Source organism: Epinephelus fuscoguttatus, linkage group LG18 (assembly GCF_011397635.1).
Source record: "Epinephelus fuscoguttatus linkage group LG18, E.fuscoguttatus.final_Chr_v1".
Taxonomy (NCBI): domain Eukaryota; kingdom Metazoa; phylum Chordata; class Actinopteri; order Perciformes; family Serranidae; genus Epinephelus; species Epinephelus fuscoguttatus.
This window is the reverse complement of record NC_064769.1, coordinates 2777213-2849301: the sequence shown is the minus strand read 5'-3', so window position 1 is coordinate 2849301 and position 72089 is coordinate 2777213. Positions and strand designations below refer to the sequence as shown.

General features: G+C 43.8%; 2 long non-coding RNA genes across 2 annotated transcripts; one reads left to right on the top strand and one right to left on the bottom strand.

The window, feature by feature from the left end:
• The first annotated feature begins 13639 nt into the window (after positions 1-13639).
• Positions 13640-14129, top strand: LOC125905883 (uncharacterized). Its single transcript, XR_007451715.1, has 3 exons — positions 13640-13663; positions 13786-13890; positions 14057-14129. It is a non-coding gene; the product is annotated as an uncharacterized LOC125905883 (long non-coding RNA).
• A 21664-nt stretch (positions 14130-35793) lies between these two features.
• Positions 35794-36848, bottom strand: LOC125905876 (uncharacterized). The gene is made up of 3 exons (XR_007451708.1): positions 36274-36848; positions 35980-36126; positions 35794-35832 (listed from the first exon to the last, which is right to left on the bottom strand). It is a non-coding gene; the product is annotated as an uncharacterized LOC125905876 (long non-coding RNA).
• Between the last annotated feature and the right edge of the window lie 35241 nt (positions 36849-72089).

Here is a 72089-nt window from a genome sequence, read left to right as displayed (position 1 = left end):
GCAGGGCAAGCAGTAATGACAATAGCTACAATAACATTAATTTTAGTAAAAAATATTACAATAATAATCAAAGTAATTTTGGTAGCATATTTTGTAAGTATATATTAATATATAATAGTATATGTATGTGACCATAATAATCATATGTGTATAATCATGGTAGAAGTATGACTAATAATAACAGCAGTAGTAGGAGGCATCAGGCAGGACCACGCCAGCAGTGCAACCACAACACACGATCCAAGTGTAGCTGCAATTCGAAGGAACCCGTGAGACAGTGGAGCACATAGTCTCCAGAGAAAAAGTCCACTTAGTGATGTGCAGTAAAGCCGAATTAGCGATATCAATCAATCAATCAATCAATTTTATTTATAAAGCCCAATATCACAAATCACAATTTGCCTCACAGGGCTTTACAGCATACGACATCCCTCTGTCCTTAAGACCCTCACAGCGGATAAGGAAAAACTCCCCAAAAAAACCCCTTTAACGGGGGAAAAAAAACGGTAGAAACCTCAGGAAGAGCAACTGAGGAGGGATCCCTCTTCCAGGACGGACAGACGTGCAAAAGATGTCGTACAGAACAGATCAACATGATAAATTAACAGTAATCCATATGACACAGGGAGAGAGAGAGAGAGAGAGAGAGCGAGAGAGAGATATGCAGGTAATGACAGTATCTTACAACAACATTAATGGAAGTAATAATATTATAGTTATAGTTCTGGTTACTGCGGTACAATATGTTGAAAGTATGTATTAATACCTGGCAGTATACATGTGTGACAATAATCATATGTGTATAATAACAGAAGAAGTATGACTAATTACTAATGATGGCAGCAGCAGCAGGAGGCATCTGAAGGACCACGGCAGCAGCACAACCACACACGTCACGCTGTCCAGGCACCGCTGTGATATGAGTTAATCTGAGAGACAGTGGAGCACAAAGGCTCCGGAGAAGAAGCCGAGTTAGTGACATCCAGAATGGCCGGGTTAGCTAGATGCAGTAATAGGATACGAGAGAGAGAGAGAGAGAGAGAAGGAGAGAAGGGGCCCGGTGTATTATAGAGGGGTCCTCTGGCAGACTAGGCCTAAGTCAGCCTAACTAAGGGCTGGTACAGGACAAGCCTGAGCCAGCCCTAACTATAAGCTTTATCAAAGAGGAAAGTCTGAAGTCTAGTCTTAAATGTGGAGACGGCGTCTGCCTCCCGGACCGTAACAGGAAGATGGAGAGGAGCCTGATAGCTAAAGGCTCTGGCTCCTGATCTACTTTTGGAGACTTTAGGGACCACGAGTAACCCTGCGTTCTCAGAGCGCAGTGTTCTGGTGGGATAATGTGGAGACGGTGTCTGCCTGCCAGACTGAAAACAGGAAGATGGTTCCACAGATGAGGAGCCTGATAGCTGAAGGCTCTGGCTTCTGTTCTACTTTTGGAGACTTTGGGAACCATGAGTAACCCTGCATTCTCATTCTCATTCGCAGTGTTCTGGTAGAATAATATGGCACTATCAGCTCTCTAAGATATGATGGAGCCTGACCATTTAGAGCTTTGTAAGTGAGGAGAAGGATTTTAAATTCAATTCTGGATTTTACAGGGAACCAGTGCAGAGAAGCTAAAACAGGATAAATATGATATATTTTCTTAGTTTCTGTCAGTACACATGCCGCCGCATTCTGGATCAGCTGGAGAGCGTTAGAGTACTTTGATTACTTTTTGCCGTAACGAGTAACCTAACGCGTTAGTTTGCTGTTTGAGTAATCAAATACTTGAGTACATTTTCAAACAAGCCATCAGTTACTTCTGTTACTTTTATATGTGTACTTGTATATGTTTTCAGCTCTGTTGATTAAAAAAATAATAATAATTTAAAAAAAAATCTATTTCCTCTTCCTCCGGCTAGGCTATTCCGGTTACCAATATGAGTAACGTTGATGAGGCTGCGAAAGGTGCGTTTCATGCTTGGAAATAATGCCATTATCTTACTGTAGTCGGGGAAAAGGACAACAAGAACTTGACGATAAAATGTAAGCCGTGTGCTGGGAGTAATACCCTCTCAACAGCAAAAAACTCTAATTCTATGGAGCTACATTTGTTTCTTTATTATTCAATCAAACAGAGTAGGTTTTGCAATCAAAAAAAGATTTGAGAGCAAAATTATCAATATTGCAATCAAAAAATGTTTTATTGCAAGTAAAAAATGATTGATTAAAAAATGCAAATCCAAAAGTTTTGTTTGCGAGTCATTTTTTTTTTTCATTTGCAAGTCAAAAAGTTTTGCGAGTAAAAAGTTGAACCTGGTGGGCGGGGCCTAAACTGAAAGCTGTAAGACACATCTCTATTGGCCAGTCTCAATCGGAACAGCTTGCAAAGTTTTTGTTTTTTTTTCTCTTGGTTTATTGGCGGATTGCAAACAATTTAAAGGTGCATACTGCCACCTACTGCACAAGAGTGTGCAACATCATGTCATTTAGCCTGTTTCTTAAATTCTACTTATCAGCCTAGTACGCTTACAAAGCAACATGGGAGTTCTGTAGTTCACGGGGAATTCAGTGCGGGAGCTGTGGCGAAAATCAATTCTGAAACCGAAGTTTTTTGGGCTCCGGTTTCCAAAATAAATACCACACACACGAGTGGTGTGATAAAAAAATATGATATCCACATGAAACCGCAAAACCCGCTACCAAGTGATGTAATACACATGCCAAAGCAGTAGGTCGCGATGTAACTTCTAACGGAAAGGCCATTTTTACTAATCAGAAGTCAGAGTCAATACCGAAATAGGGAAGTACGGAAAATAAAAACAACCCGATCCACAAAAATAGCACGACCTTATTCAACAGCAGAGGCGCCTGGACGACCAACTACACTACCACGAAAGCAGCGACAGGCTTGCCAACGGAGGTCCGACCTGGCCGGATCCAGAACCTCCATTGGCAGGCCTGTCGCTGCTTTCGTGGTAGTGTAGTTGGGGTAGCTAGCAACAGGAGCAGCCTCCTTCGTTGGTCGTTAGGTCGAGCCGCTGGATATGCCATCCGAAGAGAGCAGATAGCACGCTCACAAATGAAGTAGTGTGACATATAGGGTATTTATGTGTATCTGCCAACTCAATTGTGACATTATTTTATGCATATGATATCAATTTTGTATCTTTACAGATACCATACAGACACCCCCCATTCAATTTAAAGCATAACTCATTTGAGTAAAGGCATGAGAGCAAACCTGTGTATATAAATGGTTGGTTCCTCAGTTGGCAGTTATACCTAGAGTAAAGCTACTGAAGACCAGCAAAATCACCATTTGTTTTCATTTATTCTTTCAGGTGGGTAAATGTCACCTACGCACCTTCAGATTTTATCAGTAGTGTACTCTTAATAGATAATTTGTTTACATAGTTTCAGGGGCCCAAAAGTGTGGTTGCGTGTGACCAAACAGCCAAATCGCATAGAAAAATAGACGGTTTCAGAAGCACACAGGTCTGTGTGGAATAGGCCTAATAATAGCAAGAATGTTTTATTTGAACTGGTGCATGTAGATTGCTTTTGTTTAGCCAGGGCAGAACTATTTGATGGCGTAGTGGTCAGTACCGTTGATGCCCCGGGGTGTAGCAGTAATGCCGACTGTCGAGCGTTTCCGGTGGGAGAGAGGGAATCGTGGGCGTAGCTCGCTCTGTATGGAGCCACGTCAAACCCACCAATAGAAACTCTTCTCTCATCCATCAGCGTAGGCCCCGCCCATTAAGTACAGTTGAACTTGCAAGCAAAACTTTAACTCGCAAGCAAAGAGGACTGATCTGCAAGCAAAAGTTTTTAACTCGCAAACAAAGAAGACTGATTTGCAAGCAAAACTTTTTAACTTGCAAGCAAAGAAGACTGATCTGCAAGCAAAACTTTTTAACTTGCAAGCAAAGAGGACTGATTTATAAGCAAAATGATCATACGTTTTTACTTACAAACTTGATTTTTGATTGCAGTTCAAGAAATATGCTCTCAAAACAGTTTTTATGATTGCAACAAAAAGACACAAAAATACCTCCATATAATTCAAATCTAACCAAGCACCTTAAAGCGAAACACAGCGCCAGGCCTCCCCCTGAGCAGAACGTGGGTCCTTCAGCTCTGAAAGAGCAACTACTGTCTTATGGTTCTAATAACGGAGATAACGTTAAACCTATCAGTCCAAAAGAAGTCATGAAACTTGTGGCTAGCTATGTGGTAGAAGAAATGCTGCCATTGTCTATGGTGGAATCTGAAACATTCTGCAGGATTGTTAGTAAAATCCCCACGACTCAAAAGATGGAGGAGGACACGCTGACAGACAGGTGAGGTCAGACCCAGGACTTGCATTATGCCTGGTACACACTACATGACTTTTCTGCCCGTTCTGAAAGTCACTGTCACATTACACGATTGTGTAGTCATAAAAGCGTGCCATGACTTGGCGGACAGACATGACACACTACATGATGGTACATCAATTATCCCTGGTCGTCTTTCACGACGTGTGTGATGTCATCAGGTTATTCTTGTCCTATTTTTATTACTTGTACTATTATTTCAGTCACTGTGCCTGTTCATGTGCCAGCCAGAATTTTGATGTAGTCACCTAAAAAGCGCCAGCAGATGGCAGGAGCTTCATTTGAAGTACCGTACGCAAACATACAAGTCACTGTATCCTCCACAACAAGTTCCTACAAATGTTTCACAATAAAAGCCTATTTAGAAAATGGAGGGATTCTCTCAGCCGAGGTTATAAAGGGCTTTTAATTTGAAACAAATTCAGGAAGTGTTGAGTTTGAAATGGCGGCACGATGCAATAACTTTGTAAAGACAACGGGAGTGGATAAAAAGTAAATATATAAAAACACAGAGGGATTAATGACTAACGGACCGTCTATAATGTAGTCTGTTTCAAATGAAACTGGTAGCCTCTGCAGGTGAGGTGAGTAAAAGCCCTGCACAATTTTTTTAATGTTATTACTTTATGTCTGTCTCCATTATGAGGATGTAACATTGTTTGCTAGCTTGATCCTAATGACAGTGCTCACCAGGGTGATAGAGGGCCTCTGCTGTTTCACACTATCATTTTCCCCTTTTACTCTGTGTGGTAACATCCTAGAGGAAATATTAAAAATGCTGGGGTGTTGTTGTCATACAGTTGTCTACGGCAGCAGATTATTCTGTTTCTACTGGTCAAAGTGACGGCTGTGATGGGAGAAGTTGTGAATGACAAAAAGAAAATCAAACATGCTAGACTTTCTGTTGGAATGTCGTGAGGCGTCCCAGACGTGGTGTTGGTTGTCGTCTACTATGACACACTACATGAGATGAAACAATGAATTGTCGCTTACGTCACTCATTGTCCTTTATTCATTCTGATATTGTGTAGTGTGTACCAGGCATTAGCCTATTCTAGAATGGACTCTGAGATTTGTTTCACTTGTAAAGTGTAGTAACATAGGCTACCAATAAATTTCATTATTATTCTCTTCACAGGAAAACATTTGCTAAGTACCTCGAACGAGAGTACGACAAAATGGAGAAAGAGCTGAGCACACTGAACCTAATATGCATTACGGACATAGAAAACTGGCTGTCATCAAATGGTGAAGCTAAAGCAATCTACCAAAGTGCAATTGCCAAATGCTCTGCAGTCTGGACCAAAGCCAGTAGGTCAACTGTGGCAGCAGAGATTGTGGAGGAGTTTAGCAAACGGTCACTGCTGGTGCCTTGTAAAACCTGTTGGAACTCTTTCTATAATGCCATGCGCAGGGTCACCGACATGCCCCTACCAGACCTGAACAGCCTGTGCACCCGGCTAAGCATTAGGTGCGTCACAGATTAAGAGTACCAGTTTCTGAAGGAGTACTGTATGGTCCTTCAGCCTCTCTCTAGAGCCTTGGATATTCTCCAAGGGGAGAACAACTGTTTCTGTGGAATCATCCTGCCAACTCTCGAGTCCCTGATGACCAAAACCCTAGAGCTGAAGGACAGCCTCTCCTGCATGACATCAGGCCTGGCTGATACCATCATCAAGGTAGGCTAAATAATTTTGATCATGCTTGCCAGATGGCAGCTATATTCTAAAAATAAAATGTATGGTTTATAACCTGTTTGCATAATAATACTGCCATTTAAATGGATAATTTTAGATTTAGAAGCCTATGCAGTATAAAAATACACAAATATAGGCTAGCCTAAATAAATAAATATGTATACACTTTTATGAAGTTTTAGGCTAATAATATACTATTGATATATTTTGCAGGCAGTCAAGACACAGTTCGTGAGAGACCCAGAGGATGACTTTTTTGCATTTCCAGAAGACACACAGCAGGTTTCTGCCTCAGAGGACATTGAGATATCCTCTAGGTATCTGCATTCTGGGCAGAATATAGACGAGCTAAACAACCATCCAACGATCAAGAGGCTTTTTCTCAAATTAAACATCCCAACTCTGTCCAGTGCGCCCGTAGAAAGGCTTTTTAGCCTGGGTAATATCATCCTTAACCCAAAGAGGAACTGGCTGTCAGATAAACGCTTTCAAATCCTGCTTCTCATGTGCTGTAACCACTACTTTATCGAAGAAGGCCAGTAGGCTTAAATAAGACCGCTGTGCTAGCCTACTATCAATAAGGCTCTAATAGACGGTTGGTGAAAGTTTTGTTTTATTTTGGTAGGCCCATTCAACAGGGACTGTAATTAGAAAGTCAAAGTAGCCCACCATTATTTGTATGTTTTAGGCTTTTAGTAGCCTAGGCTGTCATTTTATTTTAAGGACTTTTGAATTTGATGCACTTTGGCACAATTTGTAGGTATATTTTTGCGATTGCGAATGCATGTGTTTTAGGCCTAGTTGAGACAGCCGTGATAGCCTAGGTCTACTGTATATCTAGGCTTTGACCTCTAATAGACAGTTTGATTTTTCATTTTTTTAAATATATTTTTTGGGGCATATTTTAGCCTTTAATGGATAGGACAGACAAGTGTGAAAGGGGGAGAGAGAGGGAGTGACATGCAGCAAAGGGCCACAGGCTGGAGTTGAACCCGGGCCGCTGCGGCAACAGCCTTGTACATGGGGCGCCTGCTCTACCACTAAGCCACCAACGCCCCGATTTTTCATTTTTTAGGCCTATATTCAATAGGAACTTTTGGGAAAATCGAAGTTTGGCTGTTCTGAAATGCCATATTGTTTCTGCACTTTACACGTGTACACTCACTGCACGGCACTGAGTTGCCTTGAATGTCTGAGCCTTGCATAGTGTCCTTTCAGAGGCAGCTGTGATTTAGCCCCTTTACCAGGCTTTTGGAGTGTCTGCCAAATGTTTATGCCACCACTTTTTTTTTTATTCTTTAATAATAATAATAATAAAAAACGTAATGGGGGTATCGTATTGCATCAGTCTGTCTTTCATGGTAGTATGAAGCTGCGAAAGGTGCGTTTCATACATCTCAGTAAAGGGCAAGTGGTCCATAACTTTAATTTTGGAGACAAAAAATGTAGGCTAAGCGCCCTGTGGTCCATTGCTCAATAGGAAATGTAGAATACTCAAAAGTACTTTAAAATTACTTGAGTTACTTTCCTCAGGGAGTAACTTTGTAAAGTAACTGGTTACTTTTCAAAAAAGTAACGCAGTAAAGTAATTTGATTACTTTTAAAGTAACCCTTACTGTACGTTCACACCAAAAGCTAATTCATTTTCAATGGATAGTGACGACCAGTGGCGTTTTGAGCTGCAAATTAAAGTTGAAGGCTGGTTAACTTTATGCAAATTAGCTATGACGCGTTTGAGCTGCAAATGACCAGGCACCAATCAAAAAGTAGATGTCCATCGTTTGTGTTGAACCCAGAGAACATCCTCTGAAACTTTTAGTTCCTACCACACATTCGTTCCTACTTCAAAACAAGCAGCAAGCTGTCAAACTGATATGTTCAGCCTGAAGTAGTGCTGGAACCTCTCCCCATCCAGCCGCAGCTCCCGCACCAGCCGATGATATTCCCCGTGCTGTTTGCAGTCCCGGAGAATATTGTGAACCCAGACCACATGGCAGCACAAATTACAAGAGTGCCTTCTTCCATGTTGAATCGATACACAAGTGTGGACAAGCGCACCTACTTTTTCTTCACGTACAATTTCTTTGTGTTCTGGAACGGTTGTTAGCGGGAATGCAATTCATTTGCTCTCCTTACCACCAGTTTAACTAATCGCACTGTAGGCACTCTGACCCAAACCAGAGGCCGGAGAGATTCAAAGGAGGTTTTTGTTTTGTTTTTCCTTTTTTTCCTTTTGATTAATTAATTGATTCATTTTTTGTTGTTGTTTTGTTTTGTTTTTTTGTCTTTTGCTCAGTTGTAATGAGCAGTTATAGTGTTGGCGCGGTGTTAGCGGGCGGTGTCCCAGGCAGCCCCCAGACCCAAGGGAGAGGGCCTGCCTCCATAGCCTCCCCCACAACACAAAAGTGTGTGTGTGTGTGTGTGGTTATGTGTGCAGGATGTGATGTGATGTGATGTGATGTGATGCCATGAGGGGGGTCAGAGAAGAGTTCTCAGCCTCTCATGACATCACATCATGTACTGTATGTGTGAATGTTGATAGCAGTGATTGGCAGGCAGACAGACAAGGTGGATGAAATTAGGTAAGTAAGAAATCAATGAAGGCTCACCTGAAGGACTGAGGTTCTGTTGTGTTATTGTGAGATGAGAAATTTTCCAGAGAGATGTAGTCTGTGAGTAAATTTTTCCAGAGAGCCAAATGGATGGTGTTCCTTGATTTCCAGTTCATGAGTATAGTTTTCTTGGCAATAGCAAGGGCTACACGGAGACGTCTATTGCACGTTTTGTCCAGGCTGAATGTTGATAAGTCTCCTAGTAGACAGAGTGATGGGGATAATGGAATGCGAAAGCCCATGAAGTGGGATAGTGATTCTGTGACCTCTTTCCAAAAGTGTCTGATAGGTGTGCAGTGCCAGGTGGCATGAATATATGTGTCAGAGCAATTATGTGAACAGTGTGTGCATATTTCAAATGTGAAACCCATTTTAAACATTTTTTGCGCTGTGTAGTGAGTTCTGTGAAGTATTTTATACTGGATGAGTTGAATTTGGAATTTGGAATTTTTTGTCATGAAATACTTGTTTTTGCAGATTTGGGTCCAGGAGTCAGCATCAAGAGCAATCAGACAGTAATGATAATAGCTTACAACAAGATTAATTTAAGTAATAATATTATAATAATAATTACGGCTATTGTGGTGCAATATGTTGTTGGTATATATTAATATATGATAGTATATGTATGTGACAATAATCATATGTGTATGATAATAGTAAAAGTATGACAAATGCTCCTGATGAGGCGGGGGATGGTGTCCGTGGCAGTACTTGTCGGCTTCGGATGCACCGGTGTATATATCTTCCCGTAGTTGCTCAATTGGATTAAGGTCAGGAGAACGAGAGGGCCAGTCAATGGCATCAATGCTTTCGTCATCCAGGACCTGCCTACACACTCTGGCCACATGAGGCCGGGCACTGTCCTGCACCAGGAGGAACCCAGGGCCCACTGTACCGACATAAGGTCTGACAATCACCCTGAGGATTTCATTCCGGTACCTAACAGTGGTCAGGGTACTGTTGGAATTGACATGGAGGTCTGTGCAACCCTCCAAGGATATGCTTTCCCAGACTATCAATGACCCACCACCAAACAGGTCATGCTGGATGATGTTACAGGCATCATAACATTCACTATGGTGACTCCAGACTCTTTCACTCCTGGCACGTGCTCAGTGTGAACCTGCTGTCATCTGTGAAAAGAAGGGGGCAGCAATGGTGGACCTGCCAGTTCTGGTGTTCTCTGGCGAATGCCAATCAAGCTGCACGGTGCTGCCTCCATACTCTTGAGACTGTGCTAGGAGACACAGCAAACCTTGCGACCGCATGTATGGATGTGACTATCCTTGAGGAGCTGGACTACCTGTGCAACCTGTCTGGGCTGCAGGTACTGCCTCATGCTACCAGTAGTAACAAGGATACTAGCCGAACACAAAACGAGAGAAGAATCAGTCAGGAAGGATAAGGAGAGAGCAAATGTCTGTGGCCACCACATGCAAAACCATTCCCTTTTTGGGGGTTGTCTTACTTTTGGCTTTCCATTGCACCTGTTGTCACTTTCATGTGCACCGAAGCAGGTGAAACTGATTCACAATCACTTGTGCTCACTAAATGGACAACTTGGTATCCCTGAAGTTTAACTGACTTTGTGTTATACTGTGACCATAAATAGAAATAGAAATAGTTAGAACTTTATTTATTCCTGAGGATTCAGCTGTCCAGCAGCTCATAAAAGACAAAAATCAAAATAAAATATGTTAAAATAAGTGCACAAATAGAAATTAAATTAAGATCAAATGAAATTGTCTATTACACAGTCCAGCCAGTTGTGGCTAATGTTATGTGTGTAAGTGTGTGTGTAACTGGATTCAGGAGGTGTTAAACAGTCTTATTGCTGTGGGGATGAAGGATCTCCTGAAATGCTCTGTTCTGTGATGCAGTGAGATGAGCCGACTGCTGCAGCTGCACCTCTGTCACTCCAAGAGGCTGTGGAAAGGGTGTCTCATATTGTCCATTATAGCTTTCAGTTTGTTTAATATGGCCCTCTCCACCACAATTCTTAGTGGGTCTTAGTGGCGTCCCAGAGACACTCCCCTAATGCCAGGTCTCACTGCTCCCCGCACCAACCCAACAACCTCCTTTTCCTTACTTACACATGGCTTTCTCAGCCCACACAGCACTGCCACATTCAACAAACCGAGGCTCCGTACATGCAAGCTCCAGGTAGAGACAGTGCTGATACTACCTTTCCTTGCACATTCACCATATTCTATTTCATACGCTACATAGCATAACTCCAATATAAGCTAAAGTTAAAGGAGATAAATAAACTCACAGGATCAGCAAACACGCTCACCTTGCAGCATGGTCTCAAACAAAAGGGATTCAAATAGGCTACTCCCACACTTAAATAACCTTCTTCTTCCTGGATTTTCTCCTGAGAGGACTGATTGGTGGATCTCTCCACCTGGTCTCAAGGAGTTATGTACCCTGCTTAGTAGTTCCCCCTGCTGGCCCCCAACTGACATTATTTTTTCTATTATAGATCCACTGACTTGCTCTGGCTGCTTCATCTCACATTTCCTTCAGTGTCTTCCTCAGACTCTGTCTCTGCACTCCGAGTTCCCCCAGGAACGAGACAGCTGATCTTGCTATGAATCCCCTACACCCCACTTCCACTGAACAAATCCTAGTTTTCCAACCTTGCTGCTCAGCTTCTGCTGCTAAGTCTGCATATCTAAGCTTTTTTCTTTCATAGGCTTCTTCCACTGAGTCTTCCCAAGGTACTGTCAGCTCAATGAAGTAAACTATATGTTGACTCACTGACCACAACACTATGTCAGGCCTCTGATTGGTACAAACTATTTCCTGCGGAACAACAAGCTTTCCCCCTAAATCTACTTGCATTTCCCAATCACAAGCAACTTCTAGGCGGCCACACCCTTGCCTCCTTACTAACTAATCCCTTCTGTATTTCTCTCTTGCTAAACTCCTATTCTTAACACCTTCTGAATTAACCTGTCTTTGTTTCCCTTCGATGCCTGCAGCTAACCATTTCAACACCTGGTTATGTCGGCCTTGTGACAAGCTAACTTTACAGCCTGACAAAATATACTTTAAAGGAACTAGGGACAGGAATTGTGAAAAAATAAACATGCATTTCAAGTGTTATCATGCTAACGGGTGATGTAGCGTTCTGAAACAAAAAGAATGAGCTCAGCCACGGATCTCTCTGTTGCCTTGAACAGGCTGGGTGGTGCATAATGTACTGCGATTCGGCATCCGAATTTCCCGCGCAGTTCAGCAGACGTAACAGACATAGCGGACATGATGACGTCAAATGACGCGTTCTCGACGGCTCGTGTTTGAGTAGTAATGGATTCTGCTGCGTCCAGCAAACGACCCACAACAACATGAAGCCCTCTAAAAAGTCCAGCTAAGAAGAAGACAAAGAAGGTTTTATCAGCGGCATCTCTGGAGTCTAAACGTAATTATGACCGAAGCCGTGCTGGAAAGCGAATCAACATTGGATACGCGTCTGACTCATGGAGGCAGCTTCAAATTGAACTGGGACTCAAAACAGATGCCGACATGGCTCATTTCCTAGTGAACAGGTAAGAAAACATTACAGCTCGTATTTAGTGCTTGATTTGAAAATCATATGAAATCACCGAGCAGTGAGCTAACCTGCAAAGTAGCATTAGCTGTGAGCTCCGCTCCATTAGCTTTGTAGTGTGCATATCCACCACTGTGTAACATTTGATAGTTACAGACGGCTCTAGCCTGAGTGTCAGACTGAAGCTCCCAGAGCCTTCAGTCTGACATTGCCTCCATTGAAGGCGATTTACAAGGGGGAGGGAATTTGATTTTTCCCTAACCAATCAGTAGAAATCAACAACTCACCCAGAATCTGACGTCATTAGTATCCATGCCTCGGGGGTGCCGAAAACAAGCGAGCATTGCCCGTTTAAAATGTCTCTGTCGTCGTGCACACCCAGCTGCATCGCAGTTAAATCCAGTTTAGCAGCTTCCTTAACTTGGTCCTCCATTAACGCGAGTAATGGCGAAATACCTCGATAGCACCGTCAATGCGGTCTGTAGGATCTGTAGCGGTCGCCATTGTTGCTATCCTCACCAGCTTGACATCAGCGTGGCGCTGATTGGCTAATTGCTAGACCCGCCCCCACCCTCGGTGTTCGTTGGTCCATTCGTCGTTTGGATGAGATAAATCGCAAATTCATTGCAGTATGCCAGACCAGAGATACAAGCCTACTCAGTTGAGTGGACGGGGTATATGGTCTGGAACCAGGCTAAGACGGCTCATTTTCCACGGTCCATTAGTCTGAAACCGAAGAGTCAGAGATACTGTATGTTCCTGTATATTGGACCTAAAGCCCAACCTGTTATCCGGGAGGTAACGTTAGCAGCTGGCTGGAGCCTCAGGCTGACGTTGTTGTTGTTTGTGGTCCATGTAGTAACGTTTTGTTGTCTTGTTTATGATACTGTTGTGGTGTAGCTGAATAAAAGGCAGTTTAGAGCTAAACGTTAAGCGCACAATGGCACATAAACATGCTCATGTGGTGCTATATAAATGCATATAAATGTGTATGTAAATTGATATTGTGCTTGTCTACCTGGCTAATAAAGTTGTTTTTATTATGACAACCATGCTGGTAACACGTTTGTGTGGGGTGGGTGAAAAGAGCCTCAACTCATCGATGTAGTTTTCAGTGTTTATTTTTCTAAATTTGACTTGTACGCAAGAATATTCCAGACATTATACATTGTGTTGTGTAACAGAAGAAAAAATGTTTGTAAAATTGACACACAATTTCCGAATGGCTGAGACACGTATTTTGATATTATTATTGTTGTTGTAAACAGTCACTTTTCATCTCTAAATATCAAATGTTAGAATTATAACAATGTAATAATCTAATATTGTGTCTTTGTGTATTCAAGACCCAAACAGAGATACAAGGACAAAGGTGTACTCCATTCATTGGACATATGGCATGCGGCCAAAAATTTGACAAAGAAACTTCATGCGGTAAAAAAAAAACTTTAAGTGGATGTTACTGTTTTTACTTTTTGTACATTACTGTACTTGAATGTCAGAATAACAGTGACAACTGATTTTTTGGTTGTCCTTTTTCTTTTTTTGGTTCACAGGCTGGGATTGTAAAGGGTCATTCCATCCTACTTGTGTGGCTGAGGGACATCGCCAACCAATTTTGGTATATTTGTCAGAAAGCCGAACATCGTGAGATGTTTAATGTAAGTACTGTTATTTCACAAGACAATACAGTATCTGGGAAGTGCTTTCCATGTAGAAATAATTATTTTTCTGTTAGGACGATTGCTACCACACTTGCTTCTGGTGGGTGAAGAGTTTCGGTCACATGACAAATGTTTTTCTTCTCAAAATTGTATTTTGTTGTAGGATATGTGGGTGGAGGTGCTTCATCATGTCACAGGGAAGCATGAATGGACCCGTGGCAAGTGTGACTATGGACCACTTGATGAGTTGACCCGTGATAAAGAGCTCATGGCACCAGGCTCTGCACCACATGAGGCTCTAGTCATGTTCAACAGACGCTGGTTGAAGGATGTCGCAAAGTATCTGACCTTTTGGTAAATTAATAACAGTCTTGTCTGTCAGAATTTTTTCCATTCTTTTCAATACCAGAACGTGGTATTAGTAATACAGCTAAAGTGTCAACATGAAACCTGATACATTACAACAGGCATTCATAAAAATGTAAAGTTCAAAAGTTTTTGTTTTGCTCTGCATTACAGGTCAACTTCAATCAATCAATCAATCAATTTTATTTATAAAGCCCAATATCACAAATCACAATTTGCCTCACAGGGCTTTACAGCATACTTCAGAACAAGAGTTTCCAGAATTGCATTCTCGTGTATGCTGGAAAAAGGTATTTTGATTTGATTAATTCACTTTTCAATTATAATTACAAAATTTTTTTGAAATTATTACGTTGTCCCGGTCACATAGAAATGAAAAAATACGTTTCAAGTGAGCCCAAGAGAGAGAATGGAGTCCTTGCAGATTTCAAATAGTAAAAATCTTTTGCCTCTAATTGTCCCCCACCCAGGTTTGCCTTATCTCCTCCTGTCTATGAATCAAGGTGCCTGCTCGCTGCATTAGACTACAACCATCACAACCACTGACCAGATTACATCAACCGGAATAATGACAAATCGTAAGTTTCACATTTTATTGATTTTCAGCGCAATCTTCAAGACAGCTAAACATGATCTGTACTACAAAATAACTTGTAAAATGGGCTGACTTAGTTGAAGCTGTCACTACATAAGTTATTTGGTAGGACTGTAGGTTGACAGGAACGGTATGGGGGAGAGAGGGGGACAGTAATTTTGAAATTGTTGTCTTTTAGATACAACAGACTCTACAACAAGAAGTCGTGCAATTATCGTGTACAAACGGTAAAGGTTGCAAAAGATTACAGTTACATCCCAGAGCTGCAGCATTGCATCCTGAGGTGGTGTCTAGATGGAGGGGCGCTCCCGAGAAAAGCTAAACACCAGCCAGGTGACCCAAGGCATCTTGGAAATCTGGCAGGAGTTGTGCCCCCACCAACGGCAGAACTGGTCCAGACACAAATTCGCAGAGGACAGGTATGTCAGTCTCCTGCATCCTACATTCATGTCTGATCAATTTCAAACGATGTCAAAACATCCTTCTTTGAAAAAAAAAATAGAATTTAGAAGTCAGTCACACAAGTCATTCCCTGTAAATGCCAGATGCACTAAGGTCCAATGTTGCAGAAAAGTTTATAATCTTCTGCTCACTATCTCCAATCCTGTGCATTCTAAAAACTACTAATTCATTAGAAAATCAGGTACTTCTATTTGTAATGGTCAGTAAATCAGCATCAAGTCATTAGTTATATCTGTTCTGCTGAGGTGGAGTTGAAAATAATAATGACCAGATTTGATTATGGAGTATTGGTGTGCGTTCTAATGCTACTGTTCTCTTCTCTCCCTAAAGGCCTCAGCTACATGATCCAAAGATGGGAACAAGGAAAGAGAGAAGATGAGACCGTTTTGTCACCACACATTTATTTATTTTTATAATGTAAAAAAGTAAAAACAAAAAGAAAAGAAAACTATGTACATAATGCACAATTCCAAAAAACTTGCAACTTTGTAATTTTGAACTTGGAAAATAAATAAAATAAATATAAAAATAAATGTCAGACATAAATAGTTATTATTTGTTGATGAAAGAAGTGGGATCTTTTGCTACCAAACTGTTATTTGTTGAGGTTTGTTGGTTATAGGTAAACAAAACAATAGAAATGTTTAGTTTTGCACCCTAAATGGAGCTTCATTGTAACCTGTGAAGTTGGCAAAAGGGTCAGGGAATGTGGCTCGGATGCGAAGAACGCAGCAGCTGGGTATCAGCCTCCGGTTCCCACTTCCCAGACGTCCATGCTGCCAGATTGTGAACTGGCAGTAGGCGGCAAACCGAAATTCCTTGTTATCAGTACCCACATCTTCGCTGTCCTCTAGAGCAAAGATGTCATTCCATGTCAATCGAACCATACGTAGAGTAGCCTCATCCAGACACAGTTGGGTGGGCATACGTCAGCAGTTCAGGCAGGTGCACCATACTGGCTGCCCTCTGTCTGGCACATGTGGACCTGGCGGAAATGTGTTTACAATGGCTAGATTCATATTTCAAGTCTGTGTGTTCTTTCACTAATATTATTCATAGAAGAAGATTTTTTTTTTTAAAACAAATAGCTATAACCAACCTGCATATCAGCTATAGTGGCAGCTCTACGATCTGCGACCCGGACTCTGTCCTCCTCCCTGAGAGCTCCAGTACGATGCCTGCCCCGGCGCCCTGGTGCTCTGGAAGGAGCTCTGGACCGTGAACTGCTGCCTTCACCCTTTGAACGTGTCCGTCCCCGACCTGCAGGGCAACCCTTTCCTTTCCCTTGTTTGCCTTTGCCTTTACCCCTGGCCTCACACTTTTCCATGACTCATCAGAGTCTGGGTCAGGCTGAGGCACATATTCCTCCTCTGAAGTGTCCTCCATTAGTGCCACTCCTTCCAGAGTCAATTCCAAATCCTGAAACAAAAGCAATGAGAGGAATGATCATTCTGTACATACTTTATAGCTATTCATACTATATCATAGTCATACCCTGTTTATAGTCTGTACATACCTGTTGACATTAATATCATTGTAGTTACTCTTACCGTCATAGCCTGTTTATAGTCTGTACAAACTGTAGCCATAGTCATTATATCATTTATTTATTTATTATTTATTTATTTATTTATTTATATACATTAATCACTGCTTATGCACTTCTGGTTAGATGCTATCTGCATTTCGTTGCTGTGTACTTGTGACATCTGCAATGATGATAAAGTTGAATCTAATCTAATTTAATCTAATCTAATGATGTTATTAGGGCCCGAGCGACGACGAAGTCATCCGTGAGGAACCTATTGTAATCGCGCTGTTTATTATTAGGGCCCGAGCACCGACCAAAGGCTGGGAGAAGGCCCTCTTGAAACTGAAGGAATTATAAGAGCCCGAGCACCTGGCGGTGCGAGGACCCTATTGAAATGCAAGGATTTTTTATTATTAGGGCCCAAGCGACGACGAAGTCGTCCATGAGGACTCTATTGTAATCGCACAGGTCGTCTGTGACCCTGCAATGGGGCCGAGGACACCTGGCATTCTGCCTTAGCGCCTCACCAGGAGACACTATCAGCAATGCAATGGCCGGCTCTATGGCTGGCATATTACCCAGGCCATACTTAGCTGCATCTTGCATGGCTGCCAAGGTCGGGCATCTGAAGTGGAGTGGGAGAAAGTCTTTAAGTCCCTCCAGCATGCATGTAGCCCCTTAATATAGTCCTCTGAAGGAGGAACTGAAAAGGTTGTTGGGGCCGGCTGGCGTCTGAAAAAGGCACTGACTGGAGCGGGGCCGTTCTGTGGGACTTCGAGCTGCAGGCGGGCTAGAGCCCCGCGAACAATAGCTCCCATGGAGGCATCCTTCGACCCCCGCAGATGAGCTCGATGGGTTGATTCCCGAGAGAGTGATTCAGAGGCCTGAGATGGTGTGTCCACTGAACTGCAAAACTGGGTTGCCGAAGCTGCAAGAGAAAGGACATCATCCTCAGCTCTTTCCTCTTCCAACACCCTGTCCATCGGGGGTCCCTGAACACTCGTGACACCTGCCAAATGCTCCACCTCCCTCAGTCTGGCAACTCGAATGGACCAAGGCATGCAACTGCAGACCCGCCATCAGTTGGTCAATGCCCAGACAAGAGGGACAAAGATCATGACCGTCTATCAACTCCAGAGGGGTCATGCAATCCACACAAGAGTGGGACATAACTGCGCCACCCTTTGCGCAACACACACCGGGAGCGGGAGCAAGAGTACTGCCTTCACTGGGAAGTTGTTGCTAAAACAGCAGATAGCCTGAGCGTGGGCACTGCTGCCATTGCGGAACAAAAAATACAAATAACAGCCTACGGTGAGACTATGGCGTGAGCGAGAGCACTGCAGCCAATAGCAATTAAACAAAAAACAAAAGCTGCGCTTAAATAATATTAATCAGCGGCGTGAACACCTAAAGTTAAGCAAAATATACAAAATATACAGCCCGGAATACGACTATGGCGTAAGCATGATCACTGTAGCCAAAAGCAGCCAAACAAAAAAAAATGACAGCAGAAGTTGCGTTTCCCTTTTCTTTTCTTTTTTTTTTACACCCGGCGGCGTGAACGCCACAGCCGGCAACACAAAACAACAGCACAAGCTGCGAACAGTAGAATCTTACTGCAAAGGGCTTAACAAAATACAAATACACAAAATGTATACAGATTATACAGCTCAAGATGCGACTATGACGTAAGCGTGAGCACTGTAGCCAATAGCAGCTGAACAAAAAACAACAGCATAAGCTGCGCCTAAATAATATCACTCAGTGGCGTGAGCGTGAACGCCACAGCCGGCAACAGTAACAAAAAACAACAGCCAAAGCTACAAACACAATGTCGAAAGATGACATGATCGTGAATAGGGATGTGTATCGTTAAGATTTTAACGGTACTACTACTCTTATTGATACTGCTTATCGATCCGGTACTTTAACGGTACTCTTATCGATACTTTTTGAGGAAGAAAAAAACAAATTAAGAACATAAATTGCTTTATTTTCTCAATTCTCATTATGCAACAAAATAGTTTTTTAACAAAACATTTTACTTTTTACAACTTGAAATGTAAAATACATAAAATAATAGTGTTGTCACAGTACCAAAATTGGGACCCATGGTACGATACCAGTGAAAGTATCACGGTTCTGAGTAGTATCACGATACCACAGCAAAAATTAGGCAGATGTGCCTTTTGTCATTTATAAAAAGATAAATCACTTTTCTATAATACCTCAATGATATTTCAGTGGAATAAATTACTTATTGACTTATTCATACTTTAAAAACAGCATCAATAAGTGATTAACACGGGGGGGATCAAAATAAAATAAATACATAAAATAAAAATCAACCACCACCAGCCACCCTCCTCCTCTGACAAGTTAAGAACAGTCCCTTAAGTGCGGTGAGGTTTGTGAACCGTTACCTGCCACAAAGAGAGAAATGTGAACGGCTCGTTTCCCCTCTGACACGTCACATACCTGTGTGCCACCACGGCTTGGCTGTTCAGGTACTTCTGGACAGTCATGACACCAACAAAGAGGAAATTATTGGACCTGGAGCCGGGCTTCTCTGTCACCGGTAAGGAGCTATCTTGCACCGCGGAGCACTATGGCCGCTGTATTTGACTGGAATACGTATTCCTGTCCATGTCTGTGACCCCCGTTCAACCCACAACCGGCAGGATTCGCTTTTAGTTCTCTATCGTCTCGAGACTATCTCTCCACTCCGTTACATATTCCATATGTACAGGGTATGATCCCCCTGCTTGTCAGGGTACGTGGATAATTCTTTAAGACACACCGGCTTACCCGGCCATGCCCCACTGCGTAGCTATAAAGCGCCTGCACTGGCGTGTAATCACTGATTGTTTGATCTCCACTTGTGCGTCAGGGTGCAGTGTCTCACAATCCGTATTGGAAAAAAAAAAGAAAAGAACTGAGTTGTAAGGAAAGAGAAGGTCTTTGGCAGCCTCCCTGGATTGCTGTGTCCTAGAGCTCTTTCTGCCCTGTGTCAGCAGAGTCATCATCCTGCCTGGTTGAGCCGGAGGTTGTCTGGCTCCCGGCAGCGGTGGCTGTGTGTTATTCCCGGCATATTGCTCGCGGCTCGTGAGCTAACGTGCTTGGTGGACACGTGCTGAGTGCTGACGGGTATTTGCTTTAAGCATTCTCTCACCGGCATATTGCTTGCGGCTCATGAGCTGACACACTTGATGAGGTCCACATTGAGCATTGTCTGTCCTGGTCTGGTCGAGCCGGAGGTCTCTGACTCCCAGCTTTGGCGGAGTTTCTCCCTGGCGTATTGCTCACGGCTTGTGAGCTGACGCGCTTGGTGAGGTCCACATTGAGCATTGTCTGTCCTGGTCTGGTCGAGCCGGAGGTCTCTGACTCCTGGCTTTAGCGGAGTTTCCCCCGGCGTATTGCTCGCGGCTCACGGGTTGATGCGAACCCTCTCCTTCTCCCAGTTCAAGCACTCCCCCACTCACCCCCTCATAGCGTACGGCTCCCACAGCAGCCGGCACGCAGAGTATACTTCAAACAAACAAAAAATAAATAAATAATTATAAAGCAAGGTTAGCTGCGGTGCTACTGGCGAACGGTAAACAGGAAGTGGCGGAGTACTTCCGGGTTCCAGTCCCCCTCCTTCCTTCCCCCACCTTCAGAGTTAGGCAGGGAGGAAGAGGAGGCTGAGGAGGAGGACGTGGATGTGGAAACTGTCTTTTCCTCTGAGGACAATGACCTCTCTTGTGCACAGCAGACAGTGGGTAAAGTAACAAGAGGGGAGTTAGCCCGCCGTTTTGAGGAGGTGATTAACAGGGATTCCAGGGCTCTGGGCGTTGCCCTCCCTGAGAACCCCCGAGCCGCTTCCTCTAGGTTTGAGGAGGATATGGAGGTGCGCCCTGCACCAACCCAGGTGCCCCTCCTACCTGACTTTAAAGAGCTGCTGTGCCAGCAGTTCCATTCTCCAGCGGCTGCTCACAAGTGGTCTGCGACATGACACCGGTTTTCCACTGTGCATGACAGGGACCAGATTGCCTGTGGGCCACTTCCCCCAGTCGACCGAACCCTCACCACACTAGTTTGTCCCTCCGGCTCCATCCCTGGTAATGCCACCTGCTCCAGCAAGAACTGCAGGGTTATGAATAGTCTGCTCACTAAGCTACATAAGGCTATGGCAGTGCAGACTCGGCTGGCCAATACCGGTGCTATTCTGTCCCTTTACCTCCGCGACTTGTCTCGTCGGGTTCAGGATGACACCAGTGTAGGTGAGGAGCTGCACACGGCCTCCTCATGCCTCTCCTCGGTGATGAAGGCGCAGGCTGGGGCAGCAGGCAGTGCCTTGGCTTTCTTCTGGGTGGTTAGGCACCACTTGTGGCTGTCTCAATCCCAGCTCCAGCAGGGGGATAGAGACTGCCTGCTTAAACTGCCGGTGGAACCCACCGCTATGTTTGGGCCTCATGCTACTGCCTTGATGCAGCAGGCACAGCAGAGCCGTCGCTGTGCAAAGGAGGTCTCAGGGGACCTTGCCAGGCGCGTCACGGGCTCTAGGGGGTCAAGGCCGTCTCGGTCTCAGCTGGCACCAACTCCAGAGGCCTCGACATGGGGTCAAGGGGATCTCAGACTCCAGCTGGAGGCTTCCCGGCGGGGTAGGTACCGCCGACAGGGCAGAAGGAGAGGACCACCTGCTAAGGCCATGGGGTCCTCCAAGCGCCCCCCCGCCCTCCTGACAATTACCAGGCCCTGGCCAACCTGTCTCCTCCGCCTGCCTTTTGCGAAACGGCCTGGTTGGCCCTGGGAGCAGACCCATGGATGGTCTCAAACATGACCCATGGATACCGTATCCAGTTTTCACGGCGGCCACCTGTAACAAGGAAACCCACCTTTACAACGATGAGCAATCCTCAACGGAGACTAGTTTTGGAGGCGGAGCTGTCCACCCTCCTGGAGAAGGCAGCTATAAGGGAGGTGGCCTCTGGGGATCACCAGGCCGGGTTTTTCTCCCGCTACTTCCTGACCCCAAAGAAGGACGGGGGCTTCGCCCGATTCTGGACCTCAGGGGGCTCAACAGGTCAATGTCAATGTCAATGTCAAGTTTTTTTATATAGCACATTTAAAAGCCTAAGGCCAACCAAAGTGCTTTACAAATCATCAGCACCAATAAACAATACAAGCAGAAACAGTACAAAGCAGAGAGGTAGAATAAAACAAAACAAAACAAGACACAACAACAAGTGACTCAACTCAGCCAAAAGCCAGGGTAAACAGGTGGGTTTTAAGACGTGTTTTAAAAATAGAGAGGCTAGTTGCAGACTGCACAGACAGAGGCAAAGCGTTCCACAGCGTGGGAGCCGCCACTGCAAAGGCTCGATCTCCTCTAGATTTTAAGAGGGATCGAGGAACGTCCAGAACTAACTGGTTAGCTGACCTCTGGGCTCTGGAGGATTGATGCACCTTGATAAGGTCGGATAAATATTCAGGGGCCAGTCCATACAGAGATTTAAACACAAATAAAAGAATCTTAAAATCAATCATGTATCTAACCGGAAGCCAGTGAAGTGAAGAGAGCACTGGTGTTATGTGATCATATTTCTTTGTCCCGGTAAGGAGACGAGCTGCTGCATTCTGCACAAGCTGTAGACGGTTAAGCTCTGATTGGCCGATGCCGACGTACAGGGAATTACAATAATCTAAATGCGATGAAATGAACGCATGGATAACCTTTTCTAGATCAGCCCTTCTTAGATAAGGTTTGACTTTGGCTAGGAGCCGAAGCTGAAAATAGCTAGCCTTAACCACAGAGCTGACCTGCTTGTCCAATTTAAACGCCCCATCAATAATCACACCTAGGTTTCTGGCCTGGGAACCTATATAGGGTGCTAGTGGGCCAAGGGAGATGGCAAGAACCTGGACAAGGTCAGGACGACCAAACAGGACAATCTCCGTTTTGTTTTCATTTAGTTTTAAGAAATTTAGGTCCATCCATGTTTTAATGTCCCTCATGCAATTAAACACAGCATGGAGGGATTCCTTGGAGGGGACCTTTAATGGCAAGTACACCTGCACATCATCAGCAAAACAATGAAAAGGAATACCATGCTTCCTAAATATCGACCCCAGGGGTAGCATATATAGGGAGAACAGTAGAGGGCCTAGAACTGACCCCTGGGGGATCCCGCAGGTCAGAGGGGCCTGTTATGCCCAGTCTAGGGGTGTCTGGGACATGACATGAAAGGCCCCCATCTTCCCCAAGTCCCAAGTAGCCACAATGAAAAAGTCGTGCGGAACGATCAATAGTATGAATTTATTTACAATATTTAAATAACAATTAACTGAAATAATAGCTTCAGGGTGGACTAAGGCCTAAATAACAAACAAAAACAATCCTGCCCAGGGAGTAAGTAAATAACCTAACCAAACAAATAAAAAAAACAAATGACAAAAAGCTTACCTCCCTGACTAAATAAACAGGAGAAAAAAAGGGTAACAAAACTGGCGGTCCACCCCTACATCTTTTACACAATAAAGATTTACTAGAATACAGAAATTGCTGTGGCCGGTTGGGAGAGGAGGAAGGTGGGGTCTGCCTGCTAGCTCAAAGCAGCTGCCATCTTGGTCCTTTAAAAACCGAACGCCCTCAGCTGCAGCCAGTCACAAACGAGGACAGATCCAATCCACCAATCACCGCCGGGCTATGGCATACACCTTTTTGCATACAGAAAACAGAATACGCACAGAGAACACATGCAGCAAAACACAAACAAAAAGAAATTACGACAGCAGTCATAACACCCCCATACCCAAGAATTTAAACATCCCCCTATGATGTTTAAATTCTATGAACCAATAGAACTTCTGGAGAGAGCATCAGCAATCATATTTTCTGTGCCCTTTTTATGGCAAATCTGGACATTGAAGTCCTGCAGCAGAAGAGACCAGCGCATAAGCCGCTGATTAGAGTTGCGCATGTGGGCAAGAAACACCAATGGATTATGGTCAGTGAAAACCTGGAAGGGCTGTGAACTTGACCCGAGATACACTTCAAAATACTATAAGGCAAGCAATAGGGCGAGAGCTTCCTTTTCGATTGTGCTGTAGTTTAATTGCTGCCTGTTGAATTTTTTTGAAAAGTAACAGACAGGGTGGTCAATAGCCTGATCGTCTTACTGCAGAAGAACGGCACCTGCACCACACGCACTGGCATCAACCTCTAACTTAAAGGGGCGCGTAAAGCTGGGTGCAGCGAGAACAGGCACGCTACACAATAGCGCTTTGGTGGACTCAAAGGCAGCCTGGCAAGCGGGGGACCAAACAAAGCTTTTTAGCGGACTAACAAGACCCGTGAGAGGAGCCACCACATCTGAAAAGTTTCGACAGAAACCACGATAGTAACCACACATTCCCAGAAAACGTCACAAAGCTTTCTTGGACTGTGGGACTGGAAAATCAATAATCGCCTGCACTTTCTCGGCTAACGGGCGCACATGTCCTTGTCCTACCTGTTTACCTAAATAGGTTACCGTAGCCTTGCCAAACTCACATTTGGCGAGGTTAAGGGTGAGAGAGGCCTCGCGGAGACAGCTGAAAATGAGAGACAGTGTGTGGAGATGGTCTAACCAGGTGGAGGAATAAGCAACCACGTCATCTAAATAGGCTTCACAGTTTTCAACACCAGATAACACACGATGCATGAGACGTTGGAATGTGGCGGGAGCGTTTCGCAGCCCGAAAGGCATAACGGTGTACTGGAGGAAAGTGTCGGGTGTGACGAAAGTGGAGATGTCAGAGGCCCGTGGCGTTAAAGGAACTTGCCAGTAACCTTTTAACAGGTCCAGCTTTGTCACAAATTTAGCAGAGCCCACTCGATCAATGCAGTCCTCCATCCTAGGGAGCGGAAAGGAATCGGGTTTGGTCACCGAATTTACTTTTCTATAATCATTACAAAAACGAGGCGTATTGTCGGGTTTTGGGACCAAAACACACAGAGAGCTCCACGCACTCGTACTGGGGACAGCCAATCCATGTTCAACAAGATAACTCACCTCCAGCTGCATCATGGCCCGTTTAGTCGGATTTACGCGGTATGCGTGCTGCTTTATGGGTTTGTGGCCCTCCACATCGATGTCATGGAACAGGACAGAGGTTTGACGGGGATGATCAGAAAAAAGCAACAAGTTATCATTTATCAAAGAAATAATATCTGCGCGAGCCGAATCAGACAGATGAACCAAAAAACCCTCCAAGTTACCCAGTACCTCTGAATTTCTCAGACGAGCAGGCGGCATCAAACCGCTTTTCTCTGCCAACCCATCGTCACAGAGATGGTACTGAGGAGAAGCAGCAGACACGGACATCACGGGCGCAACAGGAGGCAGCTGGGGATCATTCTCTGGAAAAATAACGTTTCAACATGTTAATATGACAAACTCTGGATTTTCTTTTCCGATCTGGAGTTTGAACAACATAATCTGTTTCACTGAGTTTTCTCTCCACCGTGTATGGACCTGAAAACTGTGACTGCAAGCTGGATCCAGGTAAAGGAAACAGCACCAGAACCTTTTCACCAGGTTGGAACACTCTAAGGACAGACTTTTGTCATAACGACGCTTCATTTTAGTTTGGCTTTGTGCCAGATTTTCACGGGCCAATTGACATGTGTGGTGGAGACGCTCACGAAAACTACTAACATAATCCAGCACATTATGTTCGATTTTTGGCGACTCCGACAACCACTTTTCTTTGAGAAGCCGGAGAGGACCGCGCACAGTGTGGCCGAAGACCAAATCACAGGGACTGAAACCTAACGATTCTTGAGGAGTTTCACGCACCGCAAATAACAGGAGAGGGAGGCCCTCATCCCACTCTCTGTTAGACTCAAGACAGAACTTTCGCAACATGGATTTTAAGGTTTGGTGGAACCTTTCAAGTGCACCTTGGGACTCTGGATGGTAAGGACTTGATTTTACATGCTTAACTTTCAATACTTTCATTACCTGTGCAAACAATTTGGACATGAAATTTGTGCCTCGGTCACTCTGAACAGTTTTGGGCAAACCAAAAGTTGTAAAAAACTTAGTGAGAGCTTTTACAACCGGTTTTGCTTTGAGAGTGCGTAGCAGAATGGCCTCAGGGTACCGCGTCGCAGCACACATTACTGTCAAAATATACTGGTGTCCAGATTTCGTTTTTGGCAGGGGGCCCACACAATCAATGAGCACTCGTTCAAATGGCTCCCCAGGCACCGGGATCGGATGCAGGGGCGCTGGCGGAACAGGCTGGTTGGGCTTTCCCACAGCTTGACAGGTGTGACAGGTGCGGCAGTATTTTGACACAGCCGTTTTTAACCCTGGCCAAAAGAAGTTGTGCAACACACGATAATACGTTTTTTTAACACCAAGGTGGCCAGCTAAGCTAGAGTCATGTGCTAGACTGAGAACTTGCTGTCTATAGTCTCTTGGCACAACCACTTGGTTCACAACATTTAGCTCACTGGAGTCGGGACTCCACCGTCTCATCAAAACACCATTTTCTAGAAAAAACACGACAGGTCTTCTGTCCTCCTCAGCGGCTACAACAGAGGACAGACACAAAGTTAGAGACAGGTCATTTCTCTGAGCATCAATCAACATTTCCCGTGTAACATTCAAGCTCAGGTCAGCATCAGCAGGGAAAAGATCAGACTCACTGACACATTTTACCACATTGTTACTCTCAGTTTTGGGGTGCACTAAATATGAGGGCTCTCCCTCATCTAATGTAGCCATAAACAACTCAGACAAATCCACAGCTTCACCCAGTTTACGAGCCTGTGCGTGCGTAATTGCACACACAGGAAACACATTTGGCACAGACAAATCAGAGGAGACAGAAGAGGAGCAGCAGGCAGACGCAGCAGCAATGGGATCATTAACGACCTCGGGCAGAGGAAACACATTTCCTCCGGCCAAATCGTTTCCCAAAATAAACGAAATGCCACTAATCGGAAACTGTGGGAGCACGGCAACTTTCACCTGTACCGACACGAGCGGTGAATGCAAATGGATCATGTGGAGTGGGGCGTTAAGTTCGCTCATTTTAATTCCCCACACCACCAAATCAGAAAAACACGAAGTTACGTTTGAGAGTGGCAACACATTAGCCAGCATGAAAGAATGATACGCGGCTGTATCTCGCAGAATAGTAACCGGCACTTTATCCGCTTCCTTACCGGTTAAGGAAACAAACCCATGAGAATGAGACACGAATGGTTTGAAACGAGAGTCAATCTCCGTGTTTATGTCCGGTTCAGGTAAAGGCTCCGTGTGTTTGTCAGGCGGGGACGCGGTGTTTATGAAACCCACACCTGCAGGACTCTTACCGGTTTTGTGTTCCTTTTTTTTGAGAACCGGGCAGGCAGCGATCAAATGGCCTGACTCATGGCGATAAAAACACTCGCGGCTTTCACCCGCAGCTGGTGATGTGTTTTTACGCATCAGTTTTGGTGACCTTCTGCGCTCAGGCGTTACATTTGAAGCACGAGGTGTCGGTACAGAAAAAACACTTTTATGAGTCAGAATGAACTCATCAGCCAGCATGGCTGCGTTAGACACCGAGGACACTTTCTGCTCGTTTAAATAAACAACGATTCGATCCGGCAAACACTTTTTAAATTCCTCGAGCAGAATTAATTCCTGCATTTCCACTAAAGTTTTTACATGACATGCCTAGCACCATTTATCAAACAAAACACTCTTGTCGCGCGCAAACTCAACGTACGTCTGGTTGGCAGTTTTATCACGGTTTCTAAATTTTTGTCTGTACGCTTCGGGGACAAGCTCATAAGCCTGCAACACAGTCTTTTTCAATATGTCATAATCCAGACTGTCCTCAATTGACAGACTGGCACAGACTTCTTGGGCCTTCCCCGCAAGCTTACACTGTAACAAAAGTGACCAGAACTCCTTGGGCCACTTAAGTGCAGCAGCTATTCGCTCAAAGGCGCTGAAATATGAGTCCACCTCGGACTCACGAAGCGGAGGACTAATGCAATGTGCTTACTGATGTCAAAAGCAGGAGCAGAAACAAAACTTTGGTTAGGAGACACTGGGGTGGAGGCAACAGGGGCTCCTCTTTCCAGCTCAAGAGCCCTGATACGGAGATGCATTGCTTGCACTTCAAGCTGTTTATTCTTGGTCTCCACCTCCTTTATTTGCAGGGCTAAGCGGAGATCCTCTGTGGTCATATTTCCCAGAGAAGGATCAATGACCGGCTCAGGCTCCACACCAGCAGCGCGCACGCCAGCAGCCTCCGCTGCTTTCACATCCGCCACCTGTGCGTCAGCCGCCGCGTCACCCGCAGGCTTAGTCGCCTCAGCAGCTAGTTTGGGTAGCACACCCTGCTCCACCAACTCATTGCACAAAATCTGTTTTCCGGGCACTGTATGACACATGCACATTATAAAAGTTAGCCACAATTAACAAATCTGCTTTTTTGCACTTATCAAGTTTTGCCAAAGAAGGGCTGGTCACAAATTCATCCAGAGAAAACTCCATAATTCCCCCCACACCAAAAAACAACCGCCAACCAGAGGAAAAAAAAAAAATACTCACCAAACTCACCCTAAAACGAAGCACGAAAAAAAACGGACGAGCCCCCAATTCATGTTATGCCCAGTCTAGGGGTGTCTGGGACATGACATGAAAGGCCCCCATCTTCCCCAAGTCCCAAGTAGCCACAATGAAAAAGTCGTGCGGAACGATCAATAGTACGAATTTATTTATAATATTTAAATAACAATTAACTGAAATAATAGCTTCAGGGTGGACTAAGGCCAAAATAACAAACAAAAACAATCCTGCCCAGGGAGTAAGTAAATAACCTAACCAAACAAATAAAAAAAACAAATGACAAAAAGCTTACCTCTCTGACTAAATAAACAGGAGAAAAAAAGGGTAACAAAACTGGCGGTCCACCCCTACGTCTTTTACACAATAAAGATTTACTAGAATACAGAAATTGCTGTGGCCGGTTGGGAGAGGAGGAAGGTGGGGTCTGCCTGCTATCTCGAAGCAGCTGCCATCTTGGTCCTTTAAAAACCGAACGCCCTCAGCTGCAGCCAATCACAAACGAGGACAGATCCAATCCACCAATCACCGCCGGGCTATGGCACACACCTATTTGCATACAGAAAACAGAATACGCACAGAGAACACATGCAGCAAAACACAAACAAAAAGAAATTACGACAGCAGTCGTAACAGGCCACAGAGGAGGAAAACTGCCCCAACTGCACACAGAAGGATCTATCAGCAAGGTAAGATTTGAACCACTCCAGAGCGGAGCCTTTAATGCCCACACAGTGCTCGAGACGTGACAGGAGAATAGTCTGATCCACTGTATTGAACGCCGCTGTGAGATCTAATAAAATTAAAAAGGCACAGTTACCAGAATCAAGGTTTAAAAGAAGACCATTAAAAACTTTTAAAAGAGCTGTTTCAGTACTGTGAATAGGCTTAAAACCACACTGAAGCAGTTCACCAATGTTGGCCTGATCTAAAAATTCTTGGAGTTGGTTAAAAACAACTTATAGATACAACAGGTATCTCCGGCCCCTGCGATACCGGTTCCTGACAGTCCCCAGGGTGAGACAGGTGGCCACGGCAGGGGACTGGTTTGCCACCATAGACCTCAAGGGTGCGTATTTCCAGATACCCATCTGGAGGGGTCACTGGCGGTTCCTGCGCTTCGGTTTTGCAGGCAGGGTGTACGAGTTTCAGGTGCTGCAATTCGGTGTTTCTCTGGCACCCCGAACCTTCACTCGCTGTATGGATGCGGCCCTTTCCTCCCTGAGGCAGAGAGAGATCAGGATCCTAAATTACCTCAATGAGTGGCTGGTCTGTGCAGTCTCAGAGGAGCAGTGCCGCCACCACATAGCCCTGCTGTTGAAACACGTTCAGCGCCTAGGTCTGCGCCTGAACTACAAGAAGACCTTCCTGGGGATGGCCCTGGACTCGAGGAGGACGACGGTTACGTTGACCCTGGAGAGGCAGTAGGCTTTCAGAACTTGCCTCGCCCTTTTCCAGTTGCACACTCAGGGCAACTGGGGACTCTGCCTTCGCCTCATGGGCTTAAGACAGCCACGGTGCAGGTGGTCCCCCTCGCCCTCTTGCACATGTGGCCTGTGCAGAGGTGCCTGCTGGGCTTGGGTCTGTGCCCTCAGAGGTCCCACAAGACCAAAGTGGTAGTCTCTCGGACGCTCCACAGGGCCCTCCAGTGGTGGAAGGTCCCGGCAAACATCGCGGTAGGCTGGGCTCTGGGTCCAGTGGTCTATCGCCAACTGGTGTACACGGACTCATTCTCCTCGGGGCGGGGCGCAGTACACGAAGGCCACGGCATCAATGGTGTCTGGACCGGCCGGTGGCTGTGTCAGCACATAAATGTCCTAGAGCTGAGGGCAGCTCTCCTGCCGAGGCTGAGGGGTCATCACGTCATTGTCCGCACTGACGGCACAGTGACGGCAGCTTACATCAACGGGCGGTTGCCAGCTTGCACAGGGCAGGGGAGCCCAGGCCCCCCTGCCCTGTGCAAGCTGGCGGGCCGCTCTGTGGCAGTGGGCTCACCCGCTCTTCCTCTCACTCAGGGCCGTGCATGTGCCAGGGGCACTGTACTCCGCGGCAGACATCATGTTGAGAGGAGGGCCCCAGCCGGGGAAGTGGAGACTCCACCCTCAGGTGGCGCCGCTTCAGCAGGGCAGAGGTCGACCTGTTCGTGTCCAGGGAGTTGACACATTGCCCGCTCTTCTTCTCCCTGAGGAACGCCAATCCCAACTTGGAGTGGGATGCCCTGGCTCATCCGTAGCCCTGGGTTCTGCTCTACGCCTTTCCTCCCTTCACTCTTCTCCATCCTCTTCTCCGAAGAGTTCTGGTGGAGCAGGTGCGGCTTATATTGGTGGCACCTATGTGGCCCCACATGCTGTGGTTCTCGGCGATTCCACCTCTGCTGGACGGGCCGCTATGGGAGCTCCCGCACCAGAGGGACTTGCTCTCCCAGGTGAACGGAGCCCTGTTCCACCCCTTTCCAGCAGGGCTCAGGCTGGTGGCTTGGCCAAAGAGAGGGAAAGGCTCCTGGCCTTAGGATTGCCAGAGCCTGTGGTAGCGACAATGCAGCATGCCCGGGCACCATCCATGAGGGCTGCTTATTCGCACCGTTGGCAGGTGTTTACCACCTGGTGTGAGTCTCAGCAGGTGGACCCCTACTTGGCTCCGGCTCAGGAGATCCTGCGGTTCTTGCAGTCCCAGCTCGAGGCGCAGAAAGCTGCTGTAACACTGCAAGGGTTGGTGGCAGCAATCAAGGCAGTGTGGCGAGTTTGCACTGAATGCGGAGGACTGTGTCCTCATTTCCCGGTTCCTTCGGGGGGCCCAGCAACTCATGGTGCGTACCACTGGTCCAGCAGTTCCCCCTTGGGACTTGGATGTCGTCCTTGGGGCCCTTCAGCATTCCCCCTTTGCTGATTTGAAGTGGCTCTCCATGAAAACCGCCTTTCTGCTCGCTGTCACTTCGGCGAGAAGAGTGAGTGAAGTCCATGCCTTGTCGGTGCATGGTGACTTGTCGGTTCTCCCTGGATGGCTCGAGTGTGGTTCTCCGCCCTAACCCAGCCTTCCTGCCTAAGGTCCTTACTGAGTTCCATCTGTCTCAGTCAATTGAGCTTAGGTCTCTCTCCTCTCCTAGTGCTGGCGAGGAGGTTGAGCAGGGCCAGTCTGCTCTGTGCCCAGTCAGGGCCTTGACAGAGTACATTTGGTGCACTCAGGCTGTCCGGAGGTCCGACCAGCTCTTTGTGTGTTATGACTCTGGGTGTTTAGGCAGGCCTTTGTCGAAGTCCAGGCTGTCACACCGGATTGTAGACACTATTTGGCAGGCTTATGTACTGACAGGTGTGCCTGTTCCATCACGGGTCCGGGCACATTCCACTCGGAGTGTGGCTGCCTCATGGGCCTTGTGGCGGGGCGTCTCCCTTGCTTCCATATACTCCGCCGCCACGTGGTCATCCCAGTCAACCTTTACCAGGTTCTACTGTTTGAACGTGGCCGCCAGCCCCTCATTTGGGGAGCGGGTGTTGGGCGTGGCCTGACAGTAGACATTTTTGTCTCCCCCTCAGCCTTGCGTCTTGCGGGCTGATTGAGCAGCTGCTCCGTGAACAGGATGGCCTTTGCGTCTTGCGGGGCCCCCTACCTGTCCTCCTTGGGTTAGCCTTGCGTCTTGCGGGCTTCCCGGGCAGCCCTTTCCCTCCCATGGGTAGCCCTAGCGCCTTGTGGGGCCTACTCCTGTGAGTTATATATAGTGTACCTTTGTAAATAGTTCGATTGTTGCGCGTTGTGGTGTGGGATTGTGGGCTGCACCGTCTCCTCATGGGGTGTCTTAAAGATCGACCCCTACATATGGAATATGTAACAGAGTGGAGAGATAGTCTCGAGACGATAGAGAACGTATGGTTACACTGTAACCTTGGTTCTCTGAGTGAAGAGACTATCTCTCCACTCTGTTACATATCCCACTCTGAGACACATTTCGATCAAAACTATCAGTGATTACATGCCAGCGCAGGCGCAATGGGGCAAGCCGGTGTGTCTGAAAGAATTATCCACGTACCCTGACAAGCAGGGAGATCATACCCTGTACATATGGAATATGTAACAGAGTGGAGAGATAGTCTCTTCACTCAGAGAACCAAGGTTACAGTGTAACCATACGTTTCTGCTGCTGGTTGAAATCTGTACTGGCACAGATGCTCCTGAATGATTTCTTTTGCTCGCACAAAACTATCTTTAGTTGCAAATGCAGTAAAATGCTCGCACCATAGAGCTCTGTGGAAAACAAATCACTGTAGCATATATAAACAAATCTTTAAACACATCTTTCTGTCTGAATATGATGCACTTTCGCAAGGTGTTTTGACAAATTACTAGTGTTGCCGCCCTTACACGCAAAACATTTGTCACACTTGTGACAACGTGCTGTGTCTGCATCAACTCTTGTAATGTAAAGCCACACTTTTGACCGTTTGGCTCTCTCCGCCATCGTTATCTATCTAAGGGTAGGCTACGAGCTTGAGTTGGTGTGTGCGCTGTCTTGTGTGTGTGTGTGTGTATGTGTCACTGGAACAACAGCCCCGCCCCCCTGCTCTCCACTCACACACAGCAGGCAGCCAGGGTGAGCGAGACAGATCTCTCGTCTTCAGGGAGAATAGCGAAAATTATGATACAATGATGGATAACTGACAGAGTTGGTGAGATAAATGTGCAAGATAACGTTTATTTATTAAAAAAACAACAACAAAAAACGCAACTGCTCCAGTACTGATAGCAGAACCGTTAAGGTCAGAGCTTATGAATACTGTGGTCTTGAAGAATATAGCCCCGGGGCTCGTTCAATACCGGGGCTTGGTACCCATCCCTAAAGCCCCAAACACACTGACAGCGATAATTGACGCGTGCTGACTGAGGCGCGTCAATAATCGCTCCTATAGCGCACTGCAGGCATTAGGCAACGCCACAGAACTAGCAGTATTTTAGGAAAAAAGCTGTTGACTATATTACAGATGCCATCAGTAATTGTAGCCTATATACGTGTCTACTTTAGTGCGTTATATGAAATCAGAATCAGCAGTATTTAGGAAAAAAAAGTTGCAATTATAGGCAATAATTTCTGTAGGCTATAGATCAATAAATTTCTAGTGACGTTATATGAAATACCAACACCATCGAACCAGCAGTATTTTTGGAAAAGGTCACCGGCACAAGTTTACTATCACCTCATTCATTTTCTATACATTTCTACTTGAGCAACCTACAATGTATGGCAGGTGGGCAACTGTCGATGTGTTTTGCAGCTTTCGTCAGTTTGTTGGCAGTTGAACAGCCACTTCGGTAAAGTAACAGCCACTGGGGAACAGCCAACATTTTCGTTTGCTCTTTACTTGTTGCCATAGTAACAGTAAATAATGTGAAATGTGCAGGATAAAATAATGAAAATAAATGACACCACAGAATACATTGTTTTGTTTATTGTCCTAATATCTGCAGCTTAAAAATAAATTTCATTTATAATACTTACCAATGCATTGTAACAGATCCTGGAGTTTGTTATAGTTTATAGTATTGTCAATGCTTCATAATTATAGTGTAAGTTTGTAAAAACACCAGTAAATCCACTGACGACAAGCTATCTTATCTGTTATTTATTATTTTCTTTCAGTCACCTACATGGCACTGGCACTTTAATTTCACCCCGGCAATGGGTAATATATCACATTTTATATAATCTAATAGAATCTATATGCTACCTGAATTTTGTTTGCTAAAATAGCTTAAAATCAAACCTGGTGGTTGCTTGAATGACACAGATGTATTTGCCATTGTGTTAAAGCTTTAGGAAACTTCAGCAAAATATGAACTGTATGCTATGCTATGTCAAATGCTTCTCCTTTATCATTGCCTCAAAGGGAAATTTAATTCTTAATTGTTAAGTGTTTGCCATACTCACTATAAAAAGTTGTACGAATACGAATACTTTCTTGTCCACAGAGTAGAAATTCGTCTTTGGTTCCACCATTGACATGTCTCAAGGCATTAGGACACGCAGAACATAATAAAAACATTATACAAATTATGAGTGCATTTGAAATACAATATACAGTCATCACACATTCAAAAACATACCAATTCATACCAACATACCAATACAAATTATGACTGTATTTGAAATAGCCACCATGCCCGTGTGCCAAAATATGTGTTGGCTTTGATAGTTAAGGACTTTAAGGTCTTTTTTTTTCAGAGGAGTTGTTAACAGACCGTAGGATAGTAGCTGCTCTGCTTCTTCTGAGAAGACTTCAGAGGAGGAGGACCAAGATCTGGGTGCATCCCATAAACCAGAGGAGGCGGGAGCAAGGTGCCTATTATCACCTGGTACAGGAGCTACAGCTGGATGCAACCAGGTGGATGTCACTTAATATTGTGAGGTAAAACATTTGTTAAAAAAGAAAAAAAGGTAGCACTTTATAATACAGCCCGTGTTTTACGACGTAACTCCCCGTGTCTTACGGCGTAACTTCCCGTGTCTGACGGCGTAACTCCCCGTGTCTTACGACGTAACTCCCCGTGTCTTATGGCATAACTTCCCGTGTCTTACGGCATAACTTCCCGTGTCTTACCATATACTTATTGGGACTTTCATGGTAACTCTCTGACATCTACATGGCATTTTAGAGGAACCTGTTGTGTAGTTTCGCTTGTCTTACAGTAGACCTGCCGGGGTCTTACAGTGGAACTGCTACTGTCTTATGCTGTCACTCCCAGTGTCTTATAATGGAACTTCATGCGTCTTACCTTGCACTTACTGGGACTTCCCGGGTGACTCTCTGACATCTACCATGACATTTTGGGGGAGCCTATATGGTTTAGTTTCACTTATGACTTACAGTGTAACTCGCTATGTCTTACAGTAAAACGTCTTACAGTCCAACTCCTGATGTCTTACCATGTAGGCCTACTTATTAAAACTTATAACTATAAAATCAGATATGATTTACAGTTTTAAAATACACAAAAATCATACTGCAATATGTAACCTGTTTAATCACACAATGACAACTTCAGAGTTATAAAATATCTTTATTCTTTACCACGCAGACACCTGGTACTTACATGCTAAGTGCCCAAGACTTCCCCTGTAAGTACCAGGGAGCGGGCTGTATTGTAAAGTGCACACTGTTCACCCTTCCTTACCATGCAGGTACCTAGTACTTACACTCTAAGCACCCGAGACTTCTGCTGTACCTACCAGGGACTTTCCCTGTAATTACCAGAGACCTACACTGTACTTATCAGGGACCGGGCTGTATTGTAAAGTGCACACTGTTCACCCTTCCTTACCATGCAGGTACCTGGTACTTACACTCTAAGCACCCGAGACTGTTTATTTACCAGTATGCACTTTGCCTGGTACCAGGTACCTGCATGGTAAGGAAGGGTGAACAGTGTGCAATTTATAATACAGCCCGGTCCCTGATAAGTACAGTGTAGGTCTCTGGTAATTACAGGGAAAGTCCCTGGTAGGTACAGCAGAAGTCTCGGGTGCTTAGAGTGTAAGTACCAGGTACCTGCATGGTAAGGAAGGGTGAACAGTGTGCAATTTATAATACAGCCCGCTCCCTGATAAGTACAGTGTAGGTCTCTGGTAATTACAGGGAAAGTCCCTGGTAGGTACAGCAGAAGTCTCGGGTGCTTAGAGTGTAAGTACCAGGTACCTGCATGGTAAGGAAGGGTGAACAGTGTGCACTTTACAATACAGCCCGGTCCCTGATAAGTACAGTGTAGGTCTCTGGTAATTACAGGGAAAGTCCCTGGTAGGTACAGCAGAAGTCTCGGGTGCTTAGAGTGTAAGTACTAGGTACCTGCATGGTAAGGAAGGGTGAACAGTGTGCACTTTACAATACAACCCGGTCCCTGGTACTTACAGGGGAAGTCTTGGGCACTTAGCATGTAAGTACCAGGTGTCTGCGTGGTAAAGAATAAAGATATTTTATAACTCTGAAGTTGTCATTGTGTGATTAAACAGGTTACATATTGCAGTATGATTTTCGTGTATTTTAAAACTGTAAATCATATCTGATTTTATAGTTATAAGTTTTAATAAGTAGGCCTACATGGTAAGACAAAAGGAGTTGGACTGTAAGACGTTTTACTGTAAGACATAGCGAGTTACACTGTAAGTCATAAGTGAAACTAAACCATATAGGCTCCCCCAAAATGTCATGGTAGATGTCAGAGAGTCACCCGGGAAGTCCCAGTAAGTGCAAGGTAAGACGCATGAAGTTCCATTATAAGACACTGGGAGTGACAGCATAAGACAGTAGCAGTTCCACTGTAAGACCCCGGCAGGTCTTAGAGGAGTTACGCCGTAAGACACGGGAAGTTACGCCGTAAGACACGGGGAGTTACGTCGTAAAACACGGGCTGTATTATAAAGTGCTACCGAAAAAAAAAAAAATTCTTAGAGAAACTGAAAGACCTTCTCTCAATACTTCTCAGGTTTCATCAGTACTTCAGAATGACTGCTGGCCAAATGGATCAGTAAGAATATGACAGAAAGTCAACAGTACCACTTGTTTCAGTCTTTGTAGATGTAATGCATTGGAGCTGGGGGTCTCAGAGGCAGGCCATGTTGTGGAGGTTGAAACTGTGGGTCATAATGTGGGAATGGTCTACACGGGTCAGGACTGTGGCAAGAATAATCCAGTGGCATAGATCTGTACATCTGTTGTGGAGGAAGCTCACTGTTGTACATCTGGTTTTGACTCAGCTCCACATACCCTAACATTTGGAGCATGCACGTCTTAGCTCTTAGTTGGTTTCTGGGATCAAGCTTCTTCATTTGTGGAGCCAGACTAGAGTGGAACATTTCAACATCATCTTTAGGTTTGGATAGGTCTGGTGTTGAGATGATCTGAAGCAGCTTTTCATTTACTTCAGAGTTGGGGCTTGAGAACTTTCGTGATGGTGCAGTTTGTTTTCTTCCTCCTTTTTGTGTGTGTTGTGGGGCTGTTGTGCTGTCTTCTGCAGAGCAGGGTTCTCTGCAGGGTTCCTCTACATCCTCTTCATCTGACTCCAAGTTGCCAGAAGTGCTAGAATCAGAAGAAAAGTAACAGGTTACACATATCATAAAACACTGTGAGAGTACACTACAACAACATGACTAATTTCTTACCATTTTTACAGACAACTTTTTTGAAAACACAATTCAAAATACCTTTAAAGGGAAAATCCATCCTGAAACAGAATTCATTGTACTATTCCAATTATCTTGGACAGTTCAGTCACATTTATAGGATTTGTCTCTTGATGGCTGTGATTTAGTCACAGTCACAAACAAGCCTTAAAGTGGAGCTAAGCCCCTTCGTCTGAGCAAAAGTCTGCCAACTTTTATTGAACGATATGTGTTTTTATTGAGTGTGAGGCGGAGCTGGAGGGTGGATGCTTGATGACGACAGCTGCCTCCAAAACGTCATCTGCCTCTAGATAAAATTCAAATGTGGGCACTCCACATGCATATTTGTAACACAAAATGCATATTTTTTTTTTATCTATTTTCACTAAAATGTCGAGATTTGGACCTGAATCAATTGGCAAAACAAAGATTCACTGCTATTGAAAACAGTGTCTTAGTGAAACTGATCAATGGTTTAGTGTGTGGGCTTTTTTCTTACATATACTGAACAAAAATATAAACACAACCCTTTTGTTTTTGCTCCCATTTTTCATTGGTTTAAGTAAAAGATCTAAGACTTTTTCTATGTACACAAAAGGTTGTGCTCCAAAATTTAATGGCTTCCTCATTGGTAAAGGAGATGTACTCACTAACATGGATTTAAAGACATTTGTGAACATAATTTGATAGAGGTAAACCTTTTGTGTGCATAGGAAAAGTCTTAGAGCTTTTACTTCAACTCATGAAAAATGGGAGCAAAAACAAAAGGGTTGTGTTTATAATAGATGGTATACAGGACAATAAAAATATAAAAATGTTTCTTACCCTCTTGAATAAAAAGGAGGGTCAATGAAAGCCATTATCTTAGAAAACTTCCAGTCTTTTGGGCTGGTGGATCCTGACCTACTGGGCTCATGCTGTTTCTCCCTCCACCTCTTGTAGGTGTCCTGCAGGGACTTCCACTGCTTCCTACATTCCTCTCCTGTATGAAGAAAAAAAATGAATAAGTGCAATAGGCCTATACTGTATGAAAGAAGACAGAATTAACTTGTTTGGGCCTATACTGTAGACAATTATTGTGTAATAGTAATAAATAGCCTACAGCAATGACTTATTTTCTTCTTTATTTCAGATATTTGGCCTCAGGGGATTCCATTACGGGAATTGCTTATTCCTACCACCTGGGAGTAACCACAATTAGAGAGGCATTTTGGACACCTGCACTGCCATCAACAATCGTATGCTTCAGAATTGCATCCCAAAGCCTACATAGGCAGACTGGAAAGGGATTGCTAAAAAATTCTACAAAAGATGGAACTTCCCCCTGTGCTTTGGAGCTTTAGATGGAAAGCACATCCAAATTCAGGCACCCCCCAATACTGGCAGTTTGTACTACAACTACAAGGGGACCTTCTCTGTAAGGCAAGGCAAGGCAAGGCAAGGCAATTTTATTTATATAGCACCATTCATACACAAGGCAATTCAATGTGCTTTACAAGGGAAATACGTTAAGATAAAACATTAAAGGAACAATAGATCATTAAAAACAAAAGCTAAAAGCAAGAAAAACAGTGCAGAAAATGCATTTAAAAAGCAAACATAAAGCAAAAGCAACAGCAGACAAATATAAAAACAATAGCTACAGATTATCCTAACAGTAAGTTACATATCTAGTTCACTGGTAAGCTGCAGTAAATAGTAATGTTTTAAGCCCTGATTTAAATGAGTTGACAGTTTCAGCCGACCTCAGATATTCTGGAAGTTTGTTCCACAGGCGGGGAGCATAGAAACTAAAGGCTGCTTCACCTTGTTTGGTTTTGATCCTGGGAACAGAGGCGGTTCTAGGCCAGTTTCAATGGGGGGGCCAAGCTAGGGCCAGTCCTTTTGATACAGGGGCACATACAAGTACGGTCAAATATCTAAGTCTCAACAATAAGATATATGTGTGTAAGGGGGTCCGGGGGCATGCTCCCCCGGGAGAAAATTTTGTATTTGATTTAAAGGCATCAATCTGGTGAATTCTGAGAGCAAAGTTATGATGGCAGAATATGCCTAGATTTCAACATCTTTGTGCTTTTTATGTGTGAAAAATGTTCCACTTTTACTGATAAAAACACTAGTTGTATGTTATGGTGAAGGGTTACACTCAAAATATGGCTAAGTATTAGTGGTTAAACATTTCAGTAATCAAAAGAAAAATGACTGACGTACTGATCTGCCTCTGGAGGGCTATTTTAATATTTAAAATCATGTGCAGACAAAATATTATTTTAAAATTCTCACACTCACAAGTACAGTTCCAGATACGCAAAACAATACAAAATACGCAAAACGAAAGGAAAACAAAAGGTGAGATTCAAATAAATTACACACAAACAGGCACAAATTACTGCTTTCCTCCCTCCCTCTCGATTTGCAAGTACAGCACCCTAAATCAGAGCATTTCAAAAGCCCTCTGGTAGTTGAATGTCTCTGGGACAGGCCCATTTATAGCAACCCACTGGATCCGTGGTGTGCGCGATCCGGCCGAGGCGCGGGTGCTGGAGCTAATAGCAGCCATTCAAGAAGCTGCTCCACCAGCCGCGGCCTAGAAGCGGCGCGGCGCTCCGCTCCGCTAAAATTACGCGGCGGGTCTATTTCTGACGGCGCGTCAAACAGGAAGTCAGGGGCAGAAAAGACAAGAGTATCCAGTCGATTTTCAAAATAAAAGACCCATGAAAACTCCGGATCGTATTTCACATCACTACATAAACATGATGTGACAGGCATGAGTCAAATGAAAAGGAAAAAGTTTTCAGAGCTTACCTCAATGGTGCTGTATGTTGCCGTGCAGGCTCAGAGTTGTCTTAAATACAGCCACACAATTCTCTACTGATGTGTTCTGGGTGTTTTCAAGAATGCTCATGAAGTGGTGTCTGTGGTGAGGCCGGGGAGGGGGAGGGAGGGGGCAGCCGAAGAATTCCCGGTAGGAGCTCCAGCCGGTGCGCTACAGAGTGATGTTCATTTACCGGAGGCATTTTATATCTGGCCAGTTTTTGGAGACTGTGGCAGGGCAAATTAGTCAATGTATGGGAAACACTAAACACTAGAAAACTCAGGCCCTTTTCCTTCTTGTGTGGTGTATTCTGCATGATTCACTGGGTGCACCTCTTTAAGTGGTCTGACCGGCAACCTGTTGAGACGATTTAGTTCCGCGTTCCCCCTCCGACTCCTCGGCGGGGGGGGGGGCCACAGGGGGGGCCGGACTCGGAGTTACGGGGGCACTGGCCCCTGCTGGCCCCCGCCTAAAACCACCATTGCCTGGGAACACTGAGTAAACCTGTTCCAGATGATGTGAGGGGTCTGGATACTTCATAACGTACAAATATATCAGAGATGTATTTAGGCCCGAGACCATTTAGTGCTTTATAGACAAGTAACAAGATTTTAAAGTCTATCCTTTGATACACAGGAAGCCAGTGCAGTGATTTAAGCACTGGTGTAATGTGCTCCACTCTCTTGGTGTTGGTGAGGACTCTGGCAGCAGCGTTCTGGACGAGCTGCAGTTGTCTGTAATCCTCATGGCCCTGGTAGATGTATTCAGCGTTCTGGACGAGCTGCAGTTGTCTGTAATCCTCATGGCCCTGGTAGATGCAGAGTACCGCTTTCAGGTGGTCCATATTGGAGAATTTGGCAAGAACAGCGACAGTGGTGTCTTTGGCAAGTCATCTTTAGGAAGAAGACTGGCAGCAAAGACCCTTGAAGTGCCAAACAATGAGGTGGTTCCTGGAGCAGAGGATGCAGGTGCCCTCCCCTACACTATAGTAGCCGATGCTGCCTTTCTTCTGAAAACCTACTTGATGAGGCCGTACCCTGGTCGGGGACTGCCAAGGCACCAGCAGATTTTTAATTATCGCTTGTCTAGGGCCAGGAATGTAGTGGAAAATACATTTGGCATCCTAACCTCAAGGTGGCGAATTCTTCTCCATGCCTTAAACCTAGACCCAGAACGAGTGAATGCACTGGTACTCACTACGTGCATCTTGCACAACTTTCTCCTCAATCCCAGAGAGAATCAACAGTGGCTTGATGACCTGGAGGCCACTCCTGCACGTCTGGGGGACATGGAGAACATGCGGGGAAATCGTGGCTCTAATGACGTATATGCAGTCAGGGACAAACTGGCTGCATACTTCCTCTCTCCAGAAGGACAAGTCCCATGGCCAGACCAAATGGTTTGAAAGAGACCATCCATAGCCACTCATGCTCTCCATGCATTTTAATTGCAATTATTACTAATGTATTATTATTTAATATTATTGTTATATTTGTGTTGTATTGTAATTTGTGTTAATATGCTTTGGCAACATTGTGTTAAATGCAGTCATGCCAATAAAGTACCTTGAATTGTTATGTTATTAACATTGCCATTATGACCGATATTAACTGATACTGATATTGATATAATCTGTAAATAAACAAGCTTCTTTGATAGTCTAATTTTGTACATACTGAAAAAACACTGAATTTGAAAAAGTTATGTCTTTATTTATTTCCAAAACATTTGTAAAAGCCCTTAAATAATAGATTTACTGCATTCTTTCCTCTCAACAAATTACAGCAACCATAACAAACACAAGTTATTAACTGTTCATTTTAGGCTGCTTTTACAACTTGTAGCAAATGTATAACTTAATGAAAGTCCAGTTTAAGTCACATCTGTGAAAACGTTTCAATATGAAAGGTTTGTTGACTGGTCATGTTTGTAAGCATTGGAGAAAAATATACTTTTATTCTGTTATATGATGGGCTGAGAGCGTTTTACAAAGCTTAATTTCCATCCACAGATCAGCTTTTAAAAGGGGTCTGCCCATTGGTCCGACAGCCCATTATTCCGACATCCCATTGTTCTGACCATATTAAACCCATTGTTCCGAAGTCCCATTGTTCCGAAATCATTATAATGCCCTGTGGTTAAGGTCTGGTTAGGTTTAGGCACAAAAACCACTTGGTTAGGGTTAGGAAAAGATCATGGTGTGGGTTAAAATGAAAAAGAAAGTGGCAAACACATAAGCCGTGAGCCTGCTTCGCCTCAAGCCTTTCCCAGCTGACCCAGAGCCGGTCGCGGCGCACCATCAAGGCAGAAATACGCCCGCTGGGAGCCGTTCAGCACTGCGGAGAGCTCCCCACACAACCCGGACCCCAGAGTTAATAACAGGAGGTTATGGTGTTTCATTCTCTTCTCTCTATGACACTTGTATCTCAACCAGTAGCGTACTTTTGTTGCATTTGATGATCCTCTATGGTACACAAATACAGTATAGCCTAGTATAATCACATATCGGAACAATGGGACGTCAGACTAATGGGATGTCGGACCAGTGGGCTGTCGGACCAAAACACAGACGTGGTATTTTCTCTCCTTCCTGACAAAATCAGCCCCACCAAGCACCATTATACCACAGCCTACATTACAAAGTGATACAGTGGCGGTGTCAGTCAGCTGACTGCAGCTGCAACTACAGCTGACTGACAGCAGAAAGTCAGTCAGCTGGTATGGATATTATGGCGATATAGTTGACGTTATAGCTACGAGTGGAAACCGGCAACGTTATGATAGCCTACTCCTTACTAGCTACTCAACTCGTTACTAGCTACTCAACCAGTAACATTATCGGCTGGGTAGCTAGTAGGTTAACGAGTTGAGAAGTTAGTAGGCTACCTAACGTAGGCTAATGGCAGGGTAACTAACGTTGGCTGACTTGACATTTATTTTACCTGTTAAACCCAGGACCTCAGATATTTTTCGCCACACCTTGTCTCTCTTGTCCCTATTTTTATAAATTTCCAGTTTGCAGTCATATATAACCGGTCTCTTCTGCACTTCATTAATGAGTTTCTCCTCGTCCATGTTTTGACGGTCCTCAAATCAGCTGACTACCGTTAGTTAACATTAGTTCTTCTTCTTTTGGTAACTTCCTCGTGTAAACTGCAGTTGGCATCCTGCCTTCTCTGGATTAAATATCCTATGCTGTTTTGTAATTAAATTGCTGTAATTCTCCCCTCCACCATATGATATGGACATATCTTGTCAAATAAGTCCTCTGTGAAATAGCATACAATTAAAAATCCTTACCTTTTTATTCATTTTATCTCTCTCCAAACAGGTGCTGCAGCTGCAGAAAGAACAGCTCTGGTCGCTGGGTCCTCATTTGATGCTCCAAAATCAAGACGAGGTCGGAGTTGAGGCGTCAAGCCAATTAGACACGCGTCAAAATGTTTTTAGTGTGTGTTTGGCCATTTAAAACAATGAGTGTACTTCAAAACGCGTGCGTCAGACGATTTCAGTGTGTTTGGGCCTTAATCACTGAACACTGCTGTCAACACAATCAGCAAGTGTACTGACCGCGAGTTCCAGCATTGTCTTTTCCTTCTCTTCCCATGAAGAATGTCAGCGTGTCACAGCCCCTTGGAGGGCAAACGAAGCGTCCACAACTCCGATCACTATGATCACAAGGCTGCCAGCAACAAACTGCTGAACGGAATAATCCAACACTGACCCAACAAGAAGTGGACTTTGTTGGTATATGTACTCGACCAGTGCATGCGCGAGATTGAGATATCCAGTGCTTACGCACCGCCTCTGGCGGTCAGTAGGGATGAAATAGAACTAAGTTAACTTTTGAATAAAATAAATAAAATCTGTTTTATTAAAGGTTGTGTTGTTTTGCATACCTTACTTCTTGGCTGGCATGCTTTGGCTTTTTTTTTTTTTTTTTTTAAAGATTTTTAAAATAATCTATTTCGCAATGAACTAACAACTGTTTTCTCTCATAACAATCATGGTTTAAAATATGTTTCATCAAATAAAAGCCTACCAAATCATGCAGCAAATGATTGCAGACCTCAGCTCTCCTCTCAGGTGTGTGTTTCACTGCAGGCAGAAACATAGACATATATATATAGACGCCGCATTGACTGTGGAGGGGCGTGCCTAAAGCGCTGCCATCTTGGTACAGGGCCAGCAGAGGCGGTAGTGCATGTACATCTACGGAGGTAAGAGGTACTCCACAATCTCAAAGTAGAGTTATTCACTGAATTTTCGACCGATTTCCAAACGGTTTGATTTGTTAAAAACATCACACATGTAGCTATGACACAGGATGCCTGAATATTTTAAAAATGCCGGTTTTGCAACCCAAATACAAATTCTACTTAATGTTTTCAGCAGACAATCCCATGTATTACACAGCTGCTTACTAGTGAAATAACTAATTTGAGACATAATTTTGGTTAAAATGCAATGTTATTTCATCTATAAACTGCCTCTGGTCTGAAAAAAAAAAACAGACCTTAGACTGCAGTGATTGACCAGTTAGAAGAATAATGATAGATATTGGATGTTTTTAATATGTACACTCAAATAACAGCATGTGATGGATCCTGTAAGATCCTGCAGACTGATGGTCTGCTGTTCACAAACGGTAGAGACAGCTGATTTTATACCTACAATAATAATGATAATAATGAGAGTGATAATGAAAATAATAATAAACATAATAATAATAATAAAATGATAATGATAAAAGCAATATTAATTATAATGATAGTGATGATAATAATAATAATAATAATAATAATAATAATAACGATAATAAATTGATAATGATAATAGCAATATAGTTATAATAGTGATAATAATAATAATAATAATAATAATAATAATAAAGTGATAATGATAAAAGCAATATAATTATAATGATAGTGATGATAATAATAATTATAGCTGCTGCGCAGCGATGGGTCGGGCCCGGGCATTTTTAGGCAATTCTGGGCAACAAGCACAAGAATTGGAAGACATTTAGGAAGTTAGCAACACAATCTGCCTTTTGCATCAGCTGAGGCTTGAACTCACAACCTCTGAGACTAAGAATCAATTTCTATCTCACTGAGCTAATTAGTCAGTGACAATTCATGTGTAGCTTCACAAATTGACTAAGCCAGACGTGCAGGTTTAGTAGCCGTCCATGCATGGAAAAGCAGATTTCAAACCACTGTCAAAAAAAATTCAGTTATCAAAACAAAAATCTAAAAATACACATATTGCATCTAGACAGCATGGAGATGTTGGTAATTTATTTTAACAATGATTGATTTGCTTCATAAGTGAAAAACTGATGTTTAACTAGTTGAGCTATGTGCAAAGTGAGAAGCCTCAGATGGTTTCACACTGAAGTATTGACACTGGATCTTTGTGCAAAGTTTGGTTTATTTTCAAGCATGAGAAGGCAGATTTTCTAGCAGAAAAAAGACTTGAAGATGCAGCACAGTGATCAGTCACCCTCAGGCAATTTTAAGCAATACGCTGGAGCACAAGAAGATGATTACATTATAACCCATAACCCACAACCTCTGGAACCTAAAACGGTCATCTATTACTCTGAGCTAATTGGCAAGTAGCAACTCAACAGCGGCTTCACAAATTGTGTAAGCCATTCACTGTTGCGCAGGAAAGCAGCCATCCGTGCATGGAAAGGCAGATTTGAAACCACTGTAAAAAATTCAGTTAGTAAGACAAAAACAATGATTGTAACAATGATTGATTTGCTCCATAAGTGAGAAACTGATGTTTAAAATTGCCATTTTTACATTGACTCCAATTGTTTACATTAGAGCAAAATTCAAAATGCTGTCAAAAATTCAGTTTTTGAGATAAAATTCTGAAATTTGTCACACATCATCTACCATGACTCTAGAATTCTGTCATTTTTTTCATGAACATTGAAGATTTATTTAGCAAGAATTTGCATGTATATGTTTACAGTACCGTTTACAGTCAAACACTTTGATGCACTGTAGGCTCAATTTTTGATAAATCAAAAATCTGAGAAACATAGTTTTTGTAGGACAGTCTGAAGATGCCCTGTAGCAAGTTTGGTGTCAATTGAGCAAAAATTGTGGGAGGTGATAGGTTTCAAGAAGTTTACAGTTTTTGAAGAAAAAAAACAGAGTGATGAACTTCATAATTTTTAATAGTTTTAGAAGTTTCTTCAGTATTGGGGCTACAGTTTGATGGAAGTTGTAAAGTTGTAGCACGTATGGTTGATTTGTTATGAATTTTCAAAGTTTTGAACTTTAGACGCTTGCTGTAGCGCCACCATCAGAACTATTGGCTTGAGTTTACAGCTGAGGATATCTGGCATAGCATTAGCAGCCGGCTCTTCCTCAGCTGTATCCCGGCAGCAGCGTTAGCAGTGTCCCAGTGCATAGCATTAGCAGCCGGCTCTTCCTCAGCTGTATCCCGGCAACAGCGTTAGCAGCAGAGAAGCCGGACTTGCTCGAATGGTCCACTGGAAAACCAAAGATCAAGGATGGGGCGATGCGGCCCTGCCACGGCAGCCGCCCGTGGACAAACAAATCAGTCTCCAGCGTGCCGCTGTCCAGCAACCTCGAATCTGTAGGGGAGGGGGGGGCGGGCACGATTTTGAATTTGAGTGCAGTAACCATTTTGGCCACATTCTTACATACAGCGCCTTTAAATGCAATATTATACCGAATGTGATGATCCCTGTGTCATCTAGGGGTGTGTCTGCTGTGAGAGTTTGTCAGGCCTGTTTCTCCCAGGCTGACGTGATTGCAACTCAGTGCATCTGGGCCTGGTGCACTGAAAGTGATAAAAGCTGTGCTCACTCATCCACTCCCTCTCTGCTTCTCCCTACAGGCAACCACTCTGGTCTGGTTTATTGATGTTTTAGTTTCTTTGCTTTCATGCACTCTCCAACACCTACACATACACACTCTCACACACCCATCATTTAATACTCACACATAATACTGAGATATAATACAGACATAATACAGAGCTGTTTTGGCTTTTGTTTGCTCTGGTTTTGGGATGCTCTGGCTTTTGTTTGCTCTGGTTTTGGGAGATGCATCATGTGTTTTGTTTTGCAGGAAGCATTAGTGTCCGTCCTGGTGTCGGAGTGTCGACTGCCATTCAGTAAATGAGTGTTGCTGTCTTGAGGTTTCCCTGGTAGGTTTAGTGGCGTTTCCCCTTTGGGTTTCATCTGTTTGTTTGTTTTTTCATAGTGTTGTGGTGTCGTGGTTGGTGTCAGCTGTCAGCTGTCTGACAGCTGTCTCGGGGTTACATCCGCGTGACTTTGGGGGGTTGCCTGCATGCAGGTCGCTTTACAGGTTCGTTGGGCTTCAGTGCGTAAGTACCCACCACAATCCGCATGAAGACTAGGGGTGAGTATAGATAGAATATATAGAAAATATAGATAGAAGTTTTTGATTAGGCAGTTAGGGGGAAAATTCTCTGGTGGGTGTTGAAGTTTGCCCCACTGTGTGTCTGTCAGTTAACTCATTACTTTCTGATTGGTAGGTTATGAATTATGGCTTCCTTAGCTGGCTTTTTTGATGTGCCTACGGAAATATTTTTGCAGGGCTATAAGAAGGAGCAATTACTGAAAATAGCTGAACATTATGGAGTGGTGGTTGCAGGGTCAAAAAGGAAGGATGACATTAAAGAGACAGTGTTGTCATATCTGTTTGATCAGGGCATATTGCAGAAGAGTGAGCTTGGTGCAGCTGAGGCGGAGTCAGTAGCTGCACAGGGGTCTGTGCTGGCAGGTGTGCAGGCAGGCTTGTCTTTTGAGCAACAGAAAGTGTTATTGGCCATGCAACTTCAGCAGGAGCAGTTGAGGTTGGAGAATAGGGAGAAGGAGAGGAAGTTTGAGTTAGAGAAGCAGCTTGAGCAGCTTGAGTTGGAGAGGTTGCGGCAAGGCACTGAGAGAATGAAGATAGAGTTGGAGCAAATCAGGTTGCAGCTTATCAGGGAGGGCAAGCTTTCTTCAGGGGTGTCTGGATTAGAGGCATCTGGACCCTTGGCTTCTGCGACAAATGGTACTGATGTTATGGCTAACATGCATTTGGTGCCGAAGTTTAATGAGCAAGACCCTGTTTTTTTTTTTACTCTCTTTGAACGTGTTGCGGGTACAAAGAATTGGCCGGATTCAGACAGGGTGCTTATGCTTCAGTGTGTCCTTACTGGGAGAGCTCAGGAAGTTTATTCAGCCATTTGTGCACAGGATGATTTGGATTATGAAGCAGTGAAGTCAGCTGTGTTAAAGGCATATGAACTGGTCCCAGAAGCCTATCGCCAGAAGTTTCAAAATTGGGTTAAAGGCGATAAACAAAGTCATGCCACATGTGCCAGCTCACTGGTAAACCGAGCCAGGTTGTTAAGCCTGTGCTCCTCAGTCCTATCCCAGCGGTTAGCCAACACTTTGAGCATTTGATTATAGACTGTGTCGGGCCACTGCCTCCATCTAGGTCAGGATGTGTGTACATGCTAACTGTTATGTGCCAAACTACAAGATATCCTGCAGCATTTCCCCTGTGATCTATTTCGGTGAAGTCCGTAGTCCAGGCTCTGACCAAGTTCATCTCCACTTTTGGTAATCCACTTGTTATTCAAAGTGACCAGGGTGCTAACTTCACTCCCCATATGTTCAAGCAGATCCTGCAGCAGCTGGGGGTGAAGCATAATCTGGCATCAGCATACCACGCACAGAGCCAGGGGGCACTGGAACGATTCCATCAGACGCTGAAGTCCATGTTGCCAGTGTATGGTATGGAGATGGGGAGGGACTGGGAGGAGGGACTGCCATGGCTCATATTAGCGGCCAGGGAAGTCGTGCAGGAGAGCACGGGTTTCAGTCCCAATGATTTAGTATTTGGACATACTGTTCGTGGTCCATTAGCCATACTGCACGATGGGTTGGTGAATAGTGAGCCACCTAAAAACTTGGTCAATTATGTCAGTGGGTTTCGTCGCCGCCTGTATATGGCTGTGGAGGTGGCGAGGGAAAATTTGGAGGGTGCTCAGGCTAATATGAAGGAGTTATATGACTGTCGTGCAGACCACCGTGAGTTTAACCCAGGGGATCAGGTTTTAGCTCTCATGCCACTTCAGGTCTCACCATTTCAGGCGAAGTTTGCTGGCCCCTATACTGTAGAGAGGCGAGTGTCAGACCAAAATTACTTGATTGCTACTCCCAATCGGTTAAAGTCATCCCAACTATGTCATGCCAACTTGCTTAAACCCTTCTGTGCTTGTGACCCCTTAGCTCAGGGAGCAAATGTTAGTCCCACATTGATGGTTTCTGTGCTTCCAGATCCTGATGTCCTGGAGGCAGGGTTGGAAGGTGAAAGAGACGCTAAAGCACCAGATGACTCCGTGATGTGTGGTAGGCTAAAGAATTCTGAGTCATTGGGTCATTTGGATAGATTGTTATGTCATTTAACTGTTTCACAAAGAGCTGAGTTGATAAGGAGGTTCTTGGTGTCTGATGAACCATCACGGACAAACGTCACTGAAAATGACATGAGTCACTTGATTGCATCAGGTGACCCTGAGGGGTTGGGTGTGTATATATGGAGGTGTATTCACATTCACTTAATGTCTGATGAAGGGCAGGGGCCCGAAACGTTACAACAATGCATGAATAAATTGTGCAAGGAGCAGCGCTGGTGTGCGGACTTTATCTTTTTATTTCATACTTTAATAGTGCAAACATGTCATTCCTCTATAGACGTAATGCGCTGTAGGAGCGAGCAGCACTGTACCAAGATGGCCGCCATGTAGGCACGTCACTCCAATCGGCAGCAGCAGTCAAAGCAGCATCTATGTATATATGTCTATGGGCAGAAAGGCCCAGGTGAGTTCCCCTTCCCTCTTTAGACACAGCCCACTTGCCTGGGTCCTAGTGCTGGGCCCGTTACCCTTCCCTGCTATATAAATGTATTATAATTCACTATGAATGTCCCTATACTGCATTATAGATGGGGTCTTCACACTACACGATATCAGCCCAACTGCTCCCAGGTGCCCCATCCCAGCCATCATTTTGACCAATAGGAACACAGAATGATCTGCTGCCGTAGACAACTGTATGTCAACAACAGCCCAGCCTTTTTGATATTTCCTCTTGGGATGTTACCACAACAGAGTAAAAAGAGAAAAATGATAGGGTGAAACAGCAGAGGCACTTTATCAACCCGGTGAGTACTGCAGTTAGCATCAAGTTAGCAAACAATATTATTTCTTCATAATGGAGATGCACATAAAGTAAAATTAAAAGATAGAAGCGGGGCAACTGCAGAGGGTACCAGTTTCATTTGAAACAGACTAGATTGTAAACGGGCCATTATTTATTATTCCCTCTGTATTCATTTCAATCTCAACACTTCCTGTATCTGTTTCAAATTAAAAGAATCCCTTCATTTTCTAAATAGGCTTTTATTGTGAAACATTTGCAGGAACTTGTGGAGGATTCAATGACTTGCATGTTTGTGTATAGTACTTCAAATGTGGCTCCTGCCGGGGTGTCGGTAGAGTAGTGGATAGTGCCAGCGCCCCACGTACAGAATCGAACCTGCTTCACTGCAGGGGTCGCAGGTTCGATTCCGGCTTGCAACCCTTTGCTGCATGTCATCCCCCCACTCTCTCTCTCTCTCTCTCTCTCTCCCCATTTCACACTGTCCTGTCAATTAAAGGCAAAAAGCCCAAAAAATAATCCTAAAAAAAAAAAAATGTAGCTCCTGCCATCTGCTGGTGCTTTTTACATTACTACAACAACATTTCAGCTGGCACATGAACAGACACAGTGACTGAAATAATAGTAAAAGTAATTAAAATAGGACAAGAATAACCCGATGACATCACACACACCATGAAAGACAACCGGGGATGATTGATGTGGACCATCGTGTAGTGTGTCATGTCTGTCGGCCAAGTCACGGCACTATCTTATGACTCCACAATTGTGTAATGTGACATAGTGACTATCAGAATGGACAGAAATGTTGTGTAGTGCGAACCAGGCATTAAACCCCAGATTTGTTTGCACCTGTGTTCTTATCATGATGAATCCCATTGTCCTGTAAGCTGAAGGTTGTGCTAGTTCATCCTAATTAGCATAGGTAAACACCCCGCAAATATTACCATAAAAGGGCATGAGACTGCAGGGCCATGTGCACTCAGAAACTGAAGAAGACATTGAGAGAATCAAGTAAAGAATGCCTACTGAAATTCTAAAGAGGGTGGAGGACCAGACTCCAAATATTCAAACAGACAAACAAAAAATAAAGTATGTTTTGGAAGTGGATGTACTTCTGTAGAAAGCGAACGCCAAACAACTTGTCATATTATGTTGCGTCAGGAGTCGGTATAGAATCACATAAAAAGAAAAGGATGATAAAAATATGTGGTAATCAACCACCCTACCTGCAAACCGCAAACTGTATGCATTAATCAATCAATCAATCAATTTCAGTCAATTTTATTTATAAAGCCTAATATCACATATCACAATTTGCCTCAGAGGGCTTTACAGCATAAGACATTCCTCTGTCCTTTGGACCCTCACGGGGGATAAGGAAAAGCTTCCAAAAAAAAAAAAAAAGAAAAACTTCAACGAGGAAAAATAACGGTAGAAACCTCAGGAAGAGCAACTGAGGAGGGATCCCTCTTCCAGGACAGACAGACGAGCAATAGATGTCGTACAGAACAGATCAACATAATAAAGTAACAGTAATCTGTATGTCACAATGAGACAGAAAGAGAGACAGAGACAGAGAGAGATGCAGGACAGACAATAATGTTAATAGCTTACAACAACATTAATGAAAGTAATAATATTATAATTATGATTCTGGCTATTGTGGTACAATATGTTGAAAGTAATTATTAACATCTGATAGTATATGTATGTGACAATAATCATATGTGTATAATAACAGTAGAAGTATGACTAATGATAACAGCAGCAGCAGCAGCAGGAGGCATCTGGCAGGACCACGGCAGCAGCACAACCACACACGTCACACTATCCAGGCACTGCTGTGATAGAAGTTAACCTGCGAGACAGTGGAGCACAAAGGCTCCAGAGAAGAAGCCAAGTTAGTGACATGCAGTATGGCCGAGTTAACAAGATGCAGTAACATCTTGCAGATCAACATAATACATTTACAGTAATCCATTATGACAAAACAATACATAAATAGAGACAGAGACAGAGAGAGAAATTAAGACAGCAGATGTGAGGACTGAAGACAAAGATGAGTGCCAACACTCCGCAATGTGTGTATGTTCAGAGAGAGAGAGAGGGGGAGAGAAGGTGAAGATGGACACAATTTTTAACAGAAAAAACAAAGGAGATGATTATTGACTTTAGGAAGACTGCCCCGACCCACTATCTTCCGTTAATCATCGATGGCTCTGTTGTTGAGAGAGTCCAGAGCACAAACTACCTGACCTCCAGAGACAACACCACAGCTGTGGTCAGAAAGGCACAGCAATGACTCCATCTCCTTTGGAGACTAAAGAGGATGGGCCTCTCCAAATCAGCCATGACTATGTTCTACTGTGGCACCATTGAGAGCGTCCTCACTTACTGTATTGCTTCATGAACAGCAGGAACAGCAGGGCAGAAGAGAGACAGAGACTGAGCAGGGTCATCAAAACGGCAGAATGGATCATTGGTGTCCCGCTGTCATCGAGATCTACAGTGAGAGATGCACATGCAGAGAGCGCTGCATCATCACTTCAACCAGCACTTAACATTTCACTAACACGGAAATATCAGTACTTCAACTTAACAGTTCAGAATCTGGGCTAAATCTCTCTTATTTATAGCACACATAACGTAACGTGGCCCAGTTCGTTACAGTATGAAGCATCCATGGTGGTATGAAGAGGGTCCAAGGGAAAAAGAAAGCCCAACCAACAATTTTAAGTTGGAGGCTGGGCAAAAGAATGAAAATGTCTTCCCAACAGGAGGTACGCTACTGCTAGGGCTCCAGTGCCACCACTCACGAGTCAAATAATGTTAACTGAATGAAAGTTAGTCCTACTTTCTGCTGTGTTGTGTGTGTCTTAGCTATAATGCAAGCTAGCCAGTTAGCCGAAGCTGTCGCCGGCGACAGGAAATGACATGCATTTTTCAAATTACTGTAACTCCTCGATCATTCACGCTATTGAACGGATTCTGAAAGCTGAGAAGTGGAGAAGCGGTACATTATGGTAGTGGCAGGAGTGCCCTTTGGGGCAGAGGGCGGAAGTCAGCCAAGTAGGAGAGCGTCAGCGGATCAAAGCGAGTACAGCTTGTGAGTGTCGTAGCAGTGTTTTAGCAGTGTTTTATCTGTGTTTTCTTTCATCTTGGTGTTGTAAATAATTGTATTAGTGTTGTTTCTGACAGTTTTGGAGTAGTTCTGGAGCAGTTTTGCCGTGTTTTCTCCATGTTTTTTGCCGTTTTTTCTCTATAGTTCGTTGTTGTTTGCTATCTTTCGTAAATGTTCAACCTCTTCAAGCTTAATTTCTCTTCTCTCCTAGTCAAAGAGGACTTCACCAGATGGTCTTCCCTACCGCTTTCCCTCACAGGTCGTACTAACTCCATAAAGACCAATGTGCTTCCTACATTTCTCTACTTATTCCAAAATATCCCAATTTTTATTCCTAAATCCTTTCTAGGCTAGTTGATTAGCATATCTTAGCATTTATTGGAAATAACCATCCTGCTAGAATCAGTAAGGCTCTTCTTCAAAAACGTAAAACTTCTGATGGCTTAGTGCTCCCTAACTTTAAGATTTTTTACTGGTCAGCTAACATTCGGTCTTCTTCATTTGTTTCAGGGCCATTAGAGACTCTGTGATTGGGATCCTGCTTGAATTGGAATAGAGGAGGCATCTCGTAAAACTGCCAGTTTCTCTGCTATTTTATCCTCCTCCCCTCCTCTAGCTTCTGCTTGGACAAGTTGAAACCCTATCATGAATCATTCCCTTCAGTTTAAGAGACATTTTAGTCTACAATCAATCTCAATTCTCTCAACTTTAGTCAAAAATCCCCTATTCTCTCCCTTCTTAAAGGATGAATTATTGAGAGGCTGATAAAGAAAAGGACTCAAAACAATTGGGGACTTATAGATTGACAGGGTTTTTGGATGTTTTTCTCAAATCTCAAAAATCAATCTACCAAATTTGCATCTTCTTCTTTTTTTTTTTTTTTTTTTTTTTTTTTTTAGAAATTTTTAAGTTTGTCACTTTTTCAATGATAAATGGACTGCACTTGTATAGCACTCTTCTAGACTTATGACCACTCAAAGTGCTACATGTCACATTCACCCATTCACACACACATTCACACACTGGTGGCCAAGGCTACCATACAAGGTGCCATCTGCTACTCAGTAACCATTTAAACCATGGTAAATGATTCTTTTTAGATAGTTTAGGTTTCATTTTCTTCATAAACTGTCCCATAGTTTCCTGGATAACATCCATAAATACCTTGCAATTTTCATTGACATCCTCCCTGGCGAGATGATCATCCCAGTCGATGTTATTTAGGGCAAGTTTCAAATTTTCAGTCTCACTCTTTGGTAATCTCAATTGGCCAGGTTTATGTGGAGACGGGCCACTAAGTCTAATTTTTGACAGCATTTATACCTCCAACCGCGGCAGACGGTCGGATAGACGGTACGTTGAGACCAATGCATTCCAGATTGTTTTCAGAGGCCCATTTAATTTGCTTATACTTAAGGTGTTGTTTTACATAAAACATTACCCCTCCGCCTCTTCCCCCTGATCTGTCCAACCTAAAGATATTTTATCCTGGTACATGTAATCCAGCCATTGGAGAATTACTATGTAAACAAGTTTCAGAAATACATAGAAAGTCCAGGTCAGAGTCACTCAGCAGATGCTGAACTTGATCACATTTGGGTACAATACTATGCATGTTTATATGGCCTCCAAGCAGGCCCTTAGACTTGCATTGTGGATCCGAGATAATTTTGGAATGATTGAGAGTTTGGTAGAGCTTTACACGTCGTTGTTTTTTAAACACAGGATTCCTATGAGATACTCTATTATTAAGTTGGCCGTTAACAGCGTCTAACCTGGTGTTGTGCTCTTGATCTGATATACCCGTTGTTGTGACTTGGGGGTTGTGCAGCAGCACTCTAGAGGTCTCCGCCAGGCCTGGCTGGTTCCATCGCAGACACTGCTGATCAAGACGCTGCAGGCAACAGCGAGATAGTGTTCGGAGGTCCCACTTTGTTGCTGCCGGCATTCTGTACTGTAGATGACTCTCCGCTGGTGGTGTCGTTGTTGGCATCACCATGGTAACAGCCGCTAGCCCCGTGGTCGCTGTTAGCGTCACCGTGCTAGCAGTCGGTAGCCCCGGGCTGTTGTTGGTAGACAGGTGTTGGATTGCACAGATTTGAGGGCCCTCCTCTGCTGGCAGGACCGGTGTTGCTGTGCTAATGGCCCGTGGTAGTCCTCTCATAGCTGGGCAAGCCGCTGTTGACAGAGCCGTGCCAGCGGCTGGTGCCTCTGGGATGTTGTGTTTGTCCACACCCGTATAGCACTTCAAAATGTTTTAACTCATGTTTTTTTGTTTTTGTCTTTGGTCAGGTGCTGTGGGTCTGCCGTGGCAGTTCAGTTCCCAGTGGTGGTTTTCTTCACAATTTTCTTTGGCTGTGTTTGTGTATGTGTGAGTTTGAAAAAAGATGTCAGGTGCACACTCTAAGACTCAATGCAAAAATGTTTTCTTTTATTCAAGTACCAACGTTTCGACTAGACCGTCTTCATCGGGGTATTGAATGTACCCTGATAAAGACAGTCTAGTCGAAACATTGGTACTTGCTTATGCTCTTGCCACACTTGCACACTGATTTTGATGTGTTTTATTGTTCAATTTGTTGTGAAAAGTCACAATACATGACAAAAGGAAAAGACACACTTCCTCCTTTGCCTCTTTCTACTGGAGTTATCTATCCAGCTGTCATCACTCCCTCCCTGTCTTTCATTTAGCACTGCAGCTGCATGAAGGGGCAGAGCTGTCGTCCCTCTCTGTCCTCCACATTCTGTGTGCAGTCCACATACTCCTCCTATTCATCATCATCCACCTGAATATCTGATCTGTTGAATGTGAGCTATCTGAGTCATGAAATGATTCTATGCGCTCCTTTCCTCTGTCTTCTTGCTGCTGTGTCCCACCACCACATTTTCTTCACCGATGATAGGCCAAACAGCTCTCTAAAGGCTTCTGACGGATGTGAAAAATGCAGAAAATCAAACCTGTTTCAAAATTTTAATGATGGACTAAAGCTTCTGATTCGGTGTGCAAATTTGAACGTGAACGTGAAGTCGTATATATTTTTAGCTGTGCAACAATTTTGAACAAAAAATACAGATTCAGTGTACAAAGGCCTTTAGTCAGTCCCCTTTGCCTTGAGAGGGAGCTACTGGCCCCAACACAGCTCCCAGGGTCACAGGGACACGCAAACCCCTCCAGTGCATTAAGGTGACAATTCATGGAAAAGTCAGTCCACCCAAATCATGAAAAAACATTTTCTTCCCCAATTTCTCATCCTCATATCTCAAATAATAAACTTTATTTATATAGCACTTTTCAAAAAACAAGTTTACAAAGTGCTTCACAAAGATATAAACAAAATACACAATTCATCCCAGTATTACAAAACAATCAAAAATAAACATAGATAAGACAATGAATAATAAAAGAAACAGTAAAAGCATAGGTCAGATAAAACAAGTTTTAAAAGATGGCACTGAGGTAGCTTGTCTGATTCCCAAAGGAAGTGCATTCCACAACTGTGGAGCCCTTACAGCAAATGCCCTGCTACCTTCAGTCACAAGTCTGGATCTGGGGACCAAAAGTAACAGCTGTTCAGCAGACCTGAGAGTACGAGGAAGGTTGTAAGGGGTAAGGAGATCAGAAATGTAAGATGGGGCGAGGCCATTCAGTGACTTAAAAACAAACAATAAAATTTTAAAATCAATTCTGAACACCACCGGTAACCAGTGCAATGAGGCCAGAATAGGGGAGATGTGCTCATACCATCGGGTTTTTGTGAGAACTCTAGCTGCAGTGTTTTGAATAAGCTGAAGGCGGTTGATGGATTTCAGTTGCAGTCCAGTAAATAAAGAGTTGCAATAATCTAAGTGGAAATAAAGTTTATTATTATTATAATATAGGAACAATCAGTATAATTGCATCTCTGTATCTCTTGAGAGTACCCTTCCTCTACCCCTACTCAGCCTTAGATGCAAACTTATTTGTAATTTTCTTTGATTCAGTCTTGTATAAAGTGTTAATTCTGAAAATAATAATAATGACAATAATAATAATTAGAATTAAAGCTGCAAGCAGCTGTGACCGGGCCCTCGCTCTCCCGTGTCTACGTGGGGTGGCAGCAGCACACATCACTGAAGCGGTTATGTGAAAACTCAGAGTAAGTTAACCCTGATGTGGTGTGACGTTTCATCTTCCTACTCCAAAAAAACCCCTATGGGAAGGGTATGTTGAAAATTTCAAGGTGGCGCTATAGAGGCATTTTGTCCCCCCCATGGGCGACGCCCCTATCAGATGTATGAGCTCGCCATTTTTGACCTGTGTATCAATTTCATGTGAATATGATGTCGCTGAAGCCATCAAAAAGCCAAACATATTTGGTGGCGAGGACAACGTCATAGTAGCCACACCCCTTGACACAGAGAAAAGCTTTTAATAACTTTTGATCAGCATGGTCTCAGAGGCTGAGGCTGCCGAGCAACCAGGGGCTGCGGGGAGATCCAGAGCAGGCATGGATTGGTGGTGTAAATGTTTGGCTTACTGGCTACTTTATTAGGTACACTTGTGCAATCTAATACAAGTCAATACAACAGCTCTGCCACACATTCTACGTTTACAAAGCTTTTACTTTTTCAGCTTTTGTCAGAAAGGTGATTATTCTACTTTATTATTGAGGTCGTAGTGGGTGGTGTTGGTGTACTGGAGTGCAATATATTTAAAAGTGTTCCTAATATTTGGTCCTCCTCAATTAGACAAAATTAGGAGGCCACCTCAGTACACCACCACCATTCACTATGACCTCAATAATAAACAAAGTTTATTGAGCTTCAGGGAAAAAATCATGGTATAGTCATTCTACTGGATTGCATTAAATTGCACAGGTGTACACAAAGTGGCCAGTGACTGTATGTTACATACATACAGATTTCCTCAAATAGTAGCTGGGGCTACTATTAACAAAATAATAGTTTGGGGTGAGGCTACAAATAGGGGCAGGCTACTATTTGAGGGAGGCTTTCAATTAAAAAAATTAAAAAACAAAAAAAATCACAGCCAAATTTGAAAATACAAATACTGTATTTTTTTTTTATTTAAACAGCAGAAATATTTATGTAAACCTGTCTTTACAGTAAAAATGAATATTTTCTATGTAGTATTACAAAGAAAGTACTGTATTATTTATAGTAACAACGTTTGCATTAACAATAAAAATAGTTTTTGGTGTTTTTGTAAATCACCAATATTTACTATTGCCTACACCACAGTGTACTAGTTGTCCTGCCTTGAAACAGCGAATCATCTCATCCTCTGTCCCATCTGCAGCCACCGTGATGCCACACACCTTACAAGACAACATGCCACAAATTAATTTTAAAACTAGGCTACATTCGTAATAATGACTTTTTATCTCACAATTTTGATTAGGAATAGCAATTTCTTTTTTTCCATTACTGGCGAAAATGGGCTTCCATAGGTAAAGATGGTTACACACCCTAAGCAGGCATCATATGCCAGCTGTTTCCACTTGCAACACAATAAATAGAACATAAGTCTTTAAGCTGGTTAATATTTTCTCCATCAGCTATCATTCTCAACAAGACTGTTGCCATATGTATAACATGAATCTACCTACACATTATTTACATATTTAACAATGTCAAACACAACACAGAAGACCCAAAGCAACCACACTGACTACATCTCCCAGAAAGCCCAGCGCTCTGGGAGCATGTGCGAAGCAGTCTCGAGATGGCAGCACGGACATGTGAAGATATGGCCTGTGTTTACATACTGCACTAGCCTTGGACTAATACGTTCATTGCATGAACGTTTTGAAAACAAACCCCGTTTTTCGTTTGGGGGTTCCCGGTCTCGACCGATTCACGTCTCCATAAACGTTCAAATCAAACATGTAATGTACTAACTGCATAGTCACAGATGGAATCACAGGTGGAATCATCTTCCTGTTACGGTCCAGGAGGCAGACACCGTCTCCACATTTAAGACTAGACTTAAGACTTACCTCTTTGATAAAGCTTATAGTTAGAGCTGGCTCAGGCTTGCCCTGTACCAGCCCCTAGTTAGGCTGATTTAGGCCTAGTCTGCCGGAGGACCCCCCTGTAATACACCGGGCACCTTCTCTCTCTCTCTCTCTCTCTCTCTCTCGTATCCTATTACTGCATCTTGCTAACTTGGCCATTCTGGATGTCACTAACTCGGCTTCTTCTCCGGAGCCTTTGTGCTCCACTGTCTCTCAGACTAACTCATATCGCAGCAGTGCCTGGACAGCATGACGTGTGTGGTTGTGCTGCTGCCGTGGTCCTGCCAGATGCCTCCTGCTGCTGCTGCTGCCATCATTAGTCATTAGTCATACTTCTACTGTTATTATACACATATGACTATTGAGGGGGGGTTTTTTGGGGAGTTTTTCCTTATCCGCTGTGTGAGGGTCATAAGGACAGAGGGATGTCGTATGCTGTAAATCCCTGTGAGGCAAATTGTGATTTGTGATATTGGGCTTTATAAATAAAATTGATTGATTGATTGATTGATTAGCTCAGCGAGTGTTTAACCACCGGCATGTCTCGGCTAATATCGACCACCAAGAATGCTCCCGGGAGTTAGCCGAGCACTAACCGAGTGAGATGCGCTATACACACATTAGAGGCTGAATGCTTCTAATGCTAATAAACCACAAATTATAAATTACCTAAAGCACGTCGGGATAGTGTGGTGAACGTCAACACACAACCATTTCTTAATAATTTAGCCGTAAGAACTGTGTGGCACAAACTCAGTGCTTTGGTTATAAATAATGTCACTCTAACACACACACACAAACACATGGAAAACTGGACATTATCAGTTTATAAAAAAAAACCCCGGACGGGACGTGAAAAGTGGATATGTCCGGGCAAAAGAGGACATTTGGTCAGCCTAACGCCGTTAACGTCACCTAACACAAAGAGAAATGTTCATGGCTCGTTTCTCCTCTGACACGCCACATACCTGTGTTCCGCCACGGCTCGGTTGTCCAGGTACTGGGCAGTCATGACACCAACGAAAGAGGAAATTACTGGACCTTGAGACGGTAAGCTGATATCTTGCGTTTGTCAGCTGCTCTCATGTTCCCTCCTTTTGTGAAGGTCTTGTTGCCATCCTCTGCATACCAGGCATCATATGCCCCACGGCGTATTCCCCCGACATTTGTTCGGAATATTTCAAAACATCTAGCTTTAAATGAACACTGAAATTGCGTCTTGTCGCCATCTTATCTGTTTACAATCAGCTGAGAGTGCGCAACTGCACATGTGCAGTCTCTTGTTTTTATGACAGTAGCGTCAGGAGCAGCCAAAGATCTGGTGGCAAGATAGTTATCTACCAGTGTTCATAAACAAAAGAATACTGGTCAAGGCCGAAATAAAGATAAAGATAGATAATAATTATGTACAGTTAATGCGTTCAAGGTCTTCTGACTCTTTAAAAGTTGACATGGTGCCTCTAGCTCAAAGTATGAGGGACAAGAAGAGGTTGAAAGTCAATGAGTTTTGAAGAGGATTTGAAGATTTTCCAATTTACTTCCATTCACACTAATTAGACTGCCACCAGAACGCCACCTATTGGCCGATTTCCACTGAATTTTGCACAAACTCTCATCGGGCCATGGAACACAATCAGCAAAAGTATTGTGGTAATCGGACTGTATTTGGTCAAGATATGAAAGACTGTCTGTTTTGAAAACAATATGCAGGAATTTGTTGTTTTATATTTTGGCTGTTTTTTGGACTATCGAAATTCTTTTAATAACTTTTTGTCAGAAGGGTCCACAGATGCTTCATGAAAAGTTTGGTGCAAATCAGTCAAATCGCCTAGGAGGAGTTCGAAAAAGTACGTTTTTGATTTGTCGCGACTTAGTGAATGGAAAGTTACTGCGGAAGTGGGCGTGGCTTACACAACACAATTCAGCTGAATTCAGAGAATACGTAAATAGAAGGTTTAACAATGTGTGACATGTTATGTGGGAGTTGTGGGCCAAAAACGCTTTTGCATTGAAAATAGCGCCACCTGCTGGAGATTTTTGGTGTGTGAGTTACAGGGGCCAGTCTATACCACCCCTATCAATTTTATTTCCATGAGTGTTATGGTGTTGGCACAGTGCCACATATTAAATTAGACGGCCACCAGAGCATCACCTAGTGGCGGATCGGTTAGTCCTTTGTCAGATATCCTCAGGAGGGCATTGGCAATAATTATACCAAATATCGTGTTAATCTGCCCAACCAATGTTGAAATATAAAATACTTCAATTTAAAGAGCGCCACCTTGTGGTCATCACTCGAAAATTTGCACAGAGCCTCAGGGGCTCATGGGGAAGTAGCAAACTGAGTTTCATGTCATTTGGACACACCAATGTGGAGATATGCAGCACTACCTGTTTAGAACGAAATCTGCAGGAAGTTGCTATTTAATAACTTGAGTATTGTTTGGAATATCGAAATTCTTTTAATAACTTGAAATTGCCTGGGAGGAGTTCGAAAAAGTAGGTTTGCGACATTTTGCAAATTTGCAGGAAAAAACGGAGGCGGAAATGGGCGTGGTTTCCAGTATACAGGTAGGCACCCAACCCACGTATGTATTTTTCTAAAAAGTAGAAGCTGAATACATGCCCAATAGTTCAAGGTCTTCCGAGTCTTTAAAAGTTGACATGGTGTCTCTCGCTCAAAGTATGAGGGACAAGAAGAGGTTGAAAGTCGATGAGTTTTGAAGAGGATTTGAAGATTTTCCAATTTACTTCCATTCACACTAATTAGACTGCCACCAGAATGCAACCTATTGGCTGATTTACACTGAATTTTGCACAATCCCTCATCAGGCCATGGAACATAATCAGCAAAAGTACTGTGGTAATCGGACTGTATTTGGTCAAGATGTGCTGTGTGCAAAGTTTCATGCAAATTGGTGAAATTGCCTAGGAGGAGTTCGAAAAGTGGGCGTGGCCTATATAACGAGAATCAGCACCATTCACTGAACGCGTGGATATGAGGTTTTTGAATGTGCGACAAAGTATATAGGAGTTAAGAGCCAAAACGCACTTTCCTTAATAATAGCGCCACCTAGTGGTGGAAATTCAGGACGACAATAAGTTATAAAATTTTTCGCCAGGTGTGACTTATATTCCAAGATTGGTGAGTTTTGGGGTATGTTCAGGCAGTGAAAAATGCGATCATATGGGCGGAAGAAAAAAAAAAAAATAATAATTGGGAGAAAAACAATAGGGACCTCGCAGGTCTCCTGCTCGGGCCCTAATAAACAGCGCGATTACAATAGGGTCCTACAGATGACTTCGTCGTCGCTCGGGCCCTAATTAAAACTGCAAGCAGCTGTGATCGGGTCCTCGCTCCCCCATGCAACCGTGGAGGCCTGAGGCACATGGGGGCTGTGGCGCGAAAAGATAAGGGTGAAAAAACCTGGCAGGAGCGAAAAAACACAATGTTTCGTTAATCCACCAGGTGGCATAACCAGATGTGGCCAGGTGCATTCAGGGGTGGACCCTCATCACACATGTGAAATTTCGAGCAAATCGGATTATGCATGAAGGATTTATACCAAGTTAATGTTCCGTGGCGAAGAATGAAAAGTCGCCACCGCCACTGCGGCAGCCTGCAACATGACAGGACACGTGTGTCACTGTGGAGATTCATTGACTTGATCGTCATGTGGCCACAAAATGTAGTTGATTAGGTCAAGAGCTTGAGCTTGGTACTTGTCAGCATAAGAGATGGCATTTCCTGTTTCCACAAGGGGGCGCCATGAACAAGATTGCCTTATTATGTAAAGAAATTTTGAAGCAGTTTGGATGAATTATGTGGGAGAGAGAGCTGCTTGAATATGTATGGCGATGGATCAAAAATGGCAGCGCCATAGCAGTCATGCCCTTTGGCCTACAGACATGGAGAGCACAATTTTCGATCAGCATGGTCTCTGGATGATCTGTAAAAAAACTGAAGTCGATTAGATGAAATCCCTAGGACTAGTTCGTGAAAATACAACATGTGGAAATCACGCCAAAATGACAAGTCAAAATCAAAATGGCTGACTTCCTGTTTGGAGTAGATCATTAGTGCCAGAGACTTTTATGTGTGTCTGGACAACATACACATGTGTACCAATTGTCATGTTCCTACTCCAAAAAAACCCAATTGGAAGGGGTTTTTGAAAAATTGAAGGGGGCGCTATAGAGGCATTTTGTCCCCCCCCATGGGTGACGCCCCTATCACATGTAAAAGCTCGCAATTCTTGACCTGTGCATCAATTTTCATGAGGAGATGAGGTCGCTGAAGCCATCAAAATGCCAAAAGTATTTGGTGGCGAGGGAGGCGGCATAGCGGCCACGCCCCTTGACATAAAGAAAAGCTTTTAATAACTTTTGATCAGCATGGTCTCTGGATGATCTGTAAACAATTTGAAGTCGATTGGATGAAATCCCTAGGACTAGTTCGTTAAAATACAACATGTGGAAATCACGCCAAAATGACAAGTCAAAATCAAAATGGCCGACTTCCTGTTTAGAGTAGACTATTGGTGCCAGAGACTTTAATGTGCGTCTGGACAACATACACATGTGTACCAATTTTCATGTTACACTCTAAAAAAAAAACTCTATGGGGAGGGTTTTTTGAAAATTTCAAGGGGGCACTATGGAGGCATTTTGTCCCCCCCATGGGCGACGCCCCTATCAGACGTAAGAGTTTGCCATTCTTGACCCATTGTATCAATTTTCATGAGGAGATGAGGTCGTTGAAGCCAACAAATTGCCAAACGTATTTAGTGGCGATGTATCGATAGTCGCCACACCGCCACATGGACACCATTAGATGTAGCTTCACAGCGTCCATAAGGTAGCTTCACCAACTTGTTCTGCATGTATTAAAAGCGGAATGAAGTTGATGCAGTCAAGTTTGTGGCATTAGTACATGTTAAAGTAAAAACTGGTCACATCCTGTTACCACCGGGGGGCGCTATGAGTAAGGTGGGATATTAACATATCAGGGCGTTCGGGGCGGCGCGATCATCATGTCCAGCAAGTTTGAAGCTGCTGAGATAAAGTATGTGGGCGGGAGAGCTGTTCGAAATTTGATGGCAAGAAAACGAAAAGTCGCGAAAATTTGTCACGCCCTAGTGGCCACGCCTCTTAACATAGGGAAAAGCTTTTAATAACTTTTGATCAGCATGTTCTCAGGATGATCTGTACCAACTTTGAAGTCGATCGGACGAAATCTCTAGGACAAGTTCATTCAAATTTAAGTTGTGGAAATTGCCATAACGAAAAAATTCAAAACATAATGGATGACTTCCTGTTGGGATTTTACCGTTTTTCCAAATCTTAAAATCTTTTCAAAAACATACTGGGAGAGGGGCATCGGTGGCTTAGTGGATAGAGCAGGCATCCCATGTACAAGGCTGTTGCCGCAGCGGCCCGGGTTCGACTCCAGCCTGTGGCCCTTTGCTGCATGTCACTCCCCCTCTCTCTCCCCCCCTTTCACACTTGACTGTCCTATCAATTAAAGGCAAAAATGCCCTAAAAAATATCTTTAAAAAAAAAACATACTGGGAGCCAGTGTAAGGAGGCTAATACTGGAGTAATGTCATCACGTCTCTTGGTTCTGGTTAAAAGCCTTGTAGCTGAATTCTGTACAGTCTAGTTGATTAATAGATTTTTTTGATTCAGGCAAGAGGCTGTTGCAGTAATCCAGGTGTGAAGAGATGAAGGCATGCAAAATTGTCACAGTGTCTTTAAAAGTTAAAATAAATCATATTTTTGAAATATTTCTAAGATGATAACAACATGATTGCACAAGCTTAATCACATGCTGCTCAAAACTTAAGTTACTGTCAAACCAGAAGATTTCTTGCAACAGGTTTGATATTATCCAATAGGGGGACCAGCCAACGGCAGAATTTGTTAAGAAATGTGCTCAGCCCAGTGACAACAATCTCTGTTTTGTCTGCGTTCAGTAGAAGAAAACTTTTTTGACATCCAGGTTTTAACATCAGTAAGGCAGTCATTGAATGAACACATCATTCCAGGGTCCGTGGATCTAACAAGCAGGTACATCTGAGCATCATCAGCATAAAAATGAAAAGAGACACCGCATCTCTGAATAATGTGCCCAAAGGAAATCATGCACATGGAGAATAAAATTGGTCCCAGGACTGACCCTGCACAAAAGCTACATTAACGGCCGGGCTCCACCGGGCACGTCAGCAGCACCACACGTCTGCAGCACGAGTCCCGTAGCAGCTCGCCCCTCTGTTAATCAATTACAGCGGCTCCACCGGCAACGGGAGCGGCGTGACAACCCCCGTCTGACACACGACAACTCTCTGTTTTACACGGCTCTGCTATTTTTGTCGCGCTACGCTCCCCTACGCGACCCTCCAGCAGATAAAAACTACATGAAATAGTGTGCTAAACGAGCACAATGTGTTTTTAAATGAATAAACCATTATCAGAGGTGTTATGTGCTGATTTTTGTTCATGCATTTACCAAACTATGTATTTTAATACAGTTGAAAATGTTTATTGTATTCTATGGAACCCTGCATAAAAAAATAAAATAAAAAAGTCAATAGGCCTATTCAGGCAATGAAGCCGATCCGAGGGGTGGAAAAGTACTGATGCGAGGTGCGTGGAGCTTGCTACCTGCTTGTTGCTGAGTAGGAACAGAGTGGGTGGTTCCTACCTGAAAAACACCCCGAGTTATGTGATACCTCCAACAAATTTTACAAGGACAACCTCAAAAAGGATGCAACAGGTGAGTAATTGTTTTTTTTTATCATTGTGTAATTTTTTTTTCAATCAAACCTTCAAAGAGATATCTAGATGATGATTTTTAATGCACACATAGTATCTTATATCTACAATGAATGTGCCAGATTATCACCAGATTTTGTTTATAGTGTGGCAATAACAAACATGAGAAAACAGGATATTTTCAACTTATTTTAATGTAAAAACAATGAAAACAACAAAACAGCAACCACACACTCAAAGACTTTGCATGTCAGTTGTGAAACAATGAAAACAACAAATCGGCAACTGCACACTCAAAAATATGTCCATATAACATAATAAAAAATGAAAAGCATGAAGCAAAAATGAAGCAATGAAACAAAAGAGAAAACAATGAAGTAATACAAGCATGATAACACTGTAATTATTCCCTTACAAGTGTTAAATGCTTCATCAACTCAATCATCCTCATCCATAGCCCAAAATAACAACAACACAGTTAGCCCCTGGCATTGCATCATTGTCTATATCAGACAATCTCTGCCAGGAGAGACACTTCCCTCAGCAGAGTTGAAGTACGCCTTGAATAGCTCATGCACATCAAACGCTTCCCGGGCTCCTCTGTTTCCTCCCATGTTCCTGACGGGTTGGAGCTGAATCCCTCTTTCTTCCAACTCTGCTGATAAGGTGTGGTTGTCTCTTACGTTGGACAGGAAGTTATGCAATATGCATGCTGCCATCACCACTGCATCAATGTGGGATGGTGACGTAGTCATTCGGCTATACAGCACTCTCCAGCGTGCTGCGAGAATCCCAAATGCACATTCGACCACCATCCTTGCTCTTGACAGGCGGTAGTTGTATATGCTCTTCTCCCTGGTCATGTTCATGTTTGGGCATGGCCTCATCAAGAATGTTTTAAGAGGGAAGGCAGCGTCCCCTACCATGACATAAGGAACCTCCCCAAGCTGTTCTGCAGCAGGCAGAGGTTCACTTTTTGGCACATTCAGTGTGTTTGCTGCCATCCCTCTTCCCAGACTGGAAGCTGCATAAATTCCGTCATCACTTGTTCGGCCAAAATCTCCTACCTGAATGGCAATGAATTTGTAGTCTGCATCGACCAGAGCCAGCAGCACAATGGAAAAGGTTTTTTTTATAATTGAAGTACATGCTGCTGGATAGTTCTGGGGCCTGGATGGTAATATGCTTTACATCCAGAGCCGCAATGCAGTGCGGGAAGTTCCATTTGTCTTGAAATTGTTTGGAGATTTCTCTCCACACATCCTCAGTTGGTCTGGGGATGTAGGTCTGCAGCATGAGGTCATTGATGGCTTCGCATGTCATGTAGACTGAGGTTGCCACCATTTTTCTCTCCAGTCTGTAGCTGAAGGCCAAGCTTTTGAATGTCTCCCCAGTGGCAAGAAACCTACAGAAAAAACAAAAAATGAGTTTAATGAATGTGATATGAAGTGTTTTTCAATATATCTTAAACAACTGTTTATCTTTTTGTAGGTGATGTGTGCGAAAAAACCTGGAAGAATTTAAGGGATGCTTTTGTCCAGCACAAAAACAAAGCAACTCCAAGTGGATCTGCAGGAAGCAGTGTCTGGGAGTGGAAGTATTACAAAATAATGTGCTTCATCCTACGCTACATACAGCCCCGGAGGTTTTTATTTTAAAAATATTGAAAAGGGGTAGCAGATTATGTATTTAGCTGAAAATAATAATAATAAACTATATTTTGTATAAAATAATTTATTGTGTCAACATATGTTTCATATCATCATATTATAGTTTTTAATTTGTTTTAAATATGCAGTAAATAAGTCTGGTGTCTATTTCTGGTATTTTCTGTAGTTCACGAAGCAGCTTGGAGACTTCTGGTGTTGTTTATGATGAGCCACCAGCTGTTGAAAGTCCGCGTGGACAAGCAGAGGAGTATGCAGGAGAGGGGATATCCCAGGCTGCCATGGCAACTGCAATCCTACCACATCTACAACAGGTGCCTGCGTCTATCAATCAATCAATCAATCAATTTTATTTATAAAGCCCAATATCACAAATCACAATTTGCCTCATAGGGCTTTACAGCATACGACATCCCTCTGTCCTTAGGACCCTCACAGCGGATAAGGAAAAACTCCCCAAAAAACCCTTTAACGGGGGGAAAAAAATGGTAGAAACCTCAGGAAGAGCAACTGAGGAGGGATCCCTCTTCCAGGACGGACAGAAGTGCAATAGATGTCGTACAGAACAGATCAGCATAATAAATGAACAGTAATCCGTATGACACAATGAGACAGAAAGAGAGAGAGAGAGAGAGAGAGAGAGATGCAGGACAGACAGTAATGACAGTAGCTTACAACAACATTAATGAAAGTAATAATATAATTATAGTTCTGGCTACTGTGATACAATATGTTGAAAGTATATATTAATATCTGACAGTATACATATGTGACAATAATCATATGTGTATAATAACAGTAGAAGTATGACTAATGATGACAGCAGCAGCAGGAGGCATCTGGCAGGACCACGGCAGCAGCACAACCACACACGTCACGCTATCCAGGCACCGCTGCGATATGAGTTAATCTGAGAGACAGTGGAGCACAAAGGCTCCGGAGAAGAAGCCGAGTTAGTGACATCCAGAATGGCCAAGTTAGCAAGATGCAGTAATAGGATACGAGAGAGAGAGAGACAAGGAGAGAAGGTGCCCGGTGTATTATAGGGGGATCCTCCGGCAGACTAGGCCTAAGTCAGCCTAACTAGAGGCTGGTACAGGGCAAGCCTGAGCCAGCCCTAACTATAAGCTTTATCAAAGAGGAAAGTCTTAAGTCTAGTCTTAAATGTGGAGACGGTGTCTGCCTCCCGGACCGTAACAGGAAGATGATTCCACAGGAGAGGAGCCTGATAGCTGAAGGCTCTGGCTCCTGATCTACTTTTGGAGACTTTAGGGACCACGAGTAACCCTGCGTTCTCAGAGAGCAGCGTTCTGGTGGGATAATATGGCACTATGAGCTCTCTAAGATATGATGGAGCTTGACCATTTAGAGCTTAACAGTAGGATTTCAAATTCAATTCTGGATTTTACAGGGAGCCAGTGCAGAGAAGCTAAAACAGGAGAAATATGATCTTGTTTCTTAGTTCCTGTTAGTATACGTGCTACTGCATTCTGAATTAGCTGGATAGTTTTTATGGACTTATTAGAGCTACCTGATAATAGGGAGTTGCAGTAATCCAGTCTAACAAAAGAGTGGACCAATTTTGGAAGCATCCACTGACTCGATCACTTCAATGTGGATAGCTCTCAAACTTAGACAGCTGAACATAATGGCCCACCGCTTGCTCTCTGCTTGTCCTCCCCTGGTGCATCTGGCTGTAATGGACCAAGGCCCAAAGACATCGAGCCCCACATATGTGAAAGGAGGGCAAGTTTTGAGATGTTCAGGTGGTAGGTTAGCCATATGTTGCTCTTCCAGCTTCCCCCGCAGCTTCCGGCAGGTTATGCATTTTTGGAAGACTGAATTGATTAGCCTTTTGCCACCTAAGATCCACAGTCCTGCTGCCCTGACTGCTCCCTCTGTCAGGTGGCGATCCTGCTGTTTCACCTGCTCATGGTGATGTCGTATGAGCAGTAGGGAGATGTGGCTGTCTTTAGGCAGGATTATTGGGTTCTTTTCTGCAGGTGTAAGGTGGGAATGCTTCAGTCGGCCTCCGACACAAATGAATCCATCTTCCAAGAATGGGCTGAGTTTCTGCAAGGGGCTGTTTTTGGGCGCTACTTGGTTGGCCTGAAGGGCCGACAGTTCCTTTGCAAAGGCCGCCTTTTGTGCTGCTTTCAGGATAACATCCTTTGCTTGGTCCATTTCATCCGTAGTGCGTGGCAAGTGACACTTATGCCATCCTCTGCATTTGCCGTTTTGGTTTGAAATTTTGTGGGACCCTGCCATGTGGATAAGGAATGCCACTCCTCTAACTAGATAGGTGAAAGTGGAAAAGTGTTGAAAGTGGTCAGAGGTAAGTACAAGTTCCTCCAGGTAAGTAGTGCAGGTTCGTACCTCTGGGCGGATTTCTGAGTCAACGTCAGGTTCAATGAGCTCAAACTTCTCACCGGTACATGTTGTTTCTGCTGATGGTTGACGCAGAAACAAGGGTCCAGTGAACCAAGAACTTTGTGCAAGGTGGGATGGAGGTAAGGATCTCGACGCGTGGTCTGCCGGGTTTTCCTCTGTACGTACATAATGCCATTGTTCCGGTTTGGAGGATTGGCAGATACGTTGTACTCTATTGTGGACATTACAGATGTACCCGAGGACCACTTTACTATCCATATAGAATCTGATAGAATCCAACTTCAGATCTAACTCCTCTTGGATGAGATCCGCCATCTCCACGGCAAGAACAGTGGCACAGAGCTTGAGCCTCGGGATTGTAGGCTCAGATTGGGGTGCCAGTTTGGCCTTGCCCATAATGAATCCCACTTCAACTTTCCCCTCCTCCTGAACTGCTTTCAGCTAACCCACAGCACCAATAGCCTTAGTTGAGGCATCCGAGAATACACACAGTTCTGTGTGCACTGCTTTGCTGAGTGAGGTTGGTGTATATGTGTGTGTGTGGCAGAATGGCTCATTTCAGCCTCTTAATTGTGTGGCAGGATAGGTTTTTACTTTCTGTTGTAGTATCTGACGTGCCATGTTATGTTATGGCTGGGGTCTTTCATGATCAGTTAGGGGCCCAGGTCAAGGATAGATAAGCTAGGTTGAAAGGTTGGATTCCATCTAGATTGTCTCTCTGTCACCTGTCACATTTTGTCTCGAAGTTCATCAAAACAACCGACCTATATAGGCAGAGTTGGAACTGATATTCAGAGCAGTTCATATTGGCTTCGAACCCTCTCCAGGCAATCTAGATGCTTGATTTGATGCTGTACTTCTTGTAATAAACCTTTCTATATACAAGCAAGACGTGTCAGCGGAGTCTCCTTCATCACCTTCACATCATCGCTATTTAATAAACAACATTGATTGATTGATTTGATGCTGTACTTCTTGTAATAAACCTTTCTATATACAAGCAAGACGTGTCAGCGGAGTCTCCTTCATCACCTTCACATCATCGCTATTTAATAAACAACAATTTTGGCGTCACAAACAGGATGAGGATGAGAAGAAGAATGAACAATTTTGGCATCATGAAAAGGACGTGTTGTGGCCTGTGGCATCACCTACAGCTTCAGTCCACCTGCTCCCGCACCAGGTCGACAGATACGGTGAGTATTTCTCATGTGGTTGAGTGCTGGTTCGCTCATTTGCTCATTGAGGCTGTTGTGTGTTTGCTGTTTGGTCGCACCATAAAGAATCATTTGTGTTGGTGTTTGGAGTGATTCTCTGTTCTAAATTTAGTTTTGTTGTGTTGTGTTGGCCTACAACGCAAAGGAGGGAGTATAATAGAGAAAATGGAAAATTATAAGTTCAAATAAAAGTTGAAGTTAAAGAAGTAAAGAAAATAAAGGCTGAAGTAAAAGAAATGTAGAATGCCTAATTAGTAACGATAAGGTGAGCTA